Source organism: Teleopsis dalmanni, chromosome 2, assembly GCF_002237135.1.
Source record: "Teleopsis dalmanni isolate 2A chromosome 2, ASM223713v2, whole genome shotgun sequence".
Lineage (NCBI taxonomy): Eukaryota > Metazoa > Arthropoda > Insecta > Diptera > Diopsidae > Teleopsis > Teleopsis dalmanni.
The window spans coordinates 94,737,916-94,810,004 of record NC_051847.1 but is presented as its reverse complement, the minus strand read 5'-3'; the positions used below and the strand labels follow the sequence as shown (position 1 = coordinate 94,810,004).

General features: G+C 26.8%; 10 protein-coding genes across 11 annotated transcripts in view; 9 read left to right on the top strand and 1 right to left on the bottom strand.

Annotated features, from left to right (window-relative positions):
* The window catches only part of LOC119679850 (longitudinals lacking protein, isoforms A/B/D/L-like), a 7,196-nt gene extending 4,325 nt beyond the window's left edge, over positions 1-2,871 (top strand). For both annotated transcript variants that reach the window (XM_038092420.1, XM_038092419.1), the window contains one exon: positions 2,789-2,871. In XM_038092420.1, coding sequence (XP_037948348.1) covers positions 2,789-2,819 — 31 coding nt within the window. In that variant the 3' untranslated portion in view covers positions 2,820-2,871. The remainder of the gene's footprint in view (positions 1-2,788) is intronic.
* On the top strand, positions 2,798-6,854 carry LOC119679849 (longitudinals lacking protein, isoforms J/P/Q/S/Z-like). The gene is made up of 2 exons (XM_038092417.1): positions 2,798-3,013; positions 5,440-6,854. Exons 1-2 carry the CDS (start codon positions 2,890-2,892, stop codon positions 6,678-6,680), a joined length of 1,365 nt encoding a protein of 454 aa, XP_037948345.1. The 5' UTR covers positions 2,798-2,889; the 3' UTR covers positions 6,681-6,854.
* Positions 6,855-10,135: 3,281 nt separating this feature from the next.
* On the top strand, positions 10,136-11,510 carry LOC119681183 (longitudinals lacking protein, isoforms A/B/D/L-like). The gene has a single exon (XM_038094294.1). It carries the CDS (start codon positions 10,554-10,556, stop codon positions 11,127-11,129), a length of 576 nt encoding a protein of 191 aa, XP_037950222.1. The 5' UTR covers positions 10,136-10,553; the 3' UTR covers positions 11,130-11,510.
* A 9,545-nt stretch (positions 11,511-21,055) lies between these two features.
* Positions 21,056-23,488, top strand: LOC119681833. Its single transcript, XM_038095124.1, has 2 exons — positions 21,056-21,751; positions 23,421-23,488. Exon 1 carries the CDS (start codon positions 21,313-21,315, stop codon positions 21,742-21,744), a length of 432 nt encoding a protein of 143 aa, XP_037951052.1. The 5' UTR covers positions 21,056-21,312; the 3' UTR covers positions 21,745-21,751; positions 23,421-23,488.
* LOC119675100 (bromodomain-containing protein DDB_G0280777-like) lies at positions 22,009-26,345 on the top strand. Its single transcript, XM_038086287.1, has 3 exons — positions 22,009-22,021; positions 23,421-24,392; positions 25,989-26,345. Exons 1-3 carry the CDS (start codon positions 22,009-22,011, stop codon positions 26,333-26,335), a joined length of 1,332 nt encoding a protein of 443 aa, XP_037942215.1. The 3' UTR covers positions 26,336-26,345.
* A 180-nt stretch (positions 26,346-26,525) lies between these two features.
* Positions 26,526-28,882, top strand: LOC119681962. Its single transcript, XM_038095280.1, has 3 exons — positions 26,526-26,682; positions 26,991-27,070; positions 28,202-28,882. The coding sequence occupies exons 2-3, from the start codon at positions 27,022-27,024 to the stop codon at positions 28,798-28,800; spliced, it is 648 nt and encodes a 215-aa protein (XP_037951208.1). The 5' UTR covers positions 26,526-26,682; positions 26,991-27,021; the 3' UTR covers positions 28,801-28,882.
* An 8,323-nt stretch (positions 28,883-37,205) lies between these two features.
* Positions 37,206-39,148, top strand: LOC119683285 (longitudinals lacking protein). Its single transcript, XM_038096928.1, has one exon. It carries the CDS (start codon positions 37,360-37,362, stop codon positions 38,728-38,730), a length of 1,371 nt encoding a protein of 456 aa, XP_037952856.1. The 5' UTR covers positions 37,206-37,359; the 3' UTR covers positions 38,731-39,148.
* An 8,364-nt stretch (positions 39,149-47,512) lies between these two features.
* On the bottom strand, positions 47,513-48,611 carry LOC119684752 (peflin). Its single transcript, XM_038098864.1, has 4 exons — positions 48,452-48,611; positions 48,188-48,398; positions 47,813-47,956; positions 47,513-47,744 (listed from the first exon to the last, which is right to left on the bottom strand). The coding sequence occupies exons 1-4, from the start codon at positions 48,461-48,463 to the stop codon at positions 47,518-47,520; spliced, it is 594 nt and encodes a 197-aa protein (XP_037954792.1). The 5' UTR covers positions 48,464-48,611; the 3' UTR covers positions 47,513-47,517.
* A 3,200-nt stretch (positions 48,612-51,811) lies between these two features.
* On the top strand, positions 51,812-53,320 carry LOC119675098 (uncharacterized protein K02A2.6-like). Its single transcript, XM_038086286.1, has one exon. It carries the CDS (start codon positions 51,812-51,814, stop codon positions 53,318-53,320), a length of 1,509 nt encoding a protein of 502 aa, XP_037942214.1.
* A 1,687-nt stretch (positions 53,321-55,007) lies between these two features.
* LOC119680988 (translin) lies at positions 55,008-56,140 on the top strand. Its single transcript, XM_038094041.1, has 5 exons — positions 55,008-55,183; positions 55,234-55,321; positions 55,384-55,480; positions 55,542-55,657; positions 55,720-56,140. Exons 1-5 carry the CDS (start codon positions 55,109-55,111, stop codon positions 56,043-56,045), a joined length of 702 nt encoding a protein of 233 aa, XP_037949969.1. The 5' UTR covers positions 55,008-55,108; the 3' UTR covers positions 56,046-56,140.
* The last annotated feature ends 15,949 nt before the right edge of the window (positions 56,141-72,089 follow it).

Below are 72,089 nucleotides of genomic sequence, written 5' to 3'. Positions count from 1 at the left end.
GCGGTTCAAAATAACCTTGTTTGAAAAAATGTCTGTTATTTTTTCAGAAAACCTTTAAACCTTGTTTAAAAAAGTCCAAAAAAAATTTTTTATTCATTGAATTTAAATTTATTTTTATTTTGTGTACAGTTTTTTATTAAATAATAATTCATAATTTAAAACTGGATATATAAATTAAATGATTTATGTTTAATGTTTTATAATAAATTATTTTTTTATTAGACTTTTTTAAGGTTCTTAGTTTCTCGATTAATATGGCCGCTCTCCTACCATATGATTTTTTTTCCCTTTCATTAAGGATTTCATTCCTGAATATAGGAATGAAATATACTATATAGAAAATTATTATGTGGGAAATGCTATGCTTCACGATTCACACCAGTGGTCTATTGTGCTAGCTCCTATATAGATAAATAAGTTAATAGTGCATAATACTAGAGAGATTATAAAGCTTAATAGAACTTAATTGTTTCATGTTCACTTTCTTATAATAATATCTTACTTACTTGAAGGCTTTTTGAAAATTCATTTATATACATTTATATTTGTATTGTTATTTGCTATATAAAAATTGCTAACATTTGGAAGTTGTTTGTTACAATCTCTTGAAGCGTTGTCAGTTTTCATATAGTAATGTACTTTATAAAATAATACTATAATTATATTTTAAAAACTTTTTTTTTTGCAAATATTGTAAAATATTTCAAAAAATTATAAATTCACTTATTTTACCTGGACTTAATAAATAATATTTTTGCAATACCAGTTTCAATATATCACCAATATTATATCTTTTAAGGTTTATGCTACATAATAATCGTGGTGTTATGTACAGTGAAAGTACAACTTAAGTTATAAATTTATTTTGGAAAAGTTTTGTCTGAGTTTATTTTGCAATGGATTGATTGTGTTACAACAAATTACCTCAATTTCAATTAAACAAAAAACATTTCGTTAGGTGTGTTAAGTTCAAGCATTCCGATAATTACTTCCAGAGTAAACATATAAACAAGCAAAAGTGCCTTTAAAATATATATAAACTTATTTATATTAATGAAAACTTTTATAGCTGTAAGTTTATATTTTTTTTAATAAATTAAGTTATATATCGTTTTTTTTAACAAACTTTCGAAAAGTTAAATTTTGTTTCTAAACATCGCAACAAGCCATATTATTTCAAGGAATATGTATATTTATCGTAGTTTTGTATGAAGTTTAAATTGTAAAATACAATAATTTATTACATTCTAAATATATTAGGGAAAACTCAGGTACTTATTTAAACGTTTTTATTGTTATATTTAAGTCAGTCACATTATAAGCAAGCAGGAATGCAACCGCGACAGTAAAGAAGAAAAATTGGAGGCTGTGCTTCCTTCCACTATTATTCCAGTACTCAGTTAACTTTAAATTCAAATACCAGAAAATGAAAACGTCACATATAATTTTAGTTTTATGTATATTTTTTATTAAAAATATTTATTTATATTATACTACTACTATAATTTATTGAAAATAGCAGACTTTAATGATGCATCAATTTCTATACTTAATATGTATATCAGGTGAGGATATTTCTATAGTGAACATTCCACATTATTTAGTTTTTTTTTATAACAACAGTAATAACACTTACTATTATATTATAAGTTAAATCTATTATAATCGTCAAATCTCGAATGAATACAATACAAAATATAACTAACAAATTACAAACATTTTTAATTAAATTAATTTTATAAAATTAAATTAGGTACATTTGAGGACACTTATGATGTACGTTTTTCAAAATTTAAAATAGAAGAAACAATGAATTTTTATAGCGGGCAAAACTCGCTCTAAGCAAATATGTGAAATTGAAAACTGTCAAGTTTAAATTAAATTATCGATAAGTAATAATTTCTCTTTATATAAACATTGGTTACCAATTGGTGTTGGGCAAAAAGCAAAATGCAAAAATTAAAAAATCAACAAAAAATTCAATACAAAATTAATTAAAAATTAATAAAAAAAATGTAAGCCAAAATTGTTATTATCAATTGAAAAAAATAATAAAAACGAATTAAAGTTTTAATGGTTTTAATTGATCATAAATTATATACACTTATTGATAATATTGTGTTAATAAAATATCATTCATTTTTATTTTAAATAAATTACAAAATTGTATATTTAAATTTATATATTTAAGTGATAAAAATTTTTATTGCAAAGCAAATGTTATTTTATAAAATGATCATTTTTTACAGAAACCTTAAAAATAAATGGAAATACTCATATAATAGTTTAAAATAAAATAAATATATTTTTTTAAGTTTTATTTTTTATTACTTTATAACAGAAAATTTTCGAAACTTTGTATAGATTAATAAAATGTATTGCGTAATATCAATAAAAATAAAGTTTTTTCTTGTATATAATATTAAAAAAAAAATTGTTTCTCTTAACATATAAGTAAACTGTGATAAAATGTTTTTAATTAAAATTTTAATTTAATTTTTTTCCGATAGATTAGTTTTTTTTGGATTTTTTGTTTTTATGTAAGTATTACCTAAGTCACTTTATTTGTTATTATTATTAATGTTACTTAACGGATCTAAAATAATATTGCCAATAAAGTATATTTCTAAAAGTTATTTAATTACATACACGAAATATTTGAATATTATTATTAACGCATATATACATACTACTATAACAGATGTTATGTATAGATGCTTATTATATATACAGCTCAAATATTTCTGTTATACTTTACTAACCAATTATGCTAATTTTATCTTTTCAGATGTTGCCAACGACGACCAGGAAACTATTAATCTTACTGATGATTCTAGTGCAATAAATAATTCTAAAAAATCAAATGCAACAAAACAAAGTACGTTGTCCATGGGTCATGATGCTTCAACAACATCTGTTAATCAAAATGAGTCACGTATACGTGTCAGAAATTGGTTGATGATGGCAGATCAATCGATTTTAGAAAAGTCAATTCAGGATACCGTTGGTTCAGGTAATTTTTGTTTTTGCCAAATATTTTTACTATTTCAAAAAATATATTTTTTTAATATTATTTTCATATATTTATTTTTTTAATTTTCTATTTATATGTTATATATTTTTTTAGCGTTTTATATTATAAAACAAATTTTTATAGAATATCAATTAATATGATTTCTTAATATTATTTTCATATTTTTTTTTTACATTTTAATATTCACATATTACAAGATATGTAACATTTTACAAAATACATAATATGTTTTTTATTTCGATTTTAATATAATGTCTTAACATTAATTTTATGTATCTTTGAAATATTACTATTCATAAAAACATACATATTATTTTTGTAGCAATCAACATAGAAAGAAAGACTTATTATTTTTATTTAAAATAAATAAATAACTTATTTATTTTATTTCACTTAATATAATTTCTTAATATTAATTTTATATCATTTAAATTTTACTATACATGTGTCACAAATTATTTTATTATCACAATTAATCATGTTTATTTCAATTAAATATATATTGTCTTGATATTATTTCAAATTTTACTTTTCATATGTTCCATATATTTTTTTGAAATTTATATAATATTTCATATATCTCACACACATTATGCTTAAAATTTCATATTTTATTTTAAGTTTATATCATATTCAGGTTTTAGGAACAGTAATCATTAAATGCCCAATATTAAACACTAGTGACATTTAAAACTCAAATAAATGTCACTTTATTGTCAAATCGACACGTAAATATTTATTGTAAAATAGGCCCTTCCATTATTAAACTTAAAAAAATCTTCCATATAGATTTAATAAGGAATTATTTATTTATTTCTTCAAAGATATCAAAATGTGACTTTATAGATAAATGTCAAGAAGATATTGAATAAATCTCACTTTATAAAATATTAATAAAAACATTCATTCAATTTTGTGAAACTTCACACTTATAACGAATTTGAACAATATAAAATATTGTTAATTTATGAACACTTTGTCTAAAAAATAATCCTGCTTTCATGGAATAATAAATCTTAACTTTTATACATAACCTGAGTTCCCATGCTTCACGATGAGATAATGTCAAATAAGTAAATATATAATCAGTGACATTTTGTCTGCCATTTAATGTTACATTCGCCTTCTTGTAACAAGAAGTACCTAAGCAAAAAGGGAGCTAAAGAACATCCTAGACAACATTAACTTTTTTTATTTCAGATAAAATTCTTACTATTGGAGCATGTATTTAAATCATGCGTTAAAAAAACAAGGGTAAAAAATATTATTTTATTATTTTCTTATGTTTTCTATTTTATCTTTTTTTATCTAAAACTATATATATTCTACTGTATCTTTACTATACTAATTAATATCTATACTATAAATTTCTGTAAAAATAACTATAAATGGTTCATTTTGTAGAAGTATTTTAATTAGAACTACTAAACTTAAAACTTATCTTTAACTTTATTCTTTTCTTAAGTATACTTACTTTAACTATTCATAACTTATTTAGTTTTTACTATATAATGTACTATTTATATCTACCTTAGAATCACCTTAGAATGAAATGTGTAAATAATAGTTTCATTAATAAAAACGTAGCTCCATTACGGATACTTAAGTAATTGTTGTAATTTGTTGATATAACCTTATTGTCATATAATCCTGTGGTATACGTACTTCATCAGAAACTTTTAAATTTAATTTAAAATAATTAGTAATGATTTTTGCAAAAATAACAGATTAAATGGGTTGTTCTCTTTAATGAATAACAATAGCATAAGAGAATTTTTGTGAAAGTAGAAATCGCTTATCGCAACCACAGTGATAAGAATAATTTTAGTTTTTAATAATTAGTGCATGAATTTTAAAAAAAATTTTTAATGCTTCTAAATCTGTTTCTAAATATGAATATAATTATCACATCCTTATAAGGAAAGTATTTGCATATATGAATAAATTCATATTTCATAATTTCATTGATCTTTCATTATTTGCTGCTACATTACTTTAAAATTGATCATCTTAAAAAATTCATTTGTTATCTCATTTCTTATTTTAAAGACATATTAAATCTGGGTATTCAAATTTTGTTTTCTTTAATAAATTTATTTTATACATTTCTTTCATATATTTATTTGATTAATTTTTCTATTTTACAGTTATGTTTCTTTCGTTACGACTTCGTTTTCTTCCAGGATTACATATCCTATTTTATCAAAAGTTTTTATTTCCTTTAAAATTATTGAATTTTTCAAATAATTATGAATCTATCTACAATTATTATCCAAAACTAACATTAATATTTATTTCCCTATTTCTCTTTTCACGCTTCCAATAACCTAAATAAAATAACATTTTTTCAAAATTTTACCATCAATAATAAATTTCAAATAATAAAAACTAAAAACTAACTATAGATAAGCTTACAACTAGTAATGCAATAACTAACGTACCCACTAACAAAACATTACCCGTCTCATCAAGTAATTCAATAAATTCAAGCACCATCAACAGCACCTCTGGATTACCAGTTATTGATCCCAATACCCAAACAATGACACGTATTGGAAGTATTGGTCGTACTACGATTGCTTGCATTACCCCAGCCGGAGTAGGTACACAAGGTGGTGCACATCCTTTAAAAAATGGTATTGGGGTCTCAGCTGCAGCATTAGCTGCTGCGGGTGTTGAGCTTGATCCAATCGATGAATCAATGACGGAAGTAATTGTGAAAATTGAAAATTCAAATTGTTCTGTTAATGATGAAGAAGATGAAGAAGAGCATACTGAAGATGAAAATGAAGATAACGATTATACTTATGATCTTAAATTATCTAGTCCAATGTCTTGGGCTTTTGATACTGTTAAAGTCGAAAATGAGGAATTTGAGGATATAATGTTAACTGAACAGGATAATAATACCGAAGATGATGATGATTTATTAACCACAGCTGCCGCAACAACAAAACAAGCGGCTGAAACTTCAATGGTTGAAACTAGAGATTCACGTAAACGATGTGGTACAAATAACGTTTTGGCTAGCAATCGCTCAAAAAAACGTAGTCTAAGCAATCATCAACAAAATCAAGTAGTGCAACAACAGCAACAACAACAACTCTTAGAACAACAACAGCATTTGCAACATTTACAATTGCAACCAAATCCCCATAGCCTTCAAATAAAATTGTCCACAATTCCAGCTACCATAACATCAATTACTCCGAAACCTTCCACGAGCACCATCCTCACGAGTACCACTAATAATGCGCACACAAGTACAAAAATGGCAGATTTTCAATCAGTAGTATCCGACGATAAACGCTACCGCATATTAATTCAAAATCAACGTACTCGAAAAGAGTCATTAGAACACTCCGAAGATATGATTTACAATTCAGATATTGAAAAACCATGGGTTTGCCGCAACTGTAATCGTAATTACAAATGGAAAAATAGTCTGAAATGCCATCTGAAGAATGAGTGCGGGCAACCGCCACGCTACTTCTGCAGCAAATTATGTGGGTATGCGACAAATGTCCACAGCAATCTTAAACGTCATTTGAATACAAAATGTCGGGATCGAATTGATGAAGACCAAAAGTCCACAAATAACAATAGCAACAATACGTATACCGTGGTTATGCAAAAAAATGAATAAAATAATAAGATTAATAACAATTATCCATAAATGCAAAGACTAGAAAAAATTTGTGTAAAAATACTATATATGCTTATACTAAGATATTAATTAGATCTCTTAAGTGTTTATCAAGGATCTAAAAGCTTTGGTAGTAAGTAAATTATATTTTAACTTGGACTATTGCTTTTTTAACACAATTTATTTATTAAATCTATATATATTGAAAAGAATTTCAGTTGATTCTGTGCAATGTGTCAGCAATGTTTCCTATGTTGTATTGATTATTTATTTATTTAAAAATACAAGTTTTTGAATATATTAGAATTGTGTAAAATTTTATTTTACTCTCGAATGCTTTAATATACCATTTTGTTTTTTTTTCTCTTACTTACATTAAATATTTATTTACTAGTCAAAACGTCTTTATGTTATTATTATTACTCTTTGCTTTTCTGTTGAGTGTAAGCTGTGTTTTATATTTATTTTATTTGATTATTTTTAAAATAAATCTTATTTAAAATAAATATATATCGAAATTTAAGATTACACATTTTTGTAACAGTTAAAAGTAATTTTAAGCTTTTTAGAATAATCTTTGCAATTGTATCTAGTCATTTTTCTTAGTTTAAAATGAAAATATATATATAATTTTAAAATGAATACAAAAAACTAACAAAAATTAAAAAAAAATTCATTCTAGTCAAATGTTTCACAGAAAATATATGAAAGTAATTTATATATATATATTATTTCAATAAAAAAAATTGAAATTATAATTTTAGCTTAATGTTAATATTCATATTCTGATTTTAATGAAAAACAAAAAATTGATGAAATGTTAATTTAATTTTAATTAATAATAAAAAAGTAAAAAAATGCAATATATATTTGCGTTTCAATAAAAATATTTGTATGAAATTTCACAAATTGTATAAAATACATTTAACATAATAAGAAACAATAGTTATAAATTCATATACAAAACAGTTTAATAATTTTAGAAATATAGTTCAAAAATATAATTCGAGCTGCATTTTAAAAAATAAAATAATTTACTTTAAATCTTTATGAAAATTAGTTTAAAATTTTAATTTGCAATCATGTATAATACAAAAACAAAAACAAAAAAAAAACAATTGTATAATAAATTATATTAGTATCGTTTTTATTGATATTTATACGAACATTATATCACTTCATAAACTAAATTGAACCTTCACATACACATATTTATATATATTTATATATAGTTATGTATATATATATTTATATATATATGTATGCATATATATATGTAAATATCTTCTTCATATTTGAAAATAAATAAAAAAAAAATACGATGAAAAATAAAATAAAACAAGTACTTTTTTTCTTCAGAGTTTTGCAACTTGGTATAATAACTAGTTTATAATAGTTAATTATACCTAAAACCTTGTCATAACAATTGATCATTGAAACATCTGTAGCCCTTCCTCCGTCATATTTCCTTCTTATTTCATAACATTTTCGATTCCTTCCGTTTGTGTTTCACAAATAATTGATTTGTTCTTGAAGAATTATTTTTACTAACAATTTCTCTCTTTCAGGTGCTGGCTTACGTGTTTGTTGAAATGTCCTCGCCAATAAACGTCGTAGTAATCAAGTAAAATAACTATAAATCGTGTCGACTCTTTAACAGCAGTTAACCACCTCTTCAATATTACTTTTATAATTATATTTAGATTTTATTTTTACTTTTTTTTTATTTGGAAACTCGTGCCTACATTGCATGTTATAATATTTGTTAAACTTTTAATGAATCCTTAAAATGTAGGAAATGATATTTTGTCTTGTGAAAAATATTATATTATTTATATTTGCTGTAAACCAAGAATTAAGTTTTCTTAAAGAAAATAGCATGTAAACTGTGTTTTATTATATTAACTATTAGTTTCTTTAATGTAATTATTTTGTAGTTATTATATAGGGTGGCTGGCGTGATTTTCTATTTTTCTATTAATAAGACAAATAGCCACTGTAGTGAGCTTTCTTTAATCATAACTGTACCTATTATGATATACAAATATAGTTTTTTAAATTATTAGTATGATTATTATATATATTGTTAAATACATAATTTTGGTTTACAATGCAATTGGCTGTATAAAGCCGTGTTGTTTTTTATTTTTTTTTAATTTTATCTTATATATGTTGCATTTTAGACATTAATTTAGCAATAAACTATTAAAATATTTAAATTTAGTTTTACTTATAGGTATAATTTTATTGAAATATATGTATATATATAGTTATATGTATTTTTTTCTGTTATAAATAATTGAATTTCTTTAAAAATTACCATTTTTTAGTATTAATAAACAGAAAAAATATCTAAAGTATTGTGAAAATTGGTACTAATTTGCATGCGTATTTTTCTACTAAATAATTAAAAGTGTTAGCGTATTGTATTAAAAATTCTAAACATATCTTTTTTACAACAAAACAATAAATATGTTCATTTTTATGGAACAACTCTCTGATCTCTTATTTACGTTTTAATATGAACACATTTGTTTATATATTTTAAAACTTTTTAGTCCTTAATATAAACATTTATATATATATATCAATATGTATATATATTGATATGCAAATGTTCAGTTTCTCTTTATTGCACATATAAAATTTTAAAATATTATGATTCACAACTGACAATTTACTTTAATTTATAAATTATTTATTTAATTTTACACGATTATTTTTTTTAGATAAGTTTATAAATTTTATTAAAATAGAAAAACTGTTTTATATATATTTTTTATATTTCTTAGACTCATTGTCAACAGTAAGGAGTTATTTTACTAACAATTTTTTGAATTACCAACATTTGTCACTAACAAACTGAAAAATGCTCCAGTTTATTTAAAAATTAAAAAATAATATACGATATTTTACTAAAAATAAAAACATAACTGTTTATCAATACATATCGAAGTTTTTACAGCTTTTCTTACATATAAATTTATATAAAGCAGAAATAAATAAACATTTACACTTATCAACATACGTACACAAATATATACACATACATACTTCCATGCACACAAGCTGTTTCATCTCCTAAAAATTTAATATAAAAGCTAATCATCATACTCACCATAGAATCCTGATTTCCAAATTGATTTCGAAAAAATGGTAATATACTTTAAACATTATTATTTGACTTTGTTTTTAACTTCCATCTATTTATAAATGTTTAACTGTTTTTAAATTTTTATTTAATATTTGCAAAATATTAATTCTCATCTCATTAATGTTTTTGTATAAAATATGTTATTTTAAATTTAAACAATTTGTGTTGTCTATAAATAATATAAAATCAATAATAATTCAATTTAATATCTAAAATTAAAATAATAAACTTATAATATATATATATATATATATTTTTTTTTTTAATAAATGATTAATCCATCCTTTTTTCTTTGGTATATTTCATAAGCAGGGGGTGGAAATACCACACCCACAATTTCGACACATCATCAACATGATAAGTTGCATTTGAAAACGAGTCCATGTACTAGTCCGAATACGTCCACGCCAACACCTACTGGCAGTGGAAGCGTTATTAAATATGAACCAAGCGCAATCGATGATACTGAAAATGAGCATTGCCTTACGCCTGGTGTTTCAAGTGGTCACATTGGTACCAGCATTTCCGTTGCACGAAATACTGATGATGAAGAAGAAGATGATAATAATAATGACAATGAACAGCCTTGTGATTTGCGTCTAACACATTTTAAGTATGATTTGGTATCTAGAGTATTGCAGCAAGCTACGGAATACAATGATCCAAATGTTGCCGCACTAGCTGCTCTTATAAGAGCTCCCGTCGCAGGACCCTCAGGTATGCCCAACCCACAACAATCGTCCAATTTGCAGCATTCTGCTTTGCAAACCACTTCCCACCACCTACAACATCCCCATCAAACCCAACCACAATTACTATTAAATTTTCCACAACTATCAACGTCGCATGTGTCTCATCCAAGATCAATGACGCCTCCGCGACGCTATAGTAGTAGTTCTGGCGTTGTTTCTCCAGTTGTTGCATTGCCTCCAAGTGCAGGCGTTGTTACTTCGCCAGGTGGAAGTACCAGCATAGCAGCTGTTGGCAGCTCTAATTTAACTACTGGACCGTCTACCTCAGCGGCAGCAGCAGCAGCAGCAGCAGCTTCAGTGAATACGGCTGCTGGCAGTAACGTTTCGAGTGGTAATAATACTGGAGGTGGTGCTGGTCCTTCTTGGAGTGGCGCGTATACATGTGAACGTTGTGGTAATTCATATGCACGCCCACATAGCCTCAATAGACACATGCGATTCGAGTGTGGTGTTGAACCAAAATTTGAGTGCCCAATTTGTCACAAAAAGTCAAAACATAAACATAATCTTGTATTGCATATGCGTACCCATCAAAATCGATGATATAATCGACAATAACAACAATGTTGTCGGGTGTTATTAGCGCCCGTTTTAGCAACACCTTTATCAACAACAACTACAACAATAGCAACAACAACAGCTACTGCATCTGATGTACTGCCAACAATTTTCGACTATTGTAAATGCGTTCATGCGATGGCAAAAAGTAACAAGGGTGCCGTTGACAATACTTTTAACACTTCCAATACGTCCAGTGCTGCTGTTGTTGTTGTTTGTCGGTGTTCGCTTTGAACAATCACTTAAATATTGTGCACGAATGTGATCAACATGTTCTGATTTTTATTTTATTTAATAATTTTATTTTCTTTAACCTTTTGTTGTACATTTGTTTTTGTTCTTATATTTTCTTTTACACTAATTTTACAAATGATCTTTGAAAAATAGTCTTTTTACATCTAAATATAGTCTTATTATTTAGTTTTATATAAAAATTTAGTATACACTTAATATAAATAATATGTGTAAATTACATATAAGACTATTTACTGAAAAGCTTTTATAATATTAAATGCAATTTTTGTGACAATTGGGACACAGTTTTTAGTTGCGATATTTTGTAATATTTTTAAAGTTTAATTAACAAGAACTTGAGCTTAAGTTGAACTGAGCGCGTATATTGATCTCAAACTAATTATTTTCAAATGAAGGCATTTTATATAAAAAATTTAGATAAAATATATTAAATAGGAATGTTGTTATTCTTTAAAAAAAAAAATTTAAAAATTTTGCAAAAATATTGTTCAGTAAAAAAAACTGCGCTCAACTTTAACATGGCTCAAAGAGAAAGAGAAGAAAGAAGAAAGAAGTTGGTGACGCACAAAACTCGAATTACATACATGTCTCCAAAGCAGTAGCAGATTAAGTATGTGGTAATATCTAATGCAAGCACTATTATCCTTTTGGTAAATTTATGTTTGAACACGAAAGGATTATATAGAGTTTGTTTTATTGTGAAAAATATGTGAGAGTGTGTGTGTTGCAAAGTGGCAGAAGCGAACTTTTAATATCAGTTAATAAAGTAAATATATTTAGTCAGAACTCAAGTCAGCTTAATGAGCGTTTAGTCTTAGTTATAGTATACAAAAAAAAAAAGAGTAAGAATGTAATTAGCAATTAGCGTGTGAGTTCTTGTGCAATATTCAATTTATTATAATTATTTATTTATTTTTTATATTACATTGAATATTTATGAACAACTTTTGTAATATTGTAATTGTAGGAAAATTGAATTTAATTTCGTTTAAAACGAATTAAAAGAAGATGGAAAGGTTATATTAGCAAAACGATATAGAAAAGAATATGTATGAAATACTAATGTGATTTAACGTTTGAAAAACGAAACAACAAAATAAAACAAAAATAACAAATTCAAAAAATATCTAAATATAAAATGAAATATCTAAATATACATATATATATATATATGTACATATATATGTATGTATGTATATATAATGAATAATGAATCCATTATAAGTGGCATAACACTAACAAAAGGTGCCGAAAGATTAACAAATTTTAAACGCAACAAATTGTGATAAAATTAACTATTATTATTAAAACAATTTTAAAGGAAATTTTTTAAAGTGAGCATCATAAATATAAAGTAGTATTTGTTTAACTTATCGAACTATTTCTTTTGCTTATTTGGTAAATAAGATATAAACTTTACAAACAATGGTAATCAGCCAGTAGGTTTATGCTTTATATTTTGGGTCCTACGCGAAATGTATACAGAGACGGGAATGTATGGCTTAAGTACATGAATTAAACATATAATGAATATTTATTACTAAATATTTCATTCCACAAAATTCTTTTTCTATATTCTTTGTATGAGTTCATCAATACATCCTATATTGTATATATAATGACAATTTCTATATTTAATATTAAATAGTTCGCAATAATAATATATTGCAATTTTTTATGATTACTTAATATATCTTGTAATGTATATACATTTATATAATTCACATTTACATAACAATAGTTTTTGATTACAATATGTAGTAATTTTGTATTATACAATAAAAATTTTTTATTTTAAATAATAAATAAATATTCTAATAGACCAGCAGCTGAGTTGGTCTTGCCTTTGCTGTGCTGTTGTACTCTGTAATTAATTGCTTAGTAAGTCTCACAATAAAAGAAATTCTAGTAATAATAATATTTTATATAAAGTGTCTATCTAAAATTTCTCATTTATATATTCCATTTTCGACATGTTCTGCTATTTGTTTCTATTGGTTTCGAGGCAAAGCCATCCCAATATATTTTCCAAAATAGGATGTTTGTTCTGACCAAACCCAAAAATATACTATTAATATAAAATTTTAATATAAATATTGCACTATTTTGCAATATTATATTTATAAACAGTTAAGTAGCAAAAGGTTATACATTGTTAAATTTTATGTGAAATTAAAATTATATATATATTATAATATAATATATATTTTTGTAAAGTTTGAATATTTTATTGAAATATGCCCTTAATATTACAAAATTTGTTAACAAACTTAAAACCTGTGACTTCATATTTGTAAATTCAATAGTTATTATTCAACACTAAAATAAGCCTAGATTGCTTTTAGCTTAGATATAGTGCTTTTAATTTTTTTTTTCGCTTATCGGTGCTGTTAGCTGACACTTTAACTATTGTTTAGTTTAATGTATATATTTTTGGGCAATTTTTAAGCACTGAATGCATGCATGTGTCAAGTGTAGAGATTTACTTCGTAATTTATTTAACTTTTCCAATATATGACTTAATTAATGTTAAGAATTTTCCCGTTTTAAATGTCTTATAAAGCATATACTACTGGCAAATCAAATTTAGTTTAGGTAATATATACAGTAAATGTTTATATAGCAAAAGTTGTTTGTAGTTTGCGTTTGTTTGTTTAAAATGTTTCAGCCCTTTTTATTGATCTTTAGTAGTAGTAGTTAAAATTCGGGGATAGTCTTACTAAAGTTACGCACATAACAATTTACTTTTGTTGTTACGCTTTTTATGTTTCAACAAAATTAAAAGCACGAATATTATTCTAATCTATTTTAGCAAAAGTAATTATTTATTATTAAAAATAATTGTTACCCTTTAACGATCTCCTAATTATTTAAGTAATTATCGTACGATGAAGTAAAACAAAAACAAAAAAAAGGAAAAAGTGCGAAATTTAACTTTAAATTGATTCGATATGAGTTTATAAAATTTTAAAATCTTTCATTCCATTATTTTTGTTGTGTACTTGAGATTTAAAAAATTCTAATTTATTATTATTAAATTTATTTCAAGTCCGAGACATGACGAAGAAATTTTTTTATTATAGAAAAAAGGTGTAAATAGAAATGAATTACAACAACAAAATTTATTTTTTCTTTTTAAATTAATTGACGATTTCCGTTGACCATAGAGTTGTTTCTTTGGGTATTACCAAGTATCTTTTATAATTACTTCAAAAGATTAGATTTTTGGTCATCAAAAAAAATGTAATTAATTTGAATTTATGCTATTGTAATTTGTACTATTCACCTTCTATTCTTTTTTATTAGTTTGTACTAAACCGTGTTGGTAAATATAATAAAATTAAATCTAAAGTAATTAAAATGCAAATTAATTGGTATCGGTTACAACATATAAATTTGATTATAGCTTTATGCATTTTTATATGGAAGAACTAGAGAAATTTTAACAATATATCTTAAAGACAATTTGAATGAAAATTCTTGGTGAACCCAAAATGTGAACATGTTAAGCTACATGAACATTGTTGCTATTAAAAAAAGTCATGTTCACGATTTTGAGTAACTTACTCCCCTCTTCTATTAAGTAATAGGGGGCATAATAGTTGTCAATTTGCGCTTTTATACCTCTGTTACTTTGTTAACGAGAGCTGGTTACTCAAGGTTGTTAATAATACTAATGATTTGTTTAAACTATTATCGAAATTTTAATTAAAATCAGAATAGTAATACAACGAAAAATTTTCAAAACGAAATTTTCACACTCTTTGTCTTCAAATGAATACTTTAGATATTAAACTAAATTTAAATTAACCAATTAATAACTAATGATGAATAACTAATATAAAATATTAATAATGAAGTTAATAATGAATAAAGAATTAAAATCGAAATAAAATATATGAATGTTATATATAAAAATAATATCAAAATAATTGATAGAAAGATCTAACAAGTTGATTGATTGTAATGAAATGTCAAAATTATGAAATGTTGTTGGATAAATAAATAAAATTTATTTATTAGAATTCGAATTGAAACGAAATTATGGAGACCTTTTCATGAAAAATTTAGCTATTTGATAATTATTAAAATTTTATACATTAAAAACTGAACTATTTAATATTGAAGATTTTATAAATGTACTAAAATTGAATACTTGCATAAAAGAGAAAATAGTTTGAGAGGTATAGGTTAGTTAGAATATTAACAGTGGTCTGTGAGAAGGAAACATAAGAGAAAGAGCACACTCGCACATAGTCATCAATATAAAACTATAATATAAAATAAATAAATATATATATATATATATATATATGTATATATATATATGTATATAATTGGAATGTGATATAACAAATATAGTCCTTTTTTATAATTGTAAATGTAATTATAAAAAACTTTAACAAAGCATAATATTATTAAACTAATTTTAATTAAATTAGTAAGTTTTTTTATATTTTCTTATAATGTTATATATAACGAAATGTATTTATCCACATTTTACTTATGAATTACAAAGAATATTTATAAAACTTTAATGATGTACCGTATTGCCTATAACAATATAATATTTATCTATAAATTATATATAATATATATTCTTTTTAGCTTTCTTGTGTAAATATTAATTACAATTTAATTCAATATAAATTTTGGCTTTATTGTGCCCAAGTCAATTGTGATAAAAAAAAAATAATCTTGGCGCAAATGTCTAAATTATTATCAAATATATAATTTTTGTTATATCGCAGATTTTATTTAAAAGTTGTCTATAATTTAAATTTTACTAAAATCATATTATTACTACATGTGTAAAATTCGCTTAGCAATTGAATTCAATTAAAACTGAAAAAAACTTATAACTGAGAAAAAATTGACAATTGTACCTTCGAGAGGAATTCCTATATGGTGATACGAATATTTATTTTGATTGATAGAAAATTATAACAATTACTATTACAATTACAATTACTCGTGAATGAAAAGTTTTTTTTTAACCTGAAACTTTTATTAACTAAAATCGGTTAAATTAGCAACATAAAAAATATTTTGGTCAGTATTCGGAAACAAGATAATTCTATAAATCATAAATTTTTAATGATTTTTTATTTTTGCTATTATTATTTTTGTTACTAACTTTAAAAATTAATAATTAAATAATTATACAAAATTTAATGGAATAAAATTATTTATAAGAATTTTATATTTTATTTTTATTTTTGAAGTCACTAGTCAATAGTTGCAAATAATAATTTTAAAATTTCTATATGATTTTAATATAGTTTTATAAATTGTTTAATTAATATAAGTTTTTGTTATTTAATTATGCATATAAAAAGAAATTATTTCTTTGTAAGGTTGTGGTTATTTTTATAATTACTTTATTGCATTAAATTTATGCTTAAACATAGATCTTAATCCAAGTTTTTTTATTAACTCTTAACTTGTTTAGAAGTCGATTTCAATTAAAATTAAATTTGAACATAAATATAAATAAAAATAAAAATATAAATATAAAACATAATGACTAATTTAAATTAATATTTATTAATAAAAAATAAAATAAAATAGGCGCTACTCACAAAAGTGAAAGAAGAAGAAAAGTTTACAATAAAAAAATAAACTTTTTAATATTTTTTTTATTGAGTTTACAATTTTTATTAATGATTATTGCACTTACACTTTAACACAAAAGATAACATATTTCTTCGATTTAGTTATTTAATGTTATATATTTATATTATATACTTTGTAATCTTGCGAACTATAAATATGTAATACTAGTAGTAACATTACACCATTTAAAACAGAAAACAAGAAAAAAAAATAGTTTGAAAAATAAATAGTAGTAATAATATAATTATTACTATTTTATATATATTTAGTTGAAATAAAGTTACAGTGTATATGTTATCTTATTAAAATATATGAAAAGCATTATTGTATTTTACAAATTATTTTGATATAAATTTTGAATAGTGTAATATTTAAATTAAAATAAATAAATAAAAAGAAAATTAAATGTTGAATAATATATATTAGTCTTTGTTAACAAAAGAGCTGTGAAAAAATTTAATTTAAAAATAATGCATAGTAAATAAAATAAATGTGATCCGTTTGTGATTATTATAAAAAATTAAACTAACATTGCATTTTTTTAAACTATGATTTTCACATTAAATTTTTTTATTTTGTTAAGTATTGTTTAAATTTAAAAAAAATGTACAATTTATCTAGCTCTTAAATTCAATTGATAAGTTTAAAAATGTTTAACATGCTTAAATTTAATAATATTTAATAATATGCGTTTTGATTTTTTTATGTAACGAAATAATATACAATATTATAATACAGGAATTTAGAGCAATCACATTTAAAATTATTCAAAAAGTGCAAACAAAACATTTTATCTATTGAACTGTTGTAAAAATTAGAGCACATATATTAGATATAAGCGCTTGTGAATAATATAAAAATGTTACATTTAATTAAAAATATTAACAAATTGAATTGTCATCATGATAGCTTTTTGTTATTACATATAAGGCACCAGTCACACACAAACGCCGAAAATTTATAATACAAATTTAAAATAAAGAATAAATAAAAATAGAAAGATATTTTATATTTTTATAAGTTTTATGCTTTAAATAACAAAAATAAAAAATAATGAAATTTGTGAAATAAACACATTTAACTAATGAAAAGTTTAAATTTTAGCTTGAAGCATACATTTAGGAAACCACAATATATAATTTAAATTTTTTCTATTTTTATGCGCCACAAATAAAAAATAGTTTTTTAATTGAATAATTAATTGAATGTATCTTTAAAAAAATGTAATATTTACACATTAAGTAAAAACAATTTATTATGCAAAACTAAATTATATTACGATGAAAAAGTAAAAAGCCTTAAAACTTGTCTAACATTTTATTTGAAATAAGACAAAGAAACAATATAAATCTTATTTTATTAATTAATTCCACGAAAATAAAATTAAAAGTAACTACTTACTTAATATGTATAAAAGAAAAATTGTAATGTTTTAAATAAATTGATATTTTGTTATAAGTTTCCAAAACTAAATTTTAAAAGAAAATATATATACCTAAAAAGTAAACGAACTAAAAATCATTTTTGTGTATTATTTCAAAGTAATTAAAAGGTCATCAAAATGATATAATCTATTAATATATTTTGTGATAAAAAGTTACACATATATATTTAATAAGAACTTTTATAAAAGGTACGTTAAAATAAATTATAGTTGAATTATTTAATGATTTTACTTTTTTTTTTTATTTTTAGAAACAACCCTAACTGATGACTTCAATTAATTCGTGATGATAATATATAAATGAAATAAAATTTTTAGGTATCACACAAACGATAAAAATTGTCAGTTGCCTTATTATTGCACACTGGGTATGATATTTTATAAATTTAACATTCAACATAGAAATTGTTCTATTGATAAAATATAACATATTGAAAAGTCTACTATATAATATAAAACTCAATGGTTAAATTAGAAATTAATTAAATAATTATTTTAAATATACATTAAATATTATTTTTTAACATAATATTTAGACTATCATCTATTTGAATAGGAATTTTTCAGACTTTTTTTTTAAACCATTTCTTCAAATCTGCTTAGATAAAAAGATATTAATTTGTATTTCAAATGATGACAATAATAAATCAGTCCCTTTTTCCATATACTATATATTAATATGTTAGAGTGTAAGGTACACCATTACGAAGACACTTTGAAGGTGCAAAAAGAATTTCACCTCCTCGCCAAAAAAAAAATTTTTTAAATAATAATAATGATGACATTAATTATAATAATGGTAATGAAAATCACAATAATCACAATAACAATAATAGTGACAATAAAATTATTAACATTAACAATATAAATAATAAATAATAATTTAATAATGATGACATTAAATACAAAAACTTAAACTGACATTAATTCATTAATTTTTGTTGTAACCCGCGAGGATATGTTTATGTAGCCCTATTGAGGGTGTCGACGAGTAACGTTGGGACGTAGATATATGACGTTCTTGGAACCTACATTAATCGTCGCATTCATCACAGCTAAACAAATTCTTATTCAAATTAATGTTATAGGGCATAAAAAATGGTAAATTAATTATAATACTGATAATTTTATATTCATTAAAAAAAATAAAGATAATAAAGTTAAAGCCAATCTCAAATGTTAAACAATAATTTAAATTAATCTGTCACTCGATTTAAAATATTCCAATAATTCCATAACGTTATATTTTCCTATAATTATTGTTAGCAGTAGTAGTAGCAATGATTTTATTATTTTTAATAATATTACAATTTATCACTGCAGTTGTGTTAAAATTGTGTTTTATTTTTCTTTAATATAATATTTAATAAATGATAATATTTTTCTAATATATTTCTTTCTCTTTCAGGCAATCAGTTGGAGTTATATTATCTGAAGTTCCATTTGATATACGAGGTAGAAACTTTTCTTTTCTTCCTTTTAATCTTGGATACATAAGAGATATGGATTTGTTAAATTACTAAATTACTGTTAAACGAAAATTTTGTTAATAAAATAAAATTCATTAAAAGTGTTATTGAATTTTTAGAATTTAGTTACCTGCAAATATCATATCATTGCAAGAATTTATTGTTTCTTATATAATTTAAAATTGTTATTAACATAAATTCTGTAGATGACTACAATGATTACATGAAATTGACTTAAAATAAACTTAACGTTCTTTATTATTCATAATTATTTACGTTTAATCTGTGACTAAAAGCATTCGAATGTAATTGAAAGATAGATTTTCATATATTTCATATAATCTATTTTCGCAGATTTATTAAATTTTTTATTAAATTAATGAGTAATTAATTACGAGTATACGTATATATTAATATTAATTAAAATAAGTCTTTAATTATTATTTATAGTGTTTCTTACATCTTTATTTTTATCCGTATAGTTTGTTTTTTATTGTAGATATTATAATTCTTCATCTCTAAATTGTAATATATTTTTAAATAATCGTTGCGTCTATTTAAAAACTATATGGAATATATTGGGAATTGTATAATTGAAAATTATTTTTAAGATGAGTTTTAAAAAATCGAATGTTTTCATTTTATTTTATTTAAGAAAAAAAAAAAAAAATAAACTAATGAGTTATAATGATAATACATTAAAAATGAAAATAAGTAAATAATACATAATAATATATAACATATATAATATATTGTTTGTTAATTGCATAAAAATGATAATTTCATTGTAATAAGTCTTATCAGTTTTATTATAATAAATATTGTTGATTTATAGAAAACTTTCAGATATATAAAAAAATCATCGGCATTATAGTCATTAAAGCACAACATCATTTAAATCCTTATATCACTGGAAAATATTACACACTCATGCGCATAAACACAAAATCAAATCGTTATCATTGGTAACAATAGTCCATAAGCATTTTCATATAAACATAAAATCGTTTATACAAAATAACATAAATGTGGGTAAATGTTTATAGACAATTATATGTATATTAATATATATATATATTAAATTTTTATTATTTGTTTTATTTTTAATATTTTTCTATTTTTTTTTACATTTTTTTCTTTTCTTTATTAATATTTATTTTTGACATGAACGTCACCATTATATTCAACAACGCTTTATCAATATACCCAAAAACATTTGTGATCAAAAATCATCCTACAATCAGATATTTATCCAATACTTGGTAGTCTACTGGGTGTTGATACAACAACGGCTATAAGTAGTGATCAGAATACAAACGATTTGTATTCCTTTCTGAATAATAATAGCAGCAATGTTTCGGGCATATTAGAACGTGAAAATTTTATGCAATGTAGACATTGCAATCGATTTTATAAATCCCATCAAAAATTACAGGAACATGTGCGAAAATATTGTCTCAAGCAAAAAAAATATAAATGCGTCTCTTGTGAATATCGTTCCCGACGTAAAGATCACGTGCTACGTCATGCCAAGCGCAAACATTGCGAACTATATGCTAATTCTAAAGAAGATGAGGAAAGTCTCTATGAAATACGCAATGAGGATGAAAGCGATGAACAAATGCGTTTTGAAACTGAGTCTCTAGGTACTGGATCGGGATCAGCAATAAATGTACAGAATCTTAGAGGAGCAAATTTAATGTCAACGGAACCATTCAATTTTGATTTTGTTAGCAGAGACTTAACGATAACGGCTGTGCCAATATTACAAGAATCCGATGAAGACGATGATGATTATGATGATGATGGAGAATAAAATCACTGTAGCGTAAATATATATATATATAGCTATATAAAAAACCAAAACCAAATTTTTAAAAAAAATTATTAAACATAAAAATATGAAATTATTTTGAGTACTACATTAAAATATATAGTTTCAATTAAACTTAACTTATTAAAAATTTTTATCGAATCTCATAATTTGCATCAAGTTAAAAGAGTAAAAAATGTGAACTTTTATTGTTTTAATAAAGTAATTCTATTCTGTCTTATCATGAAAAATATTAAACTCAACATTATGCTTAGAAGTGGTTTGAATATGATAAAAAATACAATTTTAAATAATATCGATAATTTTATAATATATTATTATAATTGCATAATATTAAAAGAAATTTTTTTAATTGTATATAAAACAAATTTTTAATAAGAAAGATATCGATATACAAAAACAAGTAAAAAAATTGCTATTTAGTTTTTTTAAAAATTTATCTGAATATGAAAATGAAAAAATATGAAAATATGAAAGACAAGACACAATTTTTAATAACATTAGTTCCATTTATTTAATTTGTTATATGGTAGATTAATATTGCTTATTTTTAGTTTCAGTATAGTTTTACACATTGTGAAAAAAATGTTATATTTTTGTATACTGTAGGTGGTAAGCTTTTATACACTGATTTATAAATAAAAATCTTGCTCCATTGGTAAAATATTTAAAAACAGTACCTTAGGTAATAAATAATGGTACTTATCTAATAATCACAACATTCCTGAGAAGGGCTTGAATTCTTTAGATAGATTTTCTTTATTGGTTATATTATTAAAAAAACTTTTTGTTTTAAGGTTAGTGGAAATATTAAGCGAAATTTTTCTCGTAAAATTATATATATACAAGTTAAGTGTATAAATATATATATATATATACATATTTATTATATTATATATGTATGAGTTATAACTCGGTTTAATGGTTGCAATAATTCTTAGTAAATAAGTTGAAATTAATTGTATGAGAATGAATTTGTTTTTATACTTAAAAAGGGAATATGAAATTTTTAAAAATGATATATATACAATTGTTAACTTTGCCTCATTCTTGCCATATAAAAACGCTAAATTCTTTTGCTGTGCTAGTTGAAATAAATAATTTTCTACAAAACTCATATACATAATTTTTAATAAATTGTTACTATACAATATTTACAATTCTTTGAATAAAAGTTTTTATTCATACATACTTGTATATGTATTAGATACAAAATTTAAAAAAGTTTTTTTACTTTCATTGTGGTAGTTGATAATAAACATAATTTTGCCATTATATAAACGCCAATATTTTAAATAATATTACAATATGTACATTTATTTCTTAATATGTATAAATAATTTGCATTATCCTATAAAATTATTTCGAATTTAAGTTAAATGTACTCTGTTATAAATAGCAGATCGTTTTTATTTACATTGTACCAAAAAAGTATGTAAAAATACAATGAATGAAGATAAATAAAAAAAATACAAAAAACTGAAATTTGGATTTTTACATACACACTATATGGTTTTAATAATACCTTTAAAAGTTAAATTTAATAAAGGAAACCTCTTCTTTAATATCAAAATCCAGAAAACACGTTAATTACCACACATAATAAAATTTATCAATATGAAATTGTGTACTTTTATTAATATTGTTTTCTATTTTAGGTACTACGGATGGATATTGGACAATATTAGAAACTGTGCCATATTCCATACAAAATACTAACACCGCCACAACTATTTCCAATGTAGTAAGCGGTTCTCAGCAACATTTATCAGATCATCGCACGCATCTGCAGCATATTCAAGAGCAGCAACTGCACCAGCAGCATGTTTCAACATCAACCGATCCAACGAATTTAATAACATCTGCCACAGTTGTTGTTGAAATACCATCTGAATCAATGGGTGGTTTACCAGGCAGCACGATACAATATACAATACCAAAAACGGAATCACATCAGCTATTGCGTACAGCAACTGTTACTTCCAATATAAACAAAATTCACCATAATCAACGTATACAACATTTAACACAACAACGTTTGATAAGCAATGCACCAAGTCAAACGACAACACCTTCCATACAACCGCAATCGCAACAGCAACAAACTCAACAACAACAACAACAACATCAGCAGCATGAAACACATCACCAACATATGCAGCAACTCGCTTTGCAAGATTGTTTAGATACAAATCTTGTAACACATGAACTGCAACATCAATCCCAACAACAGCAAACGACACAAACCCACCCAGAATATATCAAAATCAATGCTAATCGTCTGGAAGAAAAAGTTTTACTACGTAATGTTGTACAATATGAAACTACGGGCACAAATGTTGGTGACACAATTGTTATAGAAAATCCAAAGATTAATTTACATCAGCAAAATTCTCAGCAACAACAACAACATCGACATCAGCAACACCATCATCAACAACAGGATTCAAATATCGAAGAGCATATACTGCTAACAGAGCACGTGGTTAATGAAGTCGTGACCAATGAAAGTGACATAAAGGAAATATCAGCTGATACAGAACTTGGTGTAGAAATCGAGAAAGCATTATTTAGACAACGGCCAAAACTGGCTACATCTAGGAGTACGACAATAGATACAACTCCAGTAGGTAGTGAAAATGAATTTATTAATAATGGTGACAGTATTGGTGGTGGGATGCAATGGCAATACGTATGTAATGTATGCGGAAAATCATATAAAATTAAAGGTTCACTAAAACGTCATAAGAGTTATGAATGTGGTGTTGCTCCAACATTGTCTTGTCCGTATTGTCCGCACAAATGCAAGTACAAATCCGATTTACGTAAGCATATAACGCAGAAACATGGTAGTAACAGCTCTTGTAATAATACCGAGATACTAGGAATTCAGGAGATAGCATAAATTACACAAGTTTAGGCGCATAGACGCATTAATCCAATATGAGTTTGAACAATTGAACAACGTTTATCTATTAAAGCGAAAACACAATAAATCTGTACTTACATTGAGAACGCAATACATTTAGGAAAATTCAAGTTCAAAAAATTACCAAAAAGAAAAATTTTTTTATTTAAGAAATTATTTCTTTTTAATAAGGAAATTATTTAAATATAAGCAATTAAAGAACCTCTCAGTATTTTTACTTTTGAATAACATATTTTTTTAAGTGTAGGAAGTGCTTGATTGTTTGCTTTCTAATAAATAACAAAGCTGTCGATATTTTAGTCGTTATTATTCTTTTTAGAACCTGAAATTGTTATATATTTGCTTATAATTGTATATTTGCCATTATGTTTTAATTTTAAATTATGCAATAATATTTAAAAATATTACATAGATATGTGATCGTAAATAATATATAAATAAAATAATACGCTCTGATTAAATTAATAATAAATTTATTAACTTGAAACACAGAGTTTAAGTTCTTGTATTGATCAAATTAAATATTAATATATTTTTTAAACGGATTAATTAGTCAATTGTTTAAAAAGTTGTGTTTTATTTAAACAATCGATCAGTTATTCCATTTAAAAACATATGAATGAAATTTGTTCATTAAAACAATAAATTAAATATTAATTAAATAATTGAATTATTTTCGAGAAATTATGCTGTAATTACATTTTATTGTGTGTATAGATGTTTTTATGATATGCCAAAGAAAAGTTAATACTGCAACAATCAAGCGCTTCGCCAACTTCTGTATAAATATATATAATCTTAGTAAACCCTATAAATGTACAAATTCACTTTTATAGTTTAATTAGATATATAAGAATATTAATAAGAAATATCCTTTCCGAAATTAAAAAAAATAATATTTAAAATATGTAAAAAGTTAATAACTGTTGTACTTTAACAAAATAATAAAATTTTAAATGTAACAATATTAATTGTTAATTAAATGTAATTTAATTTCTAATATCTTAAATGAGTTGTTAATTATTTTTATAAAAATGTTATAAAATGATTTGTTTTATAACGTTTTGGGTTGCTTCGATCTCGATCCTTTAGTTAAGTTAAACGTAGCAAATCCAACAGTAGCAATATATGTAAGTTCATTTTTATTATTATGATTAATAAAATTCATCATATATATATGTGCTATTTTTATATGTTATATCCTATTCCAAATTAAAAATTTTGTAATCATTAATAATGTTTATAAATATATACTTACTCCGATGTTAATAAAAAAAGTTTTTTATGTTTCTTGCAGATATGATTGATGAAAAGGAATTCATTATCAATGAAGTGCTGGAAGTAGACTCAAGCGTATTGCTTCTACCAACAGAAGATACGAAACCCATTTCTAAGTCAACGAATAGAAATAGATGCAAAACATGTCATTCCAAAACACAAAAAGTGAGAAATAATTGCATAAAATGCAGCAAAACGTTCAAATCGAAACATCTACAAAAACATAAAAAATCTAAGCGTACTAGTGCTCTATATCATTGTTTTATATGTGACAAAACTTTAGCGCGTAAATTTTGTTTGAAAAGACATATGAAATCCGTGCATAAAGAAATTAGTTGGAACTCTATACCAATTGATCAATTGTAAATTTGTAATAATTAATAACATAATTTTGTATTGATAACTGTACAGTTAATCGTTTATTAATTCAATTTTATATGCAAATTAAATATTTTATTATAAATTAATAAAGAGTTAGAACAAAAAATGCGTAACAATTCTACTATTAAGTATTCAAGTTTAGATTTAGATCACATCAAGTTCAGTTACTCATATAGTTAAACTTGCAATGAGTTTATTTGATTCTACAAATGAAAATATAAGGCAAGTTATAATAAATTTAAAGCTTGGAAGATTAATTAATACAGCAATAGCGAAAACCAATTAAATGAATTCGAACACGAAGCCAATTAACGAATTAACGATCGTCATTAGTAAGTAAATAAAGTAAAACAATAACTGATATATATAATTTTATTTGCGCGAAATCATAAGTTTTTCTTTTAATTTTATTTCTCCAGTATTTAACTTAATTACTGTTAATTTGAAGATTTCTTGGAAATAATATATATTTTAAATTTTATTTCATTTGTGTGTTGATAAGTTATAAAATAAATAATTTGTTTTATTTCTTGGATTTTTTGTAAAAGTGAAAGAGGTAACAATAATTATTTTATTGATTATAAATCATATATAAGATTAAAAAATTGTTTATATATCTAACATGAATTTCTTCTTCTAGGTTTAATATTAAAACACAGTTGACGTTATTCATGGCGTTATCAAATAAGGATCAAATATGGTATTGGCGAAGACTAAGAGGTTTAATGTTTTTTTATGGTCTCAATATATGTAAAAATTAGTGAATATTGTATAAGTACATTCAACTGAATGGAAATTACTTTATTGTTATATAAAACAAAATGAAATAAAAATAAATTGTATGTATAAATAAAAATGCTTATAACTTTATATTATTCAATACACAAAAACAATTTTATTTATAAAAACTTTTTCAGTATTTAAGTTTTCAAAATAAATGCATGCACAAGAAACATATATCAGAATTCTTTATCAAATCTTTTTTAATAATATAAAATATTAGTATTTAATATTAAAAATTTAAGTTCCGCATTTCTTTGCGTATGTAAATCTAATATAAATCTCTACAATTAAATAAAGTATTGTTTTTTAGTTCAATGAAGAAAATGAAATTACTCTAAAATTAAAATGAAAACATTATGAGATGAATATAAAAACAGAGACTAAAACATATATGTTTTATTACAAAATACAAATTGAAAAGAAGCAATTTGAGAGATTTGTACAGTTTATAATATAATAAAATCACTCAGAACAAATAAAAAAAAAAATTAATTTAATGATAAAATTTCTTATTTCAATTTACACAAAAAAAAAAAAAATAAAAAAATTCAACGATTTCTACAGTTTAAAATAGAAAAAAATAACTCTTAATATATCCCACAATTATACAATATGTATATAACTTTTAGTAAGAATATTATTACCAGTCTCTAATTTTATTCCACTGCAAAGCATTTTGCTTTGCTTATTATATAATAATTTTCTAAATTAAAGGTAAAGGTATAAATCATATACCTCTTCTCTAAAAATATATTATTTTGTATTTAACGAATTAAAATTAATTATACTTATAAGGTTTATTCATGTGTATAGATAGTTATATAGGTATATGAAAAATGTGTATGCGTTTCTAATAAGACTTGTCATTTTTTAAAGTGAAATGTGTTAAATATATTATATTTTATGTTATTACTGTGGTTTAGAACAGATTAAACATAGTAGGAACAAATAAATTCTTATGTATTTATAAATTAACTTTTATGAACGATTAACAGTTTAAATATAATAACATTTAAATTTAATAGGAAATGAACTATATTAATTTTTTTTTATATAAATTTTTTTCAGAAAAAATGCAACTTAAATACAAATTAAAATCCGAACCAGAAATATACGATTCAAATGATGAAGAACAGCCTACAACTTCCAAACAAAATAGACAAATGTTAAAAGTTATCAATATAAAAACAGATACAAGCGAACAAAATACACAAAAAGATAGAAGATGCCATTCAACGGTTACGGATACAGATAGTGATGATGAAGAAATACTTCCAGTTTCAACATCTGTGTCTGGAATGTTGCCAAAATGTCAAATTCTACAAAAGCTACAAACGACATTGCCAACTACAACAACAAAACAACAGCAACAACAGATACAATCGCCAACTATTTTGTCTAACAATTCATCTGCATTAATAGCATTTCAACAATTGGCATCAATTTCCTCAGCTCAATCCCTTAAAAGCTTTTTACCTAACCTGCCAAAGCATTTAATCAATAGCGATAGTTTGGTACAAACTAATCGTACTGGTAAATTACCGAGACAAAGTACAAAGCGTTTATCACAATTTGAAGCAAACCGTTGTCCACTTTGTTCGCGTGTCTACCGTTCCCAAGCCTTTCTGAATGAGCACATGCGTAAGGAACACTCCATTTTAATATAAATAGGTATTGTGGAGACTTTCGGAAATTAGAAAAGAATTTTTCAAAAATTTTTATTATAAAAATTATAATATTCATAAAGGTGAATTCATAACTTTTTTATAACATATTTTTATATATTGAGTTTATAATGTGAGATTAAAATTCTGAAAAATAGTTTTGATATAAATAAACAAGAAATATTATTTAAAAAAAGACATTCAATTCATTAAAAAAGATGATAAAAAATATTAATTAAATTAATTAATTAAATTTAAAGAACAAAATTTTATATACGACTTTGGTTTATAAATAAAAAACTATTAAAATTATCATTATCAAATTTTATACAGAAATTAAGTATAAATAAAACTAATACTAAGCAGTTGTTTCTTTAAATACTTTTAGATAAAAAATAAATTCTTATATATTTTTAGACCTTGATACTTTTTTAAGAAATAAATAGTCTTGTAAGATTTAATATACAATGTATGACGATTATGAAAATATTTTGTAATGTAAAAGTAAATGTGAGTTGGTACAAAAATTTTTTAAATTACTAATATATTTATTTTAAAATATGTATTGCCTTAAAAATATAATTTTAAATTAGAGAATATCAAGAGATTGATTAAAAACTAATATTTCATTTATATTGTTTATACTATTAATGAATTAAAAATTAGTAATTCATTTAATTATATGTATAAGTTGTACAAGAAAAAGTTAAAATGTAAAAAATTATTTTTGTGAGATTTTTTGAATTATAAATAAAAATTTAGGTAATAAAAATAAAATACCATATTATTGAAAAATAAATGAAAATTCTTCCCATTGCCTTTCTTTTTCAAAAATGTTTATAATAAGCACTCGATAACACACTTTAATTTGTTATTGAATATAGAATTTTTTATTTTTGTTTTTTAAATAATTATTAAATATTATTTTTTATTTATAACTTGGTTCTTACTTAATGATTTAAATTATTTATTTATTTTTATTTTATTCCGTTTTTTTTTTGTAGAATTTTATACATCATTTGCAAATGCAGAAATGAAATCCCAGCCTCAGTTTGAGCAGATGCACATACGGTATCCGTGCCATGTTTGCGGTAGAAGCTATTTGCGCAAAGCACATCTCAAACGTCATGTCTACAATGAATGTATTGGTATAGAACCAAAATTCATTTGTGAATTGTGTCCATCTCGGTATAAACGAAACGAAGATCTTAAGATACATTTGAAAAAAGTACACAATGTTTATCTCAACAGTGGAACATATCAACGCAAATCCGAAAATAAATATAAGAAGTATACAACTCGAAATCATCTGTCTATATAATTGTGGATTATAACAAACAAAAAGGGTGATCATAAAATCTTATATATATTAAATTAAACAATTTTAAAAAAATAATAGATTGATACTAAATATTACGTGTTGTTTATAAGGAAGGTGATATTTTTGTAATAGTACTTACACTTTTTCTCAATATAAATATAAATATAAATAAGTAAAAAAAGCATATTGATAATTTAAAAAAATTAATTCAATTGAATCTGAAATACTTGTATTAAATTATGTATCCATTAAGCGAACATTTTGTTCTTAGGATATGGAATTTGTATGAGCACGTGTTTCGCGCGTTAATATAATATTTTCGCCCATTTTTGTTGAGTACAATAGAACAATTCAAATATTAAAATTTGTCCGAAAATTTAATTATGTAGTTAGTTTGATACTATTCAAAAAAAGGCAGAACTATTTCTGAAGAATAGGTACATAAAGATTTTATATAACTTTTCCTACTACCTCTACGAACTTATTAAATTTATCACAAATCGTGTGCATTATTTCTCTGAAGTTTTGTAAATGACTACTTTTCTTAAGAATAGTAGAAAAGTATCTTTAGTTTAGTTTCACTTTAAATTAGTCAAAACAAAGAACTCTTTTTTAATTTAAAATTGAAAGTGCTTTAATCTCTATATATCCTTTTCTATATCTATAGAAAAGCGTTAATAACAGAGTTTACAGTTCCCACAATATGAAATCTAAAATTATATTCTTTTTGTTTTTAAGCGAAATTTCTAAATATGTTTATTTTCTCTACCTGTGTTTCAAGCTAATTACCAAACCATTATGTGCCCATAGATACCAAAATATGCTTCTATATTTTGCATTGAAGTATTCAAAAATTAAGTCTTCTTATATGCTTTGCAAAAAACCTGTTGCTACCAAAATATGATTTGCAAAAACAATTTTAAAATAAAAAGGTATTTTAGACTGATTTAAAATTTAAACACAATTTCAAATAAAATTTTAAATAGAATTGTTTGCAATTTTTTTTATATAAATTTATTTTTATATAAGTGATTTGATCCTGGAACATACACTAATGCTTACTGAATCGACTGATACTGATAACAATTTCAAATATTAAATTTTTTCAAATAAAATTTAAAAAAAAAATAAACGTAAAAAATAATTAAATAGTTAATGATTATGAAAGTTTGTTCATAATTCCTAAAAGAAATTTTATTTTTTTTAGTCAATTAGTGTTAACGTATAAAAACGCATAGATTAATATTTCAGGGTTAATATGAAATATTAACATTACACCATAAATTTTGTTAAAAGAATATTGTAAAAATAAATTAATTCTAATCGTACAGAAATTAACAACTATAAGACTTTATTATAATTTTATATTTATATTATATTTAATTTAAATATAATATAAATAAATGTATATGTATATATATATAAAATTAATATTATATAAATATAATAAATTATGTTTAATATAAGTATGATTATTCAATACAACATATTTATTTTGTGATATATTTAAGGTATTTAAAAATTTTAATTTAATTTTTTTCTCATTATTCAATCTCAAATATAATTTCTTAAGCTTACTTTTTATGTAATATAATATATAAAATTTATGTTTAATTAATTTCGTATAAAATAATTTTAATAAAGCTATTTTGAAAAGGCAGCATATGAGTTTCTTTCTAAAAAATTAAATATTATATATTATATTTACTACAATTAACTAAAATTTAGTTTTAATTCAAAAATTCATTAAATTCATATTAAATTTGTTTAATTTAAAAGGTTAGTAAGTTTGAAATTATTTATTTAATTATAATTAACATAAATATGACTTTTAGGTTTTATTTTGATATGGTCCCAATGGTAAAAAATACCGGAAATATTTTATATAAAGAGGTAATTTAATTTTAATTATTGACAATCAAAAAACATTTTCTAAGAAATGTACTTATTTTTTTCAGATAGTTTTTAAGCAAGCAGTTGCAGTTTCCAAAAAGTATAATTAACTGAAGTTTTCTTGAAGACAACATATAGTGAGTATACATACGTTATATATATGTTTATGTACTGTAGATTTCTATATAAAGCATTTTAAACTATTATCGGTTAAATTTTTAGTTTCTTTAAATTTTAAGCATCTTTATTATTTTATTGTTTAATTTATAACTACGTCACTAGTCTTAACATTAATATTAAAATTTTTTTTTATAAATTATTAATTTAAGGAACAACTGTTATAACTAATTGTTGTTGTTGCTGTCGTTATTGTAACCCTAAGTACCTTAGAACCAAAGACATGAAAGAGATAATGAAATATGCATATGAGTGGGGAATGGGGAGAATGGCAGAGAGTGAAGTGGGGACAAGGAATCAATTTATTTTTAAAAGTCAATCGTAGTGGTTATCTAGACACTGTGTGAACTTTCCCTGATAATTTTATAGCATCACTATAGGCTCTATAGTTTTATCCTAGCCCACTTAAGCTCAAATAATGGTCCGTTGTGACACCACGGATTAGGGTTGTTCATACGCAAGCTAGGGATCACTGTCGAAAGGCACGACTCCCTCATCTCAGTAAAAATGAACCAACCAATTCCTTCATTTCGCAGGATGACATCTCTGTCAGGTCGGTAAAGGGCCACGAAAATTTTAAATCTTTTTCTAGCTAATGAAATAATGACACATGAATCGTAATGCTGAGTATGTTACATCTTATTTGAAACACCTGACTAGTACGTTTATTGTCCATTTTGGACTAAGTCGGTCATGAGATCTGCAAATTTAAAATAACAGATGTTTTCATGTTAATAATATTCTTAATTTGTCTGAGTTAACTCAAGAAACTTCTAAGAAACTTTTCTTAGGAGCTTAAGATATAGATGTCATGACTCGCGGAATTGTGATTTCAAGGCAACTAGATCAGTACTTTCGTAAGGCATTTGAGGTATGGAAATTTGAACTAACATGTGCTATCCAGTTTATCAATATCCTTAATTAGTCCGGGTTAGCTTAAGAGAGACTTTCCTAGGAGCTTAGCAGATAGATCTCATAGCACGCCGTCATGCAATTGTGCGGAAAATTTTTCAATGCCTTTATACGGACTTTGAGGTCTGTGAATTTGAAGGAAGACATATTATTAAGTTTACCAATATCCTTTATTTGTTTGGGATAGCTCAAGAGACTTTTTTTAGCAGGTTACGCGAGAAATCTCATAAAATGAGGCCCTGCAATTATTAGGAAACTGTTTGAATTACTTCGTGCGACATTTGAGGTTTGATAATTTAAACTAACAGATGTTATAAAGTTTATTAATATCTTTAATTTGTTTGAGATAGCTAAGGGAACTCTCTTAGATGATAGATCTCATAAATCTATCATAATAATAACAGAGTTTAGTTATTTATATATGATTCGTTTAGCTTAAAAGCTGAAGCAAACACTATTATGATCGATAATACACATATTTCTATATTTCTATATATATAGTTTGACAAATATAATAACTCATATTTCACTTTGTGCTAAGAGTATATACTTATTTTCATGAATGTATTTAAACATAGGTTTAACAAAATGATTAAGAACTCCTTAAAACTTTTATTTTGTGAGCTAAATTTTTTCATAGGTTCTATCTAAAGAATAGAAGCAAATTTAAAGAATATTTCAGATACATATTCACTTAATTACATTTTTTAAGTGAAGTGAACACATAAACAAATAGCATTGACTTTAAGTCCTGATAGCATTAAATACTATAAGCATCGCTGATTTGAAAAGAATATACGTGTTTATATATGTATCTGTATCTGTATCTGTATCTGTATCTGTATCTGTATTTGTCTGTATATAGTGAAATTGAAGTTAAACGGTAAAAATGCATTGCTACATTCAAAGTGTGGAAACGCAATACAAAATTCGATTCGATTCAGGACATTACTTGCCCGTACAAGTTTGTAAGATATGTAGTGAATTTCAAATAAAGTTTCCATTTAACTCATAGCACCACAACAATTTTTATTTGTTATTCTTAAATATTTTTCCCTCTCTCTTCTGAAATTTTTTTATTTTTCTCATCTTCAGCTAAAGTATATACAAATTCTAGACGACTGTTAGAAAATCATCAAAGTAAAATAAAAACAAAAAAAAAAACTTTTTTAAGGTAGGTAAGTAATAAGGAATGACCTTCGAAATGAAATCTCGAAAATTTGCGTCTATTTTGGGTACAGATTTTTGTGTATACATATTATCCATACATGCATATTAAATTTTTCAATCTATCTAATGGATTTATTTTCATTGGCGCGTATGTATTGGTTTTCTATTTAACTTTCCTATAAATTTTTGCCTGCTAACGAAAAATGAGTTTTTCGTTTGCCTGCTTTTTACCAAAACTTATCGATATCAATTTAAATGTAAATCTGTAAGTTAAAATTTTGAACAGCACTAATACTAACATAGAATTGTTGGGAAAATATTTTATAAGGATTATTTTTCCTTTTATCTAGTAAAAGTGCATAAGAAAGGCTTTAGTACAGTGCAGGATTCAAAACTATATATATAGTGCCTAGTATTATATATATAAATATTTTATTTTTGTTTTCTACAAAACAATACTATAATATTTAGAATAAAAATTTTTAAATTTGCATATAAAAATCATTCCAAAGCTATATACATTTATTAATATTTACAAAGAAAAATACTAAGTTAAACTTTTAAATTAATATTTATTTCTTTTTTATATAAAAATAATTAACTACTTGTTTATTATGCTAAATTACTAATAATTCAAACAATTTAATTATCAAATAATTGCCATAAGAGAATATTGTCATAGAGTATAATTAAATTCGCCACTGTTTTGTATTGTCTGCACACAACTGTGTCACACACACACACAAACACAGGCACACACTTACATTAGTTCTGCATCTTTCTAATCCTAATCGTCGACTGGTTTTATAGGCACTTGCACGTATGCATTCCATACGAAAAGTTTTTCTCCTCTCTTTCACTCGTAATGACTTAAATGGAAAGTTCGATGTGCATTCGTTGTCGTTATTAAAGCAGATGTGCGAATGCATGCGTGCGTAGGTTGTAAAGGATCAAAAACAAAAAAAAATACATTTCCTGGAAAATCTATTTATTTTTGTTTATTGTTGTTGTTGTTGCATTGATTTGTATGCGTGCTGATATTGGCTTTGTGCATTTCATTTTGATGAATGCATATCTCAAATGTGTTGGTGTTTGTAGGCTTTGAAACAATTTTAAGCTAAACTGTATTGTTAAGACCAGTGCAGAATTGTAAGTGACCTAGTAGTGACGCTTTTTGATTTTATTTAATGCAAAAGATACTTTACTCTATAACTGCTAAAATTTTATTAAGTGTGAAAAAAAGTAAAAAATTAACAAGAGTTGTACTCTCTTCAATTAAATAAGAATATATCTTTCAAATCAAATATTTTATTAGTGATTTGTCTCTGTTGTCAATATGATATTAAATGCTAAAATTTTTTAATAATATGTGTGTTGTATATTTAAAGTTTTTATTATTTAAATAAAAAGAAATTAAATCTGTATAAATTATAAATAAAACACAATAATACATTTTTTTCTATTAAATAATTTCATACAGTTCATTCGTGACTCACTTACATTCTGCACTGCAATTAAAAGTGAAAAACAATAATAAATACAAATTAATTTAATCGAAAAAAAAATTTTTTTTTTTCAGATCAACATCCAACATACTACAATAATACTATTAAAGGACCAAAGCAAATACTGCATTTTGCAGTCTATGGTGTTACTCTATTTAATAAAATTTTTTACTAATCTATTTTTTTTCTTTACAATTTCAGATTTGTATATACACGTTAAGTATTGAAATAGTTCGCTTAAACTACCCAACACACCATACATACATTATCATTGAAAGTGCGCATGGTACAATGGTTATTCATTACGGTGGAAGGGTGTAGTGTGCAACAGATGAACATTTTCACCTAAACAATCTGTTCACGCAAGACACAATTCATTGCATTCCATTAAAAAAAACAAAAACAAACATTAAACATAAATCTACTGCTGCATTACATCGACATTATGAACATATTAATTTTAAATAAAACGCATTTGAAAACAATTTTTTTTCATTTTATTTTATTTATTTATTAATATATGTAATTTAATATTAATATAATTTATTTTTTTTTTAATTACTTCATATAAATTCTTTAATTTTCAGCTTAATTTTAAAACTTCATAATCATTTAAAAGCAAATAATATATTTTTTTTATTCTAATATTATTATGTTAATTAGCAGTGTTTTTTCAGCACTAACGGTAGTAAACTTGGATAATATCACGTGGAGTATCAAGCCCATTACTCGCTGGAATACTCACATAAACGAACAACTCGCTAGAATACTTATATATTCGATCCCAGTGCTATAACTCATTAAATTGAGTTCTATATTACAACGTTAAAGTGCTTATTTTTTATTAATTTTATATATATTTTTTTTAAATTTTAAGTTACACTTAAAAGTTAATATATTTTCCCACTACCGTATGTGCTTTGAAAAATCATCATAATCATTTGGAAAAAATATATAAATCTCGAAATGAGGTATAGTTTTGTCAATTGATAACGTAACAAAAAAAAATCATAGTTTTTAAAATTTATAATTAAAATATATGTATAGATCAATATTTGTGTTTATGGGTTGTATTTAAGTAACAAGTAATTATTTAGTTAATTTTTTGCTGTGATAATAATCTAATTATTTAAATATTATTTTGTTGTTTGCTACTTTAGTTTTTTTAAATTAAGAAATATTTTTTTTTTATTTTCATTGCATGTTTTTATTTGCTTTTCCTATAAGAATTAAAGTATTCATAATATAATGATCATATATTTGATATATATTTTCATAATATTATATTATTTTTATTATTCTTATTATTATTTCATTATATTTATTTGTTTCGCTTGTTTTTAATAATTCACTTTTATATTTTCTTCATTACCCATATATATACATTATGTATTCTCATATTCATATTCACATTCATTAACTAATCAAACAAAAAAAAAATCTTCAACTTTTTCAGATTTAAGTAAAAATATAGGTCAGACTCATAAAGAGAACCACGCACCGTTAAATGCCATACAGAAGTCAAATCCTCATTCAATTTTGAATTTACGCAAGCCAGGAGGGCTTTCATCAGTTAAATTAGCAATGAATAATGTTTACAAAAAGCAAATTTCTGCCACAGAAATGACAGATGCAATGTTTAGATATTATAAGGCCAAAGCACCAAAGAATGAACAGCAATCACTGAAGCATAGCATGGTGGGACAAACCTCACCTGCTTCTGCTGAAACACATGAACCGTCCACTATAGCTGCAATTGCAACCAATGGAGCTGCAGATGCCATACGCATAAATACGGCTTCAAAAAACTTGCAAGGCGATGAAATGGTGCCTGTTAGAAATACAAAAGACCTAAGTATGTTAAGATTAAAAGAGAATCCAATTTTTAACAATACGACATCATTTCATCCACGCATAAAATTTACAAATAAACTCGCTTCGGTTAATGACTCTGCTGAAGATGCTGGAGAAAATATGCAAAACAATGCTTCGATTGCAGCAATTCCAACATCAGTGGTAGTTACTGCTTCTCCACAAATTGACATCAAACCAATTGTAGACGTTGTTTCGGGATTAACTAAAAATACTTCAACACCCACTACAGTTATAAAGTCTACACCCGATCCTGAAGCTGGGACATCTGATCTTATGCCGGCTAATGCAATTGCAGCAGCTCTTATTAACCGCAACTATCACTCTTTTCAGAAGCAGCTACGTGCACAAGATATACTTCGGCACCAACAATCCAGAAAGCAGTTGAAAACTGCTAATAATGCTGCTCATGACTTTAAAAACGATGATGTTCGTGTCAAAGCTTTGGATACATTTTTGGAACGGCAAAGAAATATCAAATATCTGGATGAAAATGAGGATATGAATGCAATTGAAAATAATGATGGCGACGATGAGGATGATTCACGCTACAATACTTTTGATGATATACATTTACTTGAGACCAGCGCCACTCAAACAAAAAATAATAATTCCGACAGTAACAATAAATCTGGTTATCTTTCGGATGAATCCCAAAAATTATTTATGGCAGCGAATGCTTTTCGTAATCTTGAGTATACACTTAGTGACTATTTGTTGCCCGGCAGCGATAGTAGCAATGCTAATCCTAACGGCACAGCTTCTCTCAGTGAGAATGGCGAATCCATATATGAATGCCGACATTGTGGCAAAAAGTATCGTTGGAAGTCAACATTACGTCGGCATGAAAATGTGGAATGTGGCGGTAAGGAACCGTCACACCAATGCCCTTACTGTCCCTATAAATCGAAGCAGCGTGGTAATTTAGGTGTACACGTACGCAAACATCATTCAGATTTACCACAGTTAGCAAGCAAACGTCGTTCCAAATATTCTATGAAATCGGAAAAAGATAATAGCAGCAACTATAATACAGGGTCGGACGATTCCTCAAGTAAATTAGTAATCGATTACCCCAAGTAAACCGTATAAAAGTTATATGCATATAACAATACACTTAATCATTGATATTATAAGCTTAAAAATTTAAACTGTACACATATTTTGTTCTTGCAAACTTACTGTTATGATAAGAGTTAAAAATGTTAAAAATCAAATTTATATGTATGTATATTTATTTTTAGTACTGACAAAAAATTTCTAGGACAAAATAATAAAATTATTTTTTTTTCCTGTACTTCAAAAATAGGCGAAGTAAAGCCTAAGTAGAGTTAAAAATTTACAAGATGGACACCACAATAACGTGGCGTTTATATAACCAAATTTAAAAATTAAAAATATTTTAATATGTAATGATTTTAAACTGTTAATGATTGTTTCAAATGTGTAGTCTTCGCCTTATCATATCACAATATTATTTTTAAGCTTCGAAATAACGAAACAGGTATTGTATAATTTTTGAATGCAATTTCTATTTATTATTAAAATTAATTATATTTACAAATGTAATAAATATCTAATCAAACGTAAAGAAAATCAAAAATAAAATTGTAAGTTTAGGTGTAATTTGATTTAAAATTAATCACTAAGCAATTTGTATTAATATATTATTAATATCATTTTGTCGTAATATATCATTAAATATAAGTATAACATTTATATTTCATTTATATGATTATATATTTCCTAAAACAACTTACAATAAAAAAAATAAACTTTTTTTCCATTTAATATTTAAAGATAAAAAAAAAGCAAAAATAAATAAATACATAAATGGAACTTTAATTTTTTTTAATACATTATTCCATTTAATATTTAAATCTGCAAAAAATAAATAAATAAATAAATGGAACTTTTATTTTTATTAAATATTAAATTATTGCTAGAAAGAAAGCTATAATGCTAGTTGACTCAAAATATTAAATAGGAATGAAAATAAGTTGTTTTAATATAACTTAATTTTTCACTTTTACTTATATAAATGTAAAAGTAACCATTTTCTAGATATATTAATTTTTTTATAATTAATTTTTAATATTTTTTCATATAGATATTTGTTTAAAAATATATATATATGATGTGTATGATTTACATTAATAACACATATGAATATATTTTATTATTATATACATATTATACAATGTATAACTTCGCACAAACTACTAACATGGATATATATGTATTCTAATCCTTCGATTGTCCTAAAAACTTCTATATTATTTTATGTGTGTTGTTTGCTGGATGTTTTTTTTTTATTTTATTTTGATTTTTGCATTATGAGTAATATCATTAATTAACAATTATCATTAGCAATTTGGATATTGAAATGTTTGTTCAAGTATTCTCGTTAGTTGATAAAATATGCGAGTATATTTTATATTTATTTGCTCTGCAATTTTTTGGTCAGAGACACAATCATAAACTTTTTTAGTTGGAAAACATACCAATAATTAAAAAAAAACTTTATACCAAACAAAAATAAATTTATTATCATATATAAAATACCTGTAGCCATTTTATTAGTTTATATATTTTTTTTAAAGTACTTTTAATATTAATTACTATAACCATATAAGACTTATGACTAAAACGATCTCCTTTGTCTGAAATTTCTTTGACTGACATCTTGGGTGTTCCATAACTAGCCTAACGATGTATTTTTTTTGTCCTAAGACTGAATATTATTTTTTGAAGTCATGCTTTGCGAAATTTTTTATTATAATTTTTTTTTGCAAATTAACCAAAATTTGATTTAAAAATAAAAAATTTGAAACAATTCAGTTTTGCTTAAAGTATTATATTATTTTTTACATAATTCGTATTTAATTTATACAATATGTAATTTCAAATAAATAATTTATATTAGTATTATATTTACAATTAATAAAATTTAAGTTGTAAAACTGACAATATTTAAAATATAATTTAATCGATAAAAAAACATATATTCCCAATGATTTCCATTTATTTTTAATTTTGAGTTTAGTTTTTAAAATTTTTTAAATATACGAAAAAGCAGTTGAGAAACAAATTAAATTACAAATGTAATTACAAATGAATTATTTATAATAATTCAAATTTGTTGGTACACTTTCAGGAATAAATTGGGTTTATTTTATTTTTATAAAATAATTTCAATTATTCTTATATTGTTCTTTTATTTTAAATGTATATATATATTCTTTATGGCAATGTGGCAAAACAAAATTAAATCATTTCGAATGATGACTTGTGCACTCATTACCATAAGTAATAAAAAATCCTTAAATATTATTTAATTTTAGTTGGATATGCAATTATAATAATTTTTTTGAAACTTTTATAATATATTACTATGAAACTTTTTTGTTTTACAAATTTTTGAAACAAAATTATATTCTATATTAAATAGTTCACAATCTTTCATTTTTATAATTAATAAATCAATTAAACTATTTCTTAACATTTTCAATTCTGATGCTTTTATATTCCTAAATGTATTCTGAATTAACTAAAAGAGTTGAAATTAACTCAGTCTATATATATATATGATAAGTATATATATATATATAATATGTATATACAATATAAATACATATATAAGTATATATATATATAAGTATATAAGTATATATACTTATAAATATATATATATAGTATATATACGTACATATTATATGTACGTATACCTACACAAATAATATACACGTATACCTATACATATTATATGTACGTACATGAATATATACCATATATGTACGTATACGTATACATATTATATATACGTATTATATATAAATGTATAATTATTATATATATAAAAGCTTTTCAGAAATGTGTGTTTCTTTGAAGTTAAAATAAGGAAAACACAAAAAAAAATTATTTCCTAATCTATTGCAAAGCCTTAAACATAATATATCATACTTACTAGATTTTAAGAGATAATTTTTTACATATATTTCTAAGGACTATTATTAACGTTTTAAGTATATACTCAAATTAAATATTGAGAATAATATGTTAATCTTAAGCCATACATTTTTTATAGTCATACACACAAGTCAATATTTTGACTATAAATATATAGTTTATATAAAAATCTAAAACCAAATTTTATACATTTGTAGTGCTAGAGACAAATATATAGATAGATATCTTAAAAAAATTATAAAAAAATATATAATATTTTTAAATAATTAATTAAAACGAAAACAATTATTTATAATATAAACACGAATATAAACTCAAAATATTGTTATTAAAAATATTTTTAATTTAATATTTTCATTTAATATATTTATAATATCCTACACATTATTATACGCATTAATATTATAAAATTAAATTATATATCATATTTTTCTACTTTTTTAATAAATACTTTTTTAAACAAATATTAATGTGTTTATTTAATAAATAATCAATATGTCAATATATGTTATTCTCATATTCTTTCAGAGTAATAAATCGAGTTATGAATTCCCTATTTTACAGCTGTATTAACATCAATGACTCACTGAATTACTGACAGTGAAATAATTCTTATGTTGCTCGTTTTTTTAATTATCCTTAATTTTTTCTCTTTCTCTCTATCGTATTTTCTCTTTCTTTTTCTAAGCCTTTCTCATTCTTTTTCTTACTCTTTCTTGTTCTTTTTCTAAGTCTTTTTCGTTCTTTTTCTTTCTTTCCATCTCTCTCCCTCTCTAGCTTTTTTTGACTCTCCTCGTTTTTCTCTCTCTCTCTCTTTGTCTCTTCTTTTTTGTGTGTTTTAAGTTCTATTTTTCTGACATTCTTTCCTTCACTCTTTACATTTATGGTGGGTACGTTGTTACCTTTGATTGGTAACGCATTCCGTGTTGCATTATTGTGGCTGTATGGTAGTGTTGTAATTGTGGTTTTTGTAATTACATCTTTATGTTAATATTAAACAATGAATTAAGTTTCGATGTTTTTACTTCTCAATTACTAACTATACCAAAATTATATATTTTTATTTTAAAATTTGTTTTCTTAGTTTACTAAAAACTTCTGTCAAATTGATTTCTTGAATGTATACTGCGTTATCACCACACAACCCCTTCTAGAATTTGATGCCCAGCTGACGGCAAAATCTACTTTCTGTTGTAGTGGCACTTATGCAGTATACACGTTGGAAACCGTACAACCCTTCCTGCTCGGGTCACCTTCGGTGTATGTTGAACACAGTCACTGCGGTTAGGTTCTTCCATTCGTTCTCTTGTCAAACTTTTCCCGGGTTCATTCGCCATGTATGCCGGTTTCACGCGGTCCATACTAACATTTACTGTCCGTCCTTTTACCCTAATTTTTAAGGTTTTTTCGCTACGACTTATTACTTCATACGGACCCTCGTATGGCTGCTTTAATGGAACACGTACAGCATCGTTACGTAGGAATATGTGTGAACCGCCTTTTAAGTTCTTATGCACATACGGTTTCTCCGCAATATGACGTGAGGTTTGTAACGGTTTCAGCTCCTTCATCGTTGCTTTTATTACCTTTATAAACTCCGTTTGCGGTACTTGTTTGTCTTCGCCATCGAAGAAGGTACGGTGAAAACGTTCCACTAGCCCAAAACGTTCCCAACTAGTAGTTCGGTGCCTTTCGCACCCCAACATTTTTGCTAGGTCCTCAAATAGCTTGGACTCGAACTGCCGTCTTGGTCCGTCGTAATTCTTTTTGGTACGCCATAATGCGCTATCCAATCTTTTATTAATGCTTCAGCAACATATTCCGCTGTTATTTCAGCCTAACGCATGTTAGGCAATACCGCATACCATTGCAGAGAAGTAATGGTCCCACGATATCAATGTTTACGTGCTCATAGCGTTGATTTCATATTTTAAACTCTTGCAGCACGGTCCTATTGTGTTGCTGGATTTTCGACTTTTGGCATGCATACAGGTTTTGACCATTTCGCTTATTTCCGCCTTCATTTTAGGCCAACAAAAACGATCATTGACTAGTCTCTCCGTTGCTTTTCTTCCAGGATGAGCTAATGTATGTAATTTCTCAAAAACTTGCTTGCGGAATGCTTTCGTGATGAATGATTTTGCCCTCTTTTTGGATACGTCACAGTATATGGAAACATTATCTAGAGGCAGATTCACCAATTTAAGCTCCAGAGATGACAATTCATGCAGCTTTAAGCTTTTTCAACAATTCATGCAGCTCTTGATCAGTTTTCTGCGCTTCTGCCAATTTACAATAGTCTAATGGTCGTCTGAATTCAGTCATCACACTTTCAATTCGGGATAAAGCGTCTGCAACAGTATTTTGATCGCCTGCTATGTCTGAATGTCTGTCGTCAGCTGCCCGATGAAATCCAAATGACGTAGTTGGCGTTCGGATGCTTTCTCCGGTTTTTGCAGAAAAGCGTATGTAATTGGTTTGTGGTCCGTTTATATAGTGCAGTTCCTGGTTTCAGTCATGTACCTAAAGTATTTAACCGCCATATATATTGCAAGAAACTCACAATCATACGTACTATATTTCTTTTGTGCCTCAGTTAGCCTTTTAGAATAAAATCCCCACGGTTGCGTTTGTCCGTTCACCAACTGCTGCAGAGCTGCTCCTAGCGCGACGTTACTAGCATCTACATTTAGAACTAGTTTTACGTTTGGAGCCGGGTGGGCTAACATCGCAGCATTTGTTAGGTCGTTTTTACACATTTCAAACGTTTTTTTAGCTTCTGCTGTCCACTCAACTGGAGACTTATCGTTCCTCTTATTAACTTTTATTAACGCGTGCAGGACACCCTGATTCTTTGCAGCATGCGGGAGAAAACGCCTGTAAAAGTTTAATGAAGCGATAAATCTTCTTAATTCACGAGCTTCTGTTGGTTTTTTTAAAATTTTTTATTGCTTCAACCTTCTCGGCTGTAGGACTAATTCTGTCTTTGTTAACTGTGTGCCCTAGGAAGGTAACCTCTTTCTTGAAGAATGCACATTTACCCAAATCGATTTTAAGGTCATGGTCCCGTAATCGCTTGAACACCTCTCTTAAGTGTCTCTCATGCTCTACCTCATCAGCTGATGCCACGCAAATGTCGTCTATGTACGTTACTACGTAATCTAGGTTTTTTAACATTTATTCATTCATAAATCTTTGAAACGTTTGTGCGGCATTGCATAAACCAAAAGTCATTACGTTAAATTCATATAACCGAATGGGATTATTATTGCTGTCTAAGGCTTATCTTCTTCCGCGATTGGAATTTGGTTGTGCGCTTTTTCTAGGTCGATAGTTGAAAACATTTTTTTATTGTGTAATATGCGGGTGAAGTCGTGTAGATGGGGAATTGGGTATCGATCAGGCAGTGTTATGGAATTGAGTTTTCTGTAGTCTCCACACGGTCGCCATTTACCATACTTCTTCGCTGCTAAATGTAATGGGCTTGCCCAGTTACTGTCACTTGGTCTGCAAATTCCGTGTTTTATCATAAATTCGAATTCCTTCTTCGCTATTTCGTATTTCCCCGGATTTAATCGCCGGGGTCTTGCAAATACTGGTTGTCCTCTTGCGACAATTTGATGTTGGACCAATGACACTTTCCGTACTATTTTATTTAACGTAACTGGTTCAGTTATTTCTTTAAAATCCTGTAGTACGTTGTGTACTGGACTAGCTGCGTCAACAGTACTTAGTGTTATGCAGTACGCCTTCTTCTTTGTACCCCCTATCTGGAGGCCTGTGATGCCGTCGCAAATTCTTTTATTTTTAAGGTCTACTATTAGGCTAAAATTGTTAAGGAAATTTGCTCCAATTTGGATGATTCACGTCTGCAATTAGGAACTCCCACTGGAACTTTCTACGCATCCCTAAATTGACGCATTAATTTTGTTCCGTCCGTACGAATTTTCGTTCCGTTCGCCGCATATAGGCAGTACTGCTTGGCGATTGCATTGACGGTTTGCATTTTTTTTTGGTAATATTGAAACTTCAGCTCCGGTGTCTATAAGGTAGCTTAAATTTGCATCTTTATCTTTGAAGAATAGACGGCATGTTTGACCTTTTGCCACTTCATCCGCCGTCGGGGATGAAGTGGAATTTAGTTTTCCTCTAAATTTCGCAGTTTCCTGAACTGATATGGTTGTACACATTTTGTGGACTTTTCCTTAAAACGTCGGTGATAAAAATAGATATCACTTCTTTGTGCACTTGGTGAACTTTCTCTACCGCATTTTTATCACTACTTCTTTCTCTTTTGTTTACTTGAATGACCAGATCTTTTACCATCGTTTTAAGCTCTTTTATTTCATTCTTCATCTCGACTAATTCGTCTGGGCTATGTTGTACTGCATACACCGTTCCTATATCTTGAACCTCGACTATTTTATCCGCGACTTTGGCTCACTGTCACCTTCTACAGTTGCTACTATCGATCTAAATGCCGTTGGCAATCTCTGCAGTCATAACGATTTTATAACGTCATCTCCCATTGAGTTGCCGGCCATTTCTTCCATCTTTTTTAACAGTTGTGTTGGCTTCATATCGCCCAGCTTCAACTCTGTTATTAATTTGCGCAGCCTTTTATGTTAGGATTCAGTGAATTCATTCATTAACCGTTTTTTTATTGTCTCGTACTTTAATGTTGCAGGTGGGTCTCGAATTATATCGGCTATGCACCCCAAGTACTTTGGTTCTACCCCTGCCACCACGTGATCAAATTTTGTTCCGTCCCTTACTATGCCGGCGTTTCTAAATTCCACCTCCATTTGTAAAAAATAAAGATCCGGTTGTTCTTGAGAGAAAGGTAACAGTTTATCGACACTCGGTATACCTCTTTGGGTGACCAACTTTCACCCTCTTCTTGAAAAAATTTCTCAACCTGGTCATTCATACTTAACACTCTTCACTCGCGCTGTTCTCACTGATCTGACAGAGCTGTCAGGTTGGTTCACTTTTGTTTGTATGGGGAAATCTTGCCATTGCTGCGTTGCTCATAGGTTGACAATGTGTGTTAATTAGGAATTTTTTTCGTCTGCATATGAACAACGCAAACACGTGGTATGACAACGGGCCATAAATTAAGCTCAAGTGGGCTCTAAACGCAAAACCGTCACTTCAAGCTTAACCTAACCTAATCTCACTATCAGTTAAGGATAAGGCCAGATTATTTATGATATACGTACCATATCAGTACGTATATCAAAATGCAAATCTACAGAAACCAACTGCCAGGAACTGGACTTAAGCACACATCAGATTAACTACTTCAATATATAAACCAACAAAGTGAAATAGATATAAAGTGATTAATTTAAGTATTAAAGTTGTTTATTCTTCCTATTCACAAAAATCGAACATCTTGTGCTTAATTATTTTAAATAGATTACATGAGTAATAAATTTGTTTATTCTTCCTATTCGCCCAAATCGAACATCTTGTGCTCTATTATTTTTAATAGATTACATGAGTAATAAAAATTTTATTTGATTTCGATTTTTTAACATTTATAATGAATATATTTGCATAAAATTACATACTGAAAATTAAATTTTTTTTGTACTATTGGTGTGAATTCATTAGTAGAATTTAAAAGCAAAAATATAATTTTGAAAATATTTAATAAATATCCAATTGAGATTTTTATTTCGCCAATCATTGAAAAACTTTCTTACAGATATTTTTCATAATACAAATGTGTAATAATACAAATAATAAGAGTGTTTGTCATAAAAAATGCTTTGCAAAATACGGAATTACATTTGACATATAAAAGTGTGAATGTATGTGTAAAAATTTAGTTTATTCTTCAAGAGATTGAAATAGTTTCCGTTATTCGACACGTAGTCTGTCAGTTTTCTTTGCTTAATAGGAGCAACCGATTGCGACTGTAAGAAAATCTTCGAATCCAATAGTAATTGTACCATTTTGTTGAGTATCGCGCTGTCTGAATGCCTCAGTGAAGCGTTGGACTTGTACACAAAGTACTATAAACTGATCGACTGAGACTTCCTTATGGGTTGCTGGATCACACTTCTTAACTAAGAAATCTATAAACTCTTGAGAAAAACGAAAGCCCATTTGTGAAAAAGCTACAAGGGAAGAGAATAATGAATTTTTAAGCAAATATTTTTTATAAAAATGTGTAAAAAATCCAAACCTTGCGTTAGTTCGTTTGAGTCAATATGTCCAGATCCATCTCGATCATAGGTTTTGAATGTTGTTAGCCACTGATTTATATAATTATAGAGTTTCTCGAATTCGAAAATGTCGATTGTGCCGCTAGCATCGGAATCAAACATGCCTATAAAAATTTGTAGTGTTCACATTAAAAGTAAATAACAAAGATAAGTCGTATGCAATAAAACAAAACTTAAGTATAGAAACAATTTCTTTATGCAAACGTAATTAACATAACTTATAAACAGTTAATATAATTAGCATTAACAAATATGAATCACTTTATCATGTGGTAGATAGATTAATTTTTAATCTACCACACCATTTAAGGCATTAAAGCTTAATTAATACTTACTGATCATCAATTTGCATGCATTATCGGAAAAATTTTCTCCACGTCCATTCACTAGAGCGGCTTGAAGTTCAGCTGAATTAATTTTGCCTGAACGATCGCGATCAACCATAGAAAACCACTGTTGCGCCTGTGGCGACACTTGCGCATTTTGTGGTGGATACGCACCAGGAGGTGGGGCGTAGCCTTGTTGTTGATAGGGATTATATCCACCCTAAAATAGAACAATTTTACTTATATCTTTTATTTAGAGTGAAATTAACTTACGCCATATGACATATTAATTTTCTTGGAATTTAATTAGTGCAAACAATTAAAAAATGCCTGGAAACTTCCGCAAACACCAATCACCTTCAGTATTAAAGTCAAACCAGCTGTCAAACGAAGTAAATCGTAGTGTTGGAAGTGCACAGAAATATTTAGTTCTGTTCTCTGCGATATTTGGTTTGTTCGCATAATTCGGAAGTTTACGTGTCGCATGTTTCTATATAAATTAAGGGAGGACATAATTTCATCACATTATGAAATAAGTTTTCTTATATTAGCACGAAATCAAAAATTTTGATAATTAGTTTTTGAAACTTAGATATTATTTACTTTTATATAACGATTACGGCCTTGTGCGAGTTCGAGTAAATTGAGGTAAAGTAAATTGAACTTTCCTAGGGACGTATGTAAATATGTATTTATTGCACTTATTTATTATTTTTGGTTAAAAGTTTTCAAATTTATTTACTAAACATCTTATAAAATTTTCACGCTTAAGTTACCAACCTAATTTACCTAATTTTTATCTAATTTACCCTACTCAAAATTCTGGTAAATACCAACATTTACTATTTCCCTGAAGTAACCATCAATTAGCTCGAACTCGCACACGGCCTATTATTACTAATACGCAACAATACTTGAGTTGTGAAGGCCTATGTACATTTCAGTAATTTTAATGCTGTAGTATATTCGATAATGGCAACACTGCATAAAGAAATAGAGAAAGAAGTAAAAAAGACAAAATGCGTAGTTGTTGTCGGAATCGTGCAAAGCAGAGTAAACGTGCAGTGGTGTAATCATAATATTTATTAAGATTAAATTGTAAATTATTATAATACTTTAAGTAATAAAGTATATGTTGTTATATATAAGAACATAACAAAGTTGGCGACGAGGATAAAAATTAAAGGATGGCGAGGAGTTTTGGGGTATTGGATCAATTTGACGTTGCGTCGGGGAAGTGGAAGACTTACAGGGAGCAAATGGAGTTTTTTTTTATGGCAAATGAAATCACAGACGATAAAAAGAAAAAAGCAATCTTTTTAGCGTCATGTGGGCCGGAAACCTACACAATATTAAAATCGGTTGCCACACCGATTAATATTGTAGAGGAAACATTCACATTTGAGGCGGCAACTAAGTTATTGACCAACTATTTTTGTCCGGCAGCGAATGCAATAATTGAAAGGTTTAAATTTTATCGGAGAAACCAAGTAGAGGACGAATCAATTATTGAATATTTGGCAGCGCTAAGGAAATTGAGCCAAGACTGCAATTTCAAGGATTTGGAAGAAATGTTACGAGACAGACTAGTCTGTGGCATGCGCGATGAAAATTTACAAAAGCGGCTCCTGGCGAATGACCAGTTAACACTAAAAATAGCGCAGGAGGAAGCTATAGCATCAGAAACAGCACAAAAGAATGCGACGGAACTTAAAACGTCAGCCAGCCTACCAGGGTTGAATAAAATTTCAAGCAACAAGGTAAAACCAAATCGTGCTCCAGTGGACCATATTCAGAATTGTTATCGTTGTCGAGGAAATCATCATTCAGATCAGTGCAAATTTAAAGACGCGGAATGTTATTATTGGAAAAAGCGTGGACATATTGAGAGAGCTTGTATAAAAAAAGAAAAAACCAAAAAGCCAGCAACAAATAATGGAAGAAGACCAAACAGAGTAAATCTTTTAGATACAAACCAGGAAACTCAAAAGACAGAGTATTTATGGTCAATGTTCGTTAAAGGTAGTCCATCGGTCAAGAGAGTGATTACGATAAGTAAGTCACCGGTACAAATGGAAATAGATTCGGGGGCAAGTTACTCAATAATAAGTGAAAAGTTATTTAGAGAAAAAATGCCGTATATTCCGCTAAAACCAAGTCAAATACAATTAAGAACTTGGGGAACAGAGAAAAATCTTAAACTGAGTGGAGAAGCAGAAGTACCAGTCTCGGTTGGGAACGTCACAAAGAAACAAAAGTTGTTAGTAGCAGCGGGTGAAGGTCCGGCTCTAATCGGTCGAAATTGGTTTAACGATTTGGGAATTACTATAACCAGCAATTTATGCAATATAGAATCAACTATTCCAGTAGAAGTGATGAACTTCAGTTCAGTTTTTGATGGAAATCTTGGAGATTACAAGGGAAATCCTGTGAAGTTACAAATGTCAGTTTCAAGTAAACCGAAATTTCTTCGATATCGACAAGTGCCGTTTGCACTAAAACTCAAGGTGGAAGCAGCATTAAAGAAGTTGGAAGATGAAGGCGCACTACGTTCAATATCCTTTAGTGAGTGGGCAACACCGGTTGTACCTATAATTAAACCAGATGGTAGCATACGCATTTGTGGAGATTATAAGTGCACAGTGAATCAAATGCTTTGCAAGGAAACGTATCCATTACCTACTAATACAGAAGTGCTAGCAACATTAGCAAATTGTAAGTGGTTTACAAAGCTGGATTTAGATCGAGCGTATACACAGGTGAAGGTTGACCAAGAATCAGCAAGGATACTTACATTAAACACACATCGCGGACTTTTTGAAGTTACAAGATTACCGTTTGGAATTTCAACGGCACCAGGTATATTTCAACGGGTGATGGAAGGAGTTCTTAAGAACATAGATGGTGTGATTATTTATTTAGATGACATTCTAATTGGCGGAACAACTTTGGAAGAGTTGTGGGATAGAACACGAACTGCTCTGAAACGTGTACAGGATGCAGGATTGAAGCTTAAAAAATCAAAATGTGTTTTCGCAGTACAAGAGATAACATTTTTGGGGTTTAAGATAAGCCGAGAAGGAGTGCGTCCAACTGACGAAAAGGTGAAGGCAATAGCTCAAGCACCAGAACCAATAAATAAACAGCAGCTACAAGCTTTTCTTGGGTTAATTACATTTTATGATAGATTTTTACAAAATAAGGGCGATCTATTGGAACCGCTGTATCGACTATTAAGAAAAGAGATACCTTTTAAATGGGGTAAAGAACAGAAATTAAGTTTTGAACGAGCAAAGAAACTATTACAATCAAAAAATCTTTTGGTGCATTATTCGGCTGACTTACCACTGATATTATGCGGAGACGCATCACCGTATGGAGTTGGAGTTGTTTTGGCACACAAGATGCCGGATGATAGAGAAGCACCGATTGCTTTTGGCTCCAGAACATTACAGGGCGCGGAACGAAATTATTCACAGTTGGATAAAGAAGCGCTAGCGATTATGTTTGGTGTGCAAAAGTTTCATCAATTTTTAAGTGGTAGACAATTTACAATAATGACTGATCATACATAAACCACTAGTGGGATTATTTAATCCAGAAAAACCAATATCACAGCATATATCACCCAGAATGTTAAGGTGGTCGTTAAAGTTAGGCGCTTACCAGTACGAGATTAAATTCCGAGAAGGGAAACATCACCAGAATGCAGATGCATTGAGCCGGTTACCTTTAAATGATGTAAAGCTACAAATACCGGAAATACCTGAAATATTATACTGCAATGAGGCTGAGGAACAGTTTTTAATCACTGCGAAAGAAATTGCACAAGCAACCAGAAGAGATCCAATACTATCAAAAGTAATGTGGCATATCCAAAGGAAAGATACAGTTTTGCCATATAAATCAATCCAGTTTAAACCGTTTGTGAATAAAATCCAGGAACTATCAGTGAATGCACAATGTTTGTTATGGGGAGCCAGGGTAATAATACCAGCAACACTACGTCCCAGAATACTTGAGATGTTGCACGAAGTTCATCAAGGCATGTCGGCAATGAAAGCAGTTGCGCGAAGCTATTTTTGGTGGCCTGGTTTAGATGAAGATATAGAAATGTTAGCCAGACGTTGTGAAAAGTGTGCATGTAACAAAAAGAATCCTCCAGTAGCAGCAGGTAAACCATGGCCAGCAACGCTAAGGCCATGGTCACGGTTACATATTGATTATGCGGGACCCTTTATGGGTACAAATTTTTTTATCGTCGTAGATGCTCATAGCAAGTGGGTAGAGGTAAAAATAACCAGTAAAATAAATGCGATTAGAACAATCGAGTTAATGAGAGAAATATTTGCAACACATGGTATACCAGATACCATTGTGTCCGATAATGGGCGAACGTTTGTGTCAGAAGAATTTGAGAAATATTTAAAACTTAGCGGTATAAAGCACATACGTACGGCACCGTATCATCCATCGTCAAACGGGCAAGCAGAAAGGTTTGTACAAACCATTAAGAATCACCTTAAGAAAATGCAGTCTTCAGACATCAGTAAGAATTTGGCAAATATACTTTTGCATCTGCGTACAACTCCTAATGCAAATTCAAATTTGAGTCCAGCAGAAATCTTGATGGGAAGGAAGTTGAAAACATTGTTAGATCATTTGCACCCCAGTGATCACAACACTCAGAAGCAGCTAAATTCTGATGAGTATTCCAAACAAATAAAACCAGTTCGCAGTTTCCAGTGTGGTGAAAGTGTTTGGTACCGAAATTTTGGAAGAGGTGAAAAGTGGATGCCAGGGATTATACAATCAACAGGAGATCGCAACTACAAAATTCAATCAAATAGTGACATATTGTCGAGACATATTGACCAGTTGCATAAGCGAGTTTCGGAGACACCGACAAGGTTAGAATCCAATATAACTCCAGTAGCAGTAACTTCAGTGGCACAACCGGAAGAGCAAGACGACCAAGTAAGTGCAGGTCAGTCATCAAATGAATATATCCTGCCAGATAGTCAAGTAGAGGGGTCATTAGAAGAAAAAGATAAAAGAGATGAAACATTAAAATCGCGACCGTACCGGCAGAGGCAACCGCCAAAAAGGTTACGGGACTATTTGATGGGGGAGGAACTGTAGTATATTCGATAATGGCAACACTGCATAAAGAAATAGAGAAAGAAGTAAAAAAGACAAAATGCGTAGTTGTTGTCGGAATCGTGCAAAGCAGAGTAAACGTGCTGTGGTGTAATCATAATATTTATTAAGATTAAATTGTAAATTATTATAATACTTTAAGTAATAAAGTATATGTTGTTATATATAAGAACATAACAAATGCATTAATTTTTATGCTTGCAAAACTTAATGAATTCTGTAGAATATAAAATTCGTATACATAAACTCTATATGGTTAAATGTGTGTGTGTAAAAAAGCAATATCCAAACAGCCCTTAGTAGAAGAGAGTCGACTGAAATTATCACTTTTGATATTTCTAAAGCTTTTGACAAGGTCTGGTAGGCTAACTAAGATCATCATCGGCAGCTTCCTACGTGGGAGTTCCTTTCGCACGAAAATCAAATATTTTTAGAAGTAATTTAACATTTATTTTGATATATAGAATATACTATCTCTATCTCGATTCTTGATTATTGCATTATAATAAAATCCCCGTGTAAATGTGAAAAAGAATATATCAAAAAATGACAGAACAAAAATGATGCGCATGTATGGATATCATTACCCTTTCAATAGCATCAAAGTATGGGTACAATTTCAATAAATTAAATGAAGTTACAAAAACTGATTTTAACGCCAGTGTGGCATGAGCCAAAAGCGATATAATTAGCTATTCTTTTGCTAATTCAAAAAGACTTTTAAGAATAAATAGAATTATACCCCATATAAAGATAATCGCATTACTATGTGTAATATAACACATCAATTTTAAATTTCATAATGGATAATATTGAGTTGAAGTTTGAAGCTGACTTCTAATACCTTAGAATTTTAATTTAATTGTTTATTAATTTTTATAAACAATTATTTTTATTACAGATATTTCGGACTACGGTCTACATCTTTAGTGTACAATGTTTTAGTATCTGTCTTTTGTATTTTTGGAACAATTACAAGATTTGTAATATATATAGTTATATATGGCACATTATAGAATATATATGGAATTATAGAATATAAGTGGAATTATAAATTATGTATGATGTATATATATTGAACATTTTATATTCTGCCCAATATTTTAATAAAATAATTATTAAAATATTGGTGTAATTACTAAAATAAGATGTAATAATGTAATAATACTTAAAATCAAAAGAAGGATTATATACTTATATAACACGTATAGATTTTAATAGTCATGGTGAGTCATATTTTGTTGTATGAAATTAACTCAAATTGATTAATAACGATAAACTGAATTTATGATTTCGTTTTTTACAATTGTATATTTTATAGATAAAAATATCTCTTATTTATATATGTGATAGCAACTAATTAGTAGTAGTATGGCAAATTTTAATATAATTAAAGCTTTCTAATTGTTTCATAGTATACTTTTAGCTTGGAAAATATACAACCATATATTCTAATGACAATAATTATTGTAATAAATCAGCAATAATCAAGGTAATTGGTATTCCAATGAATCGCATTTATTGGGGTATATGACATTAATTGTAATTAATGGTTCTCGTTGAACAAGTTGTAACTTCTATTTGAATTGTATTCGATGATTTTTGTGTATAAGCAATAAAATATTGCACTAAATGAATGTTTAAGCTAAAAACTTTACTTACTGGCATCACTACTCTGAACAGCTGACACTGTTTGAATAGCACTGTAAACGCGGCAATTACTTTTAATATTAAATAAATACGGAAGACGCCGCATTAGTTTCAATCAAAATGTCGAATTTCGTAAATATGGATGTTTTTGCTAATTATCAAAAGTATATTGATAATGAGCAAGAGATTCGAGAAGTATGTGAAATATATATTATAATTAATCAAAAGTAGCATAAATCTTTTAGAACATTCGTACCGTAGTCCGTGAAATTGAACAGTTGGCTAAAGAATCAACAATTCAGCTACAAATCATCCACTGTGATTTGAAGAAAAGTATGTTTCTAATATTTATTTTCTGAAATTGAATATTCTTCATTTATATATATTTTATAAAGTTGATTACGCTTGCGCAGAGGCACGTAAGCAAATTTTGGCGTGTGCAGAAAGCTACCAAAAACTTGCTGCCTTGATACCAAATGGTCAATATTACCGGTGAGTCACTGACGCCTTCTACTAAGTTTTTGTTTTGCAACTATCGCGCTTTATTTTTAAGGTATTCTGATCATTGGACTTATATTACTCAGAAATGTGTATTTCTGATTGCCTTAGTGGTGTATTTGGAAGCTGGATTTTTGGTGACACGTGAGACTGTTGCTGAAATGCTATCATGTAGGTCTTAACAAGTATAGATGTATTACTGAACATAAATTTTTATCATTTTTATTTAACAGTAAAAACTAATCATGCTGAAGGGTTTCATTTGGATATAGAGGATTACCTGCATGGTATTTTGCAACTAGCTTCTGAGCTGTCACGTTTCGCTACTAATTCAGTGACCATGGGTGACTATGATCGTCCACTTAATATTTCGCATTTCTTGGCAGATGTTAATTCTGGTTTCCGACTTCTGAATCTTAAAAATGATGGCTTACGCAAACGTTTTGATGCTTTGAAGTATGATGTTAAGAAAATTGAAGAAGTTGTTTATGATATCAGCATACGCGGCTTACGAAGCACAGCTGAAGGTGATGGCACAGAAAAGGATAAAAACGACTAGTGGCTTTTTTCGTCAAAAAGTATTAACATTGTTATAAGTTTTATACAATTTTTCATCAAATATATTTAATATTAACTTTTGAAGTGCTTTGAAATTAAAAACAAGTACATTTTAATTACAAAGAAGATTGTAGTAGTTTGACAATAATTACTGAAGCTAACATAACTTAGTATAAGGTCGGCTTATTTAAAAAAAAATTTAAGTAGAGCTGAAGGTTTGTATTATTTCAGAAATAATCGCTAAAAGTGGCGAAATGGGATTGAGAGTTCCATATTAAATGGTTTTAGTGTTACAAAATATATCACTGTACCGTTTTTAGTATTACTTATTAAATATCCAAATTGTAGCAACTTATTGTAAATTTAATTTAGAAGAAATACGATGCATTTTAGTAAATCATTCGATCGACTTCACAATCTCGTACCTTCTTTCGCTTGATCAGTTAGTTGCACCGTGGCTCCTAAAGTGTTAATGTACTCTTTTTAACCGGCAGCTTAAAGTGTTTACAGCTGCACTTCCATTCTGCATGGATAGCCAAATGTGGTTGCAACTGCAGGTCCGAAATGTGCTTAACCGACTTGAATAAAACTATGCTTCAAGTTATTTGTTTATTCTGTATTTAAGTTTATTTGTTATTAACTTAATATTTGTTATTGTATCACTCGTACATATACATATATATATATGTATATAATTTTTTATTTATATTTGAACTGGCACACCAACAAAATTCTGTTTAATGGAATGGGAAAATATATGAACTAAATGTAGAGTTAGCGAAATTCAATCGATTTTATAGTAAATTTAATGTGAAAAATTAAAAAAAATTATTTAATATGAAAATGAAAATAAACATCTGAATTAAGAATTTTTCTGTGATTTACTTTGTAAAATCTGCAACGTTAAGTTTCTTTTACATTAAATGGTAAAAAAATAAATTGCCGCAAAATATTAAAATTCGGTAATGTTTTTTATGAATATAAATTCTTCAGGCCTTCGAACCGGAATTTTTTTCGTTCCGGTTCAAAAGATTAAAAATATATCGGTTCGATTCCAGTTTTTGTTCTTGCAAAAATATTGGTTTATTTTGGTATTAGGTTCGGTTCCGGTTCGAAGCCCTGGAATTCTTATACAAACATTACAACAATTGATAATACAATTAATTAATAGTATTAATTGCTGTAAAATTATTTATTAATTTTTTATCTATAGGTATTATTTGCATCCTTATTAAGATTGCAAAGAATAATTCTTTGTCGTCAACGTGAGATTTTTTAACTATTGTAAGATTCCTGGATGATCGTCTGTTCGCTGATAATTTATTAACCGACGACGAATTCATTAATTTTTAGATTATAGATCGGTGAGGGTCTTTTAGATCGGTGTTGCACATTTATCAAAACTTATGATATGAGTTTGCATATCTAACTAGAAAACTAAATCGATGGAGTATGGTCAATGCAAGAAAGTACGAAAAAATTATTGTAAAATAAGGTTGTGTCTAGATGAAAGAAGACCTTATTCTACACCTTGTGCGATTCTATTTCATTAACTATTTATTCAATTAGTATTGAGTATTTTTAAACAAAAGGAGTATTTTTATTTTATATTTTTATTTTGAAGGAGGAACTGGGTATTGAGTTCTTAGATTGACCAGGTAACAACCATAACCTCAAACTCAAATAGAATGTCTGAGTCATTATGAGTACATAAACTATAGTTGGATTCAGGGAAACTATAGAAATTAATGACCTGTATAGATAAACAAACGAATATCCAAAGAGTATTCCCAATATTTAATGCTCAATAGGATAAAATGCGTAATTAAAGTCAAAAGTGGTACTACGATGTATTACATTAAATTAATAAATGCTAAATTATATTGCCGATGTATTACATTAAATTAATAAATGCTAAATTATATTGCTTGGCAAGGAAATTATCATTATATTGTAATAAATGAAGGACTTCATTAGAAAAAATTTAGTTTTTTGTTGTTGTTATAATTAAAAGCAATTTTAAGTTGCTTGATCAAATTGTTACACAGCTGTTAAATCTAGTGTGATTTTGAAAAAATAATTATTTTTAATTACATGAAATTAAATTAACAGAATAAATTGTGGGGAAACCCTAGTGTCGAAAAGGCACAAATGCATAAAATTTCAATATGCGCCTTTTTTTTCTATTTTAATATAATTGAGTGGTCCATATGTGCTGTTTTAAATTAAACATAATAAAAACAGAACTATTCAAATTTAGTAAAAATTTGATATTTCCATTCAAGTCTTTTAACAAATCTATATTAAGGACTGAGTAATACATAAAGCGTATAAACATATATACAATATTTGAATATTAAAGCAGGCCACAGGTAGATGAAATCTATGTTGGATACTGTTTTAAAAGCACTGTGATCATGTTCGAAAGTAATTCAAACCAATATTTATAAAGGAGTATGAAATATTTCAATAAATAGTTCATTTATTTATTAATAAACTGAAATATTTATACGAAAAAACAATTATTATTTTTAATTCTTAGATTTAATTATAGCTAAATAATTAATAAATCGATTATCATCAATATAGTGTTTGAGATCTGGAAAATGTGTTGGCAGCCCTTATTTTTTACACTCTCACTTGTTTGCTTGAAAAACGGTTTTTAAAAATAAAACATTTTAACGCAGCGAGTTGCACAGTTCGGTTGAGGTTTCTTGTGGGTCGTGTGTGTTGCAGTGTATGGTTGTGTTGTTGTATATTAAAATTCGTTGCATTTCTAAGTGAAAGTTTTATTTCCGTGAAGATCTAAAATAAAAATGCATTCAATTTATGTTAAACAAAAGTTAGAATAGTGCATTTGTGGTTTTTTACAATTTTAATGCGAAAAAAATAAAGTCTGCATACCAATTTCTTTAACTTTAGGTGTACCAGGTTCTTGAGATAAGAATCTATAAAACAGTTACCGAGCGGTTTTCTGAATTAACGTTCTTGATTTTTTAATTTCGAATACGTAAGTTTAATTTTTTATTTTTTATAATTGCTTAGTGATACTATATGCAGAAATGCAATATTTACTTAATTAAACGTAAACAAAAATGTGTTTTTTTTTCCATGAACCAAATTTAATCTCCTAGCAAAAGGTAGTTAATTAGATACATTCCTTCCTTCCAAAAATAGTTTATACATATTTTTTATTAAAATTTAATTGTTTTAAATCATATATAAATAAATGTTATCAAAAATTAACAATTTCTATTGCACATAAAACATTCATATGTATAAATAACTAAATATTTCTAATATTTATATTGTATTATATATATATTATTATATATATATTATTATATATTATATTATTGTTTACTATATAATACACAAATGTAATAATATACTTATTTTTATTATATTTGAATATTATTATTATTATTAGAATTATTTATTTTAATGGCTTATATATAGATAATATTTAATAATAAATTAAAAAAATTGCGTTTTGATAAATGTCTATCTATAAAATACAATATTAATGAATTACTATCTTTTTGCAATATTTGATTATTAATCAAAAAATTAATTAAAATTAATTAATTAAAAACCTTGCTAATATTTGGTCCCATAACACACTTACCTATGTTACGTACATATATATGGAGTGCTATTTTCTAGATATTCATGAAAGAGTCAATTTTATGTATCTAGAATAATGAATTTTTATGGAACAAGCTTTGCTTTAGCTCTACACTGATGACCCCTTTATAAGGTAACCAGTTACATAATAAATACCATTTAAAATGGTTTTATTTTCAAAAAGAGACTTTGACTTGTAGAAACAAAAGCGATCTTTATTACTAAGAAACGTAATTAACATCCACCAAGATTACTTGTCGATAAAATGAGATATCCTGAAATACTTCGGCTTTATAATGACAACGAAAAGTTGTCCTAGAAAAATCATATATGCATTAAACAAGCTTCGTATATGCAAACAGTAGTATCTCAATCCACTTTTAAAAAGACACAAGCTTAACTTCAAAAAAATATTGTCAATTGATGAATAAATAGTACGGTCCACATATGAGAGTATGGTAGGTTCCCAAAACTACTCTCAAATGCATACAATCATACCAATTTCAACTTCTAAAAAGGATCACGAGATCGCCGGGTACATTAGGTCTACAGATTTATACAAAGATCTCTTTATCGAGGATTTACATATATATGTATACCTATATTATTGGTGCAAGGCGTGGAGTAATCGCTGGCAATATATTTGATTTAGTTTTCAAAACTATTAAAAATATATATTAAAAATTCTTAACATGATTTACTAAATCATTAATCAATATTCATATATTAAAAACATCAAACTGTATATGAATTGCATATAAATTCAAATTAATTATAAAACAAACTTCTTCACTGTTTAACTGACCTTATATACATATATGTATATTTTGGGGGATTTAAAAGTTACTGCCGTTTTTGCTACGTTAAAAAATTAAAAATTAATTTTAATAATTTTAATAATTATTCATTACCTTTTGCTATTGTTCGGGTAGTTTTATAATGCCATCGGTGTAGAATTTCTGTGGTTTATTGGCGAAAATCATAAGTGATTTTCAGCAGATTTTTGGTCAGCTAATTTTTCACTATTAGAAGAGTTTTGCCGGTCTTTAATATTATCGTATTTAATCTATTTTAATCCATTAAACATTTCTTCTATAACGATTTGTTGAACACGAAAAATGCTTTTCTGGAGAATGTATTGTATTAAAGATATAGAAACTTTGCCTCTTCACTTAAGTTCCCTTTTTTCATTTTATCTTCATTTTTTCAACTTATGCTATATTTACCGTGATATCTGGTAAATATGCCCGGACTTATTCAGAGACTCTTTAAAATAATTTACAATTCATTTTATAATTTATATTAGTTTTTAAATTTCTAAGTGTTATTGTTAGGCTACGATTCAATAAAGACATATTGTTAAATAAAAAAAAAATCTTCATTCTTCATATATTAATTATATTTAATACTTAATAAATTGTTACAAAGATTTCGTTATTTCAAGATAAGGATTATATTATTTTTAACTCAAATATGTATTCATGCAATTTTTATTAATTATCAACATGTTTAGATGTAAGGGAGACACTTTCAAACCTTGTTTATTTTATAAATTAATAATAATAATAAATTTTAATAATTATAATTGTATAATATTAAACATTATAGAGCCATATAGTTCTTTCTAGATGATTTTGGTCAGCACCTCGGCTTCATTATTGGTTTAAAAATGTGAAAATTCTTCCAGATTTATATATCAGTAGAATAGACTAATAGGTTTAAGTTGAGCCGTAAGATCTTTGTGCTAATATAACCTGGTCCATTTAGGTTTTATTTCTAGTTTACAGTTTTAAATAAATTTTTTTATTATGAACTCTTTCATTAATATTTTCTTTGAGTTTTACACAAATTCCTTTGAAGACCTCAGCACCTCAACTTCATTATTGGAAATGTCAGTAATGTTTGAAATGGAAATGTTTGAAATGTCAGTAGAATATACCAGTAGAATAGACTAATAGGTTTAAGTTGAGCCGTAAGATCTTTGTGCTAATATAACCTGATCCATTTAGGTTTTATTTCTAGTTTACAGTTTTAAATAAATTTTTTTATTATGAACTCTTTGATTAATATTTTCTTTGAGTTTTACACGAATTCCTTTGAAGACCTCAGCACCTCAACTTCATTATTGGAAATGTCAGTAATGTTTGAAATGGAAATGTTTGAAATGTCAGTAGAATATACCAGTAGAATAGACTAATAGGTTTAAATTGAGCCGTAAGATCTTTGTGCTAATATAACCTGATCCATTTAGGTTTTATTTCTAATTTACAGTTTTAAATAAATTTTTTTATTATGAACTCTTTGATTAATATTTTCTTTGAGTTTTACACAAATTCCTTTGAAGACCTCAGCACCTCAATTTCATTATTGGAAATGTCAGTAATGTTTGAAATGGAAATGTTTGAAATGTCTTTAAAATATACGAGTAGAATAGACTAATAGGCTTATGTAAGTTGAGACGTAAGATCTTTGTGCTAATATAACCTGATCTAGTTATGTTTTACTTCTTGTTTATAGTTTTAAACAAATTTTTTATTATGAACTTTTTCATTGAAACTTTTCTTTGACTTTTATACACAAATCCCTTTGAAGACTCATGGAAGCCATTGGAAATAATACCTTCATGTTGAGAGGCAGTCTTAAGTTATTACTAAACTACTTTCTAAGCGGTCAAAAGTGCAATATGTAAAAAATCCAAATTTTAAATAAATTTAAATATTAGTATGAGTAAATAAAAAAACCTGCTTAAGCCTGCGATGTGGTTTAGCTTAAAAATTTGAGTTTACATAATACGTACATATATATAATAAGTATGTTTCTCCTTTGTTAATAGCCGAGTATTCCGCTTGAATATTGAAACCTGCATTAAGCAAGTTTTAGAAAAAAAGTGATAGCAACCCAAGTAAATTACCTGTTCAAATCGAAGAGAAGAACATAAAAGCGAGAGAAGTGAGGATTTCTTAACCGCTGATGACGTTGAATCATTTTTGAGTTCCAAACACAACAAAGCGTAGCTACAAATTGCCATGGACTTTGGACTGGCCGTACTTGGACACGAAAAATGAGAAATAAAAAGCAAAAACCGGTGATGTGTGGAATGTGTTTTATTTTTTATTTTAATTTTTTTTTCTGAATGAGCTCTTGTGCTCCGAGAGATTAAGAGAGTCTTGAAGAATTCTTGTTATTTTTATTGTCTTTTTTATGTTGAATGCGAACAAAACAAAACCGAAATGAAGTAATTAAAATGTAGCGTCTTTGGGTCAAGGGCCTTCAGATCGTTTCTTCTTCTTTGTTTTGGACTAAATAAAACTAAAAATATAGAGCTATTTATTTTGAGTTTAATAGATAATGCAAGTATTAATATAATTAAAATTTAATTTAATGCCTTTCTCGGAAATAATGCTAATAAAACTTTTTCACAAGTTTATTTTTAATTTTCAAGTTCTATAAACTAAAGTAAAGAAACTAAGAAACCTGAATAAATATATAAATTAATATCGTTTTTGTTTGTTTAAACATTTATTATTTTAATTTAAAATTAGAAACTAATGTATAAAAACTTTAATGTAATATATAAGAACTGAAAGTATTTCTTAAAGTATCTCATCTGTAGTCCTTATCTCATTTCTATATATAATAAGATCAAAAATTGAAATTTGCAAACTTTTCGGTGCAAACCGAAATTTGACACCCAATATAGTACGCATAAGACTTACTTAAGTCTATTTTAATATTGACCATGAACGTTTCTTAAATAATTTTTTGAGGCAAACTGTTTGAAGTGTTGATCCAGTCACTTAAATAAATAGAAACGTATAATTCCTATCTGAAAGTTTTTAAATACGATTATATCTTTCTCACAAAATAATAAAGGTCGATCAAATATATAATTTTTAGATTTAATTTAATATTTATAATATTTTAATTATAATTTATAGTGACCTATTCAGTCACTTATAAACGCAGAAATGTATAATTGCCATCCAAAACATTATAAATACAATATAGTATACCTAAAAACTGAGAAAACACTATCCTGTAGCGTTTTCTTATTGATAATACCTGCAACACTATTCCTAATTTCCCACCAGATTATAAACCATATCAAAATATTACTTACCATATCAAAATATTAATAATATATTAATATTATTAGTAAATATGTTTCATGAATGTTGGATTGTTTTACTTAAAGTGTTAGAATTTTGTCCTTAAGAATGTCACCAACTTTATTAGAAATGACCTTCATCGATTAAGATGACTCTTCCTTGAAATAATCCATTTATTTTAAGTTGTCCTCAAATCCAATTTTCAAATTACTACAGCAATATATGGGGATTTGAATTCATCTACGGGACCCACTAAATTTTATGCACTTTGACATATAAACTTTCATATCTCCAATCTTTAATTCCTTGTATGGTGTGAGAAAGTTCATTTTCTTCAGACCGACATGTAATAGATTCTAAATCCATAATATTTATATTTATTGTTTGATTCGCAACATTAATATGATATGATAGCTGTATATATAAGATAATGGTATTCAAAGTAGAAAGTATCCGGAATTTATAATTTGAAAACATATAACATAACTAGAACTTAGAAATATTTCATAAAGTTTGATTACCTGATTGTATATAGATAGTGATAGTTGGTTGGTTGGTTGTAGTGGCAGGCCATTAGATAACTTCAAATGTACCTCAATTAGCGATTTTAGCCGTTTTGCTACCACATTCCTCGCCAGAACCCTAGTATAGAAGAGTAGAGACTAAATCCATTCCGCCGAATTTAGGTTATTTAATATCTCTTTCATCTTCATCGTTGAGTAGTCTGATAAACTACCACAGAAGTATTTTCCGAAGAACCTATATCTTCTGGACGCTAAAGCCGGGCATTCACAGAAAAAATGTATTATTGTTTCTTTCTCCTGCGGGTTTCCACAATTTCTGCAGTGAGAGTTATGAGGAATGCGTAGTTTCTCTGCGTGAGTTCCTACACACGAGATAGTGATAATCAGTATACAAAATATCCACAATTTTTCATTTAAAAAAAATATTTTAAAAGATACCATCTTTGATAAGTCGATGATGATTCTCTTTTCGTTTAAAAATTGCGATGATAATTGGAAAAGAGTTATTTGGAGATAAACTGAACTTTAGAAATATTCTGTGTAATAAAATCAAGAATATGTGCTATCGACTAAGCACCGTACTCACCTGACATTGTAGAGCAGTTGAAAGCTTTACCTTAATCAGTCGACCTAACATGTATGGACGATTGAGTCAAGCGCGAGCTTAGTTGTTCTGTACTCGATCGGGTCTACTTTAATCGCGACATAAAACAAAGTTTGATTTATAGATAATTGATTATAATTTCAGATACTTTGTTCAGTTAATGTATTTATTTAAAGATGGTGCAGTATTCGAATATTTAGTTTGGTAGTTCTAATTATTTCCTGCAATTTATAAGACACAGTGTAGTCTTTCATACTATAATTTGTACAGTACAAAGCTGTAACTTTTTAATTAATAATAAAAATGTATGGTTTGTATGGTTCAATTATTAGGCTGCCACTAACGATATTGGAGTGTCCATATTTAAGTTGTTTCTTGACACCGAATCGGCCACTTTCCCAGGGGTGGGGCTTGAGAAATTGAGCTCCCACCGAATTGAGTTTGTAGTTAAAGTCAGTGAAATTTTTGAAATACAGTGAGGGAACATAATTTCGAACAATGAAATATTTCCTTACGATTTTGGCTACTCTAGCAGTTGCAACAACGCTAACAAATCATTTCCAGTAATGAAATAGAATTAAAAGAGTGGGCTTTTTACAGTTTCGATTTACTGACACTGTAATTATGCATACGAAGTGATTTATTTATAAATCACTCTAGTTTTTTACGATATTATTAGAAGACTATTTGTTTCTTAACCTATAATCTTGAACCATTTTATTGGATACACACTATAAAGAAATAGCAAATAACTAATCTCGCAATTTTATAAAAACTGATTAAGAATTAAGTGTTTTTTTTTTAAATCGGAGTTATAAGCATTTATAAAAATAGGGTTCGAAAAATTTTGCCTTATTTGTAAACTAACAGCTAGAAATTTTTTATATATTGTATGTTAAGAGAGTACACACAATGCCTTGATTAGAAGAACTCCTCTTGCCGCCTACTAATAAAACTAGAAAAATCCATACACGTTTCTAGATTCTATAAACTTTATAGCCTTGATAGACAATGCCGTGAGTTGATGATCCTCTTGTCTCTTACTAATAAAACTAGAAAGATCCATTTATGATTCTAGATTCTATAAACTTTATAGCCTGGTAAAGTTATAGTAGAGTTATGTTAAAAATAGTCTTAAGTATGCAAAATCACTACTACTTCATAAAGAATTATTGTCACTATTATACAATAGTGTATAAAGAAGAATTGTCACTATTATATCGTTCAGAATTTGGTTTATTCACTTAATGCATTATTGAAGTTCAGTGTGCGTTAAAATTTTTACTAAAAAAAATAAGAGTAAAGTTGTTTATTTCATTGCCGTAAATCTGGACTTTGTACTCTCCAATTTAGACCTATAAAAAAATAGTAAACTGATGAACTTGTGACGTTGCTGTGTGTTTACACAACGAAATATTCATTGACATATTAAGGCACATATGGGGGAGTGAAAAAATTTCATTCATTCATATTATGCAATTTTATTTTACAGACAAACGCTATTAGTTAAATAATATTGTTATAAACACTGAAAATTTAATTTAATATAAAATACAATTATATATTATTTTCTTTTATGTGCATTTTATTTTTTATATGCGTGACATATATATTCCTTATACCTGTCTTTGACTCTAAAAATTTTTTGCAGATTTGGCGTTTTATTGTTCTATTAATTTTTTTTTGAATTTAATAATATATATTTAAATTAATCAATTTTCGTTTTAATAAAATGAGGGTCAAAATATTTCTAAGCAGTTTCTTCCATATTTTATTTATATTTTAATATTTTAAGGTCATTAATTAGATAATTTCGTTTTGTAAAATAATTACCATTAAATAAAAATATATTCATCGCCTTTAAAGTAGGGCCAATCGAGTGCAACACACTATACCAGCGTTTAATTCAATCCTCCATACATTTCCCATAGGCTGGAGTATAGACTTTAATACCAATAAATTTTTCTTAACAGCTGGTGCTTGCACGATCATATTCGTATATTGTATAGTCAGAATGATTTGTTTACTTCTAAGACGGGAATTTCCACCCTATAGTTATAAACGAAGTACTTTATAGTTACTAAAGAAGTATCTGCGAAGTTGTTTGTTATATAGGCTGCTACATTATACTAACGTTATTTGGAACACAAGTTTTTGGTGTAGATTCCTATATATATACATGACAATAGTAGTTTAGATAACTATAATTAGATTATTATAATTAAAAGTGCTAACTCGCAGTAATAGAAAGATGGTTGCAATATTTGTTCAGTTAAGTCATTGGAAAAATTCTTCTGGCCTCAAAACAAAAAAACAAAAAATGGAAAAATATTTTAATTGTATAGTTTCATGTTCACCTGGGCACTTTTATTCTTTGATAGCTGGGGGGTTTCTGCAGACTCCCACTCTATTCACTTACTAAATTATGTATTCCTCAAAAGCTTCGTGATTATTGGATGACTGTTCTAAGATCTGCGTACTGCCCCGTGCGACTAGAGATTATTGCTTTTTAGAATAGCATCAGGAATCTGTCCCTTATGTATTTTTTGATCGGGTGTATTCTAAGGAATCTTAGCATGTCATTTGTGCGAATGTATCAAGGCACTTTGAAGTGTTTTCGGAGAGCCTGACTTTGAGCAACTTGTAGGTTCTGGATAGTAGAGTTGGCAGCTTTACCTATATACGACACACCAATAGAGTAGTGCTGATCTAATTATATGACTGTAGATCAGTTTTCTGTTCGTCTTCGTCTCGCTAAGGTTATTGTGTTTGAAAAGTAGATGTAAGCAGTTCAGTGTTTTTGCGCAAATACTTCTGAATGGCAGAAGAATGCAAAAAATATATAATTTGTGCGGAAATATATTGTTAATTTATATTCTGCATTTACATTTTTATGTAATTTAGGATCATTTTCAATTAAGCCACTATATCACGTATTTTATATTTGTTTTTCGGAGAACAAATTAATCATAAATTGCACCATGCACTTTTTTATTTTTAAATGAATGTAATTATTATTAAAAATTGATTTAAGCAGATTAAATTATTATTGATTAAATTAAATACGTTGCAGTCATTCGAAAATGGAATAATTTTCAAAAAGAGCTCTTATAGGCATTCTTCAAAAGCTTATCAGATAATATATCTGCTTCAGACTGTTTCAAAATATTATGATTCATTTGTTTTGGTAAACAAATTCGATTTGCAATGTAAGACTTCTATTATTTATAACTACAATTCTAAGTTATTGTTTACCAACAACAGTTTTACAACTGATTGGTTTTAAAAAATGTCAACAATTATATTGGCCATATAAAAATATCAGTAACAATAAAACAAATATTAAGTCAAAGATGGTTCCATAAGATTCATTGACGATAAAGCTTCCATGCTTTTTAAAATCTTAGTTGAAAGCATTCTAAAAACTACTCTGTATTAATGACAGGACATTGTAGACTGAATTAAATCATAAATAAATAAATTGACGATTCTCGTTGATCTTTGAAAGAAAATCATATGCATATGCATGTGCATATCAATACTTTTTAAGGTGAGGTCCCATCTTCTAGGATCAGGTATTCTAAATAAAATGAATCCCAAAGTAATGCTCATATTTATAAATAGTCTAGGACTGCCGAGAAAGGGCAGCACAGAATATCTTTAAGATCACGGTGCGTTCACAATAGCGCTGTAACTAATTATTAAAATAAAATATAAACCCGCATCAAAAGAATGAAAGAAATTCTTGTAGTTTTTTTAAACTCATTGAAAAAACATTTCACTTTTGGCAATAAGAAGCTTGGGTTCGCCAAGGATTGTTGCTTCAGGGATGAAAGTCAACAATTTTATATTTTTTAGTTGTTTTAAAACATATAAATTCTTTAGTTCTATTACCTAGATTCTGTGTCACTGTGATAGTCTTGCAGAATCAGACTTCGGTACTTATTCACTGCCTATCCACTTTCTTAACTGCTACTTGTCTATGGAACTGAAGTGGGTATGTCACAATAATCCTCAAAGGATGCGGTGACAAGTTCCCAACCCATCTTAAAATTTAATCTAATCTAGTTATATTAGAATATTATTCTTCTCTTAGTCGCTATTGATTTTAGATCTGGTAAATAAGCACTCGCTACTTATTCAGAGGCCCCTTAAAATAATTTACAAATCATTATATATTTCGTTATAGCATGTTTATATAATATATTGGTAATTTGTAATGTAATGTTATTGGACTTTATGATTCTAAAATTTATTGTTAGGCTTAATTTAAAGCGATTCAATAAAGACATATTGTAAAAAAAAAATCTATGGTGAACATGATCAGGTATTTGACTTTTAACACATTACTTTTATGTCCTTCATGAAAGTAAAGATGAACTGAACTCAATTTATATGCAAATTTCCTTTTACAAATAAGGACCTAATAGGTGTACTATATGCCAAATATAGTGTGATATAGCTTATATGCATATGTTTATACACATATTTCTTTTAAGATATATTACGCTTTTTTCTCCATACATATGGGGAGCATTGTCTGCTGTTTGCCTTTTGACATATATTGTTTAATTTTTTTTGTCAAAGATCAAGTAAAGATTAAATAAAGTGAGGATTAAGTAAATTTGAATAGTATGTATATTTTGCTATTATGGACTTGAGTTGTCATTAGCTACTAAAGCTTTTATATCTTAATACCTTATTATTAATTTAATATATTTACATTCACCTAAACAACGATAATCTATTGCTGTTTTTTTCTTTAAATACTCTTAAGATATATGACACTATTTATTATTTTTCAGAAAATAGGTTAATTATCAGTTGTTATCTTAAGCAGTTAGCTTATAGTATCATTTTACAATATAAAACTCGGCTACCTGTATTTAAAAAAAAGCTTCAATTTTAACTAACGCTAATTCCTCTTTAGATATTATATTATAAATAATATATATTGCCTTCAAATTTTGGACAGTTGTTAAAACTGTTTCGGATTTTTTGTACGGCCACACAACGGACCAATATGTATAAGTACATTTTTAGGAACGTCATTTTAACTTAATCTAGCCTAGACTGTTACTTTGTAAGATTTTAATAACTTCGATTATAAGAACTTACTATTATAACAAACTTTCTGAACTAACATCGTTAATAAAGGGCATCTATTAATATTAAATATTAATAAATACTGTAAATATATCTACAGTAGACATTTTATCTCCATTTATTAAAGTTTAGCTATTAATTGATGTCTGTCAGTTTATAAGAATATAAAAACAATTACTAATAAAAACCCTATTAGTTATTATTTAATCTATTAATATAATAATTCATTCATAATATCGCATCTTATTAATATTACTTTCTTGTTTTTTATATTAATTATAGAATTAAGCCATTATTACGCCTAATAATTAAATCTAAATTGATATCACTTATCACACAATCTATCACACAATCTTATAGTTTTTTCTATAATAACAATCAGAGTTTTCTACTAATACTTACAGCAGGGTCACACGAAAGTAGTTAGGAATGGTTCCCAACAGATATCTTCAAGTTCCTTTAGCGTATAAGCTATATTTTTAATATTTTATTTTTTTAAAATTAAATTTAGGCTGAATATAAAACTAATTCGCGCTGTCTAGGTAAGTTCAAAGTATCAAAATAGACAAATCCATGTTCTTATGTTGTTTAGATAATTTTTACATTTTTGTATTTGTATATTTTCGAGTCTTAGCTGTCTATCATTGTAATATCTTTGATTTTTATACAAAAACCATTTTAAAATCATTCTATTTGAATTCAATTTATATTGTGTATACCTTTCAATCAAAGCCCACAAAAAACCTTTAAAATCAGCATTTAGTTTAGCCTGTGTATTCCTTTTGATTAAAGGTCGCAAAACATAGATGTTAGTAAGAATCTTTTACGGTTATCTTAAAAATTTATGTCAAAACTTAGCAAGTTTTTCCTCAGCAATATTATTATTCCCCGAAAAATACTAAGATACTTTGATGCATTGCTACCATAGACTCTCTGAAAAGTACTACTGCTATACTATATAAGTTGTAATATTTAAGTTGGAACTTATACTTATTCCTTTCTTTTTAACCTCTATACTGTGTTACCCTTCGTGACTGCAACGCGATTGTGGTTGGCTTCATTGATCCGGATGGTTTTTATACAGAATATATATTGGATCAAAAACTGATCCATTTCATCAAGATTTAATTTAAGTATTATGTTGAGGTTTTTCTGAGTTAGTGCAACTGACCACTTTTACTCTTTCTTAGCTGGAGAGTTTTTACAGAGGCCCTTCCTTCTCACTGACTGATTTACATATTCTTCAAAAGTTTCGTGATTATTCGACGACTAATCTAAAATCTACATATGGCCCTGTACGGTTCTGCTCTGAGATTAGATAGTGCTAAGTAGGACAGCCTATAAGATTTTCACGTACTGCTTCAGGGCTCTGTCGCTTATATATTTTTTAACCGGGTCTATTCTGAGGTCTCTTAGCATGTCATTCGTGCGGATGTACCAAGGCAATTTGAAGTGTTTTTGGAGAGTTGGCAGCTTTACTATACGCAAGACACCCGTAGAGAAGTGCCGCTCTGATTATCTGGCTGCAGATAATCGCTTATCAAACTTGATTTCCATATATTTAGTGCTGTCCTCCCAATTTATCGCAATGTCAGCACCTCTCATTCTCGAAGGATGCTGCATGTTTTTACGATTTATAAACAGTACCATAGTTTTCCCGTTGTTAATTTTTATTTTCCATTTTTGGAAGATATATGATATAGGTGTATTACATATTGTCGTAAAATATTAGACTATTGGATTTAATTTTAAACAAAGCCTCTTTATAGAATGGAAGTTTTAATCTGTTAAAATTTGTGATCGATAATCGATTAAATTTTAAACAAAACTTGTTTATAAGTTCTAATCGGTTAACATTTTCTGATTCTTAATAACTTTATATAAAGAGATGTTTATATTTGGAGGAACCAAATATATCATTTCTAATTTTTTATTTGTTATATTTTGTTTTATTTGTTTGTTATTATATTATTTTTTAATTAATCTTAATACTTTATTCTTCTACTTAACATATTGGAAAATCGCAGTTTTGTAGTGGTTTGGGTAGATGTGTTGGATTAGTGTTTGAAATAACG

Bases quoted from the DNA above. Each gene is read 5' to 3' on its own strand.
- LOC119681962 (XM_038095280.1), top strand. From the start codon at position 27,022: ATGGCGTTATCAAATAAGGATCAAATATGGTATTGGCGAAGACTAAGA. The intron at 27,071-28,201 runs GTTTAATGTTTT...AATTTTTTTCAG, and splicing joins GTATTGGCGAAGACTAAGAG to AAAAAATGCAACTTAAATAC.
- LOC119675100 (XM_038086287.1), top strand. The intron at 24,393-25,988 runs GTAGTGAAAATG...TGTTTCTTGCAG, and splicing joins AATAGATACAACTCCAGTAG to ATATGATTGATGAAAAGGAA.
- LOC119681833 (XM_038095124.1), top strand. From the start codon at position 21,313: ATGCAATGTAGACATTGCAATCGATTTTATAAATCCCATCAAAAATTA.
- LOC119681183 (XM_038094294.1), top strand. From the start codon at position 10,554: ATGCCCAACCCACAACAATCGTCCAATTTGCAGCATTCTGCTTTGCAA.
- LOC119683285 (XM_038096928.1), top strand. From the start codon at position 37,360: ATGAATAATGTTTACAAAAAGCAAATTTCTGCCACAGAAATGACAGAT.
- LOC119675098 (XM_038086286.1), top strand. From the start codon at position 51,812: ATGTTAAGGTGGTCGTTAAAGTTAGGCGCTTACCAGTACGAGATTAAA.
- LOC119679849 (XM_038092417.1), top strand. From the start codon at position 2,890: ATGGGTCATGATGCTTCAACAACATCTGTTAATCAAAATGAGTCACGT. The intron at 3,014-5,439 runs GTAATTTTTGTT...AACTAACTATAG, and splicing joins TCAGGATACCGTTGGTTCAG to ATAAGCTTACAACTAGTAAT.
- LOC119684752 (XM_038098864.1), bottom strand. The intron at 47,957-48,187 runs GTAAGTATTAAT...AAATTTTTATAG, and splicing joins TGCATGCAAATTGATGATCA to GCATGTTTGATTCCGATGCT. The intron at 47,745-47,812 runs GTTTGGATTTTT...CTTCCCTTGTAG, and splicing joins CTCAAACGAACTAACGCAAG to CTTTTTCACAAATGGGCTTT.
- LOC119680988 (XM_038094041.1), top strand. From the start codon at position 55,109: ATGTCGAATTTCGTAAATATGGATGTTTTTGCTAATTATCAAAAGTAT. The intron at 55,481-55,541 runs GTGAGTCACTGA...TTTATTTTTAAG, and splicing joins CCAAATGGTCAATATTACCG to GTATTCTGATCATTGGACTT. The intron at 55,658-55,719 runs GTAGGTCTTAAC...TTTATTTAACAG, and splicing joins TGTTGCTGAAATGCTATCAT to TAAAAACTAATCATGCTGAA.